The sequence below is a fragment of the Papaver somniferum genome, chromosome 5 (genome assembly GCF_003573695.1).
Source record: "Papaver somniferum cultivar HN1 chromosome 5, ASM357369v1, whole genome shotgun sequence".
Taxonomy (NCBI): Eukaryota; Viridiplantae; Streptophyta; class Magnoliopsida; order Ranunculales; family Papaveraceae; genus Papaver; species Papaver somniferum.
The window spans coordinates 192,117,577-192,189,665 of record NC_039362.1 but is presented as its reverse complement, the minus strand read 5'-3'; the positions used below and the strand labels follow the sequence as shown (position 1 = coordinate 192,189,665).

Sequence of the window (72,089 nt, the reverse complement as noted above, 5' to 3'; positions counted from 1 at the left end):
TTAGGTTTCAATCAAAGGAATACGTTGGCTGCAATAATAACAGTGCAATTTATGTTTTCCGCTATGGATGAAAAGTTTGAGCAGAAAAAAAAGAGAAAAGAAAAGAAAACTCCACAGGTGTAACGCGTGTGCAGTAAAAAACTCAATAGGAGGGTGCATTCTGAGCCACGATTTATCTACTTCATTTTGTTGGACTTTTGAAACAATGCGAGTCGTGGATCACCTTAAAATGCCAATTCAGAACCGTTGGATCAGACAAAACACATTTATTTATGTAAAATAGATGTTATATTTGTACTATTACATAGGATTAGTAATTATAGTTAGAGTAACCGATTATAAAACAACCTTATAAAAGAGAATTATGTATGTTGTCTTGATTATTGAATGAATTAGGTCGTTTAAGAGATTCTCTCGAAAGTTTGATTGCACTCTAACGTGATCACTGGAGGTTTTGAGAGTTTGCCTCGACGAAAACTCATATGTCGTATAAGCACATAAAAATTGGTACCCTGAGCAAGGTTGTTACAAGAACTTGGTTTTGTTTTCTTAACTATTTGCTCGCCCATCATTTAAATCGGAAGAAAAAGGAAAAGAATTTAAGTGAAGAAGATTTACAGTATCTTGTTTGTTCTTGTCTAGAATTTATGCAAACTTGAATACTGTGATATTTGGAAGAAAAAGGAAAAGAATTTGAGTGAAGAAGATTTAGAGTATCTTGTTTGTTCTTGTGTAGAATTTATGCAAAATTAAATACTGTGATATTCTAAAAAAAATCTACGTTTATGGCCATAGAGAGCATATTGTTTTTCTAGATTTTTCTCAAACCAAGATACTAGTGAAAATCTTTTCATGTCAGAAACTACTTTTGACTTGATATATCTTGTTTCGAATTTTCTCAACTAATATTTTTAAAAGTAAAACACTGTTTTATTATCCTTAAATTGTTTTCAAATAGAGGATCTTCCAAATACATTATGCGAGATATTGCTTTGGAAGACTCTGGAATTTTTTTAATATTCTAGTCAAACTCAAAGAAGAACATCATGATACGGTGGAATCAACGAGAGGCCGGCAAGCTTACGATCGTTCGATGGTGGTATTTGAAAGACACTGATGTTATTGCTTTGATATTTTCATGGAGGATAGTGAAATTACAGTGTTACACGCTCCAAATTCAAGGGCATCTCATCATCCAACATGCTGTTTATTTGACTTGTCAAGATTGTCGACAATGACTAGTTGACCATATGTTGCTGCCTGATATCTGAATATTGATACTGATATTGATATTTACGGGACAACGCCCACAAACAGCTAGCTAGGTGATAGGCATTAGATTTAGAATAGTCAAATTAGGTGATAATCTAGGTGGTACGGTCTATTGTATCGATGGTTTTTTTTTTGAGGTATATCTCGTACTCCCGCCGTCCCTGTATATAGGCTGAAAAATAATATTGTTTTAGAATAAGAAATTTTCCTTATGTTCTCTGATTTATCCTCATCAATTCCAATATATTTATCTAGAAAATATGAAAAATATCAATTTATTAAGAGTTTATATCCATTGGAAAGTGTAATTGTTCTTGGGAATTACTAAAGGCATTAACTAAGTTTATTAATATCATGTTCTTTAATAAGGATAAACATGGAATAAACCACATTGAAAATGGTTTTATGACTATCCATAGGGACTAAAGATATTTACTTTTCCGTCTTTATAATGGGGACGGAGGGAGTAGCTACTTTTATTGGATTAGTACAATGGTTAGTTGTGACTACTAACAATTATAAGGTCGAGGATTCAAAATCTTACCTAGTTTAATATATTAAATTCCAATATTTTTCCAATTTTTTGAGATGTAGATGCAGTTAGTAATTGAATCATGAGCCTAATCTAGTTTCCGTAGATCTTGGTATTACACATCCAATCCATCTTCATACAACCCCACGCGGCACTAATCTGCCGGATTAAATGAAAAACCAAAGAAAATGGCAAGTTCACGTTGACGCCAAAACCTTTGGGATCCCGTCAAGAAAAAAATGCCGACAAAAGAAAAGTGGTGGACTTTGGTGCCGGAATGGGAGTCGGATGGCTGGGTACCGATCTTTTCAGGGACTCGTCATTTTGTCCATGGACCTACTATGGACTATGGTTAGTATCGAGTTTAGACCTACGCAACAAACTAGAGGTCTCAATATTAATTCCTAGCAATAGTTTTGTCGATCAAAAGTAAAAATTGCTTCCTCTTTAAAAAAAAGAAAAGAAAAAGTAATGCTTTTGCTTTAAATCTTTTGGTATAATGGATTTGTGTGGATCGGGTTTTCCCACCCCTAACAACAAATTCTCAAAATGTTGAAAATGAAGTAAGATATTACCGTCTAAAACTACTTGCTGGAGTATGAAACTCATCATCTGTTGAACACTCGCTCTGGTCTCTAGCAATATCTTCGGAATCCTTTTTTATTTCCACTGGTTCCTTCTCTTCATTTGTTTCACCACCCTCATTACTATGTGCAATGGCAACAGTAGTTGAGCCAAAATACTCGGTACATGCATCATCATCTAGTCCGATTCTATGGTTAAGCTCACCAAATTTGGCGTTGACGAGTCCTATTGCATTTTCCACCTGCTCTTCATTTCTCTCTTGAAGCGTTTGTCTACTTGCCCAGTTACACTCCTGCTCAGCTAGAGATCTCATGAAAAAGCTCAGATCCTGCAAAGAGGAAGTGATAATACTTTTTGTTGGTTGATTTGTTTTGTGCTAAATCATTCATAGTATTCACAATCAAACATTAACACTAGGAATCATTTAAAATCGAGAGTAATCTATACTTAGAGTGAAAACAAAAGTACAAACAGACAAGTATTCTTACCATATCTTGGGTCTCCAAGAAGCTGTCTTCCTTTTCGGTTTTGAGTGCTTCCATGATCTCTTCATTTGTTTCATCAACATTCCCGTAGGCAATGGCAGCAGTAGTTGAGCCAAAATACTCCTCCGTATAGGCATCATCTTTAGAGTACATTTCCTCTTCTATCTTCTCATTCTTTATTTGCATTTCACACAGAATTTCACTCAATTCGGTCTTTTCAGGCCCTATAACATTTCCCACCTGTTCTTCTCGAAGTGTTTGTCTAGTTGCCCAGTTCCTCTCCTGCTCAGTTAGAGATGTCATGAAGCTACTCGGGTCCTGCAAGGAAGAAGATATATTTTCTTGTTTTTGTTTTATCATTCGTTATTTCGTAAACAGGCAAATTACAACAATACAAAAAACAATAATGATAATAATAATAATTCAAGAAGTCTCTTACACTATCTGGGGATAATGATATGATTCCATCCTTCACTTTCTGTGTGATGTCATAAGTATTCCACTTTAGGAATCTTGGGAGTTCTTGATTGTGCTGCTCCCCGGTTTTGATGAAATGCTCACAAACCAATACTTCAACCGAAAAACACAAACAAAAATTCATGCATTAGCATCTTTGAACAAAAATAAAAATAAAACAAAAAGAGTAGAGAATGAAGAAGTTAAAGATAACGACTCACCATCATATACACAGTACACCCATTTAGTTTAGACGAATTTTCGCACTGATCAATCAGATCCATTAAGTGCTCATGGATACGATCAGGCCATGAAACCTTTTCCGGTTCAAAGATGAGTGGAACAAACCTCTGCGGCAGGTGACACCCATTACTATCTGGAAAGAATACTTGAATACATAAGTTGTTAAAAGTCTAAGAAACTCTTGAACTTTTAATGGATCCTGCGCTGTTTTAAGAAGATTTTCCACCACAGTGCTTTTTCGTATCCCTATCTTTTTTACTTTCCCTGTCTTTTTATCTATCCTTCGCCCCTCAAGGTAATCACTGTAGAATTGATAATGATTGTCTGACATCCTCTTTGTGTTTTTATAGACGGTAGTGTTTCGATCATTTCTATTTCTTCAGATTCTTGAATTCTCTGTAAACCAAAAATAACTGCCAATTGCTCTGATGTAGACTTGAAACAATCGAATTCTTTGTTACCACGGTTTTCCATGAAAAATTCTAGGATCATCTTAAGTCCTTCTGGTACCCTTTTCAAATTTTTAATGTCCTTCCTCATAAAACGTTCTTCATGGAATGGCCTGTACATGTTCCAGAAAGGAAATTTCTTCAGGGCTTTCAGGTGTTCATCAGTCATTAACTTCTTCAAATCCCTTGCAATTTTGCACACTGGTCCAAGAGAACTTTTATACGTAAACTTTGTTTTTGAGTTGCTCTTCTTAGCCTTAATCAAACAACATGTAAAAGAGTTAAATGTTGAAACTTTCATAAATTCAACAATTCTTAATTTCATATAAAACTGAAATTCGAAATGCCAACCATAAAAATCATTATCATGCATCTAAAAAAGAAAAAGAAAAGAAGAAATACACAACAAGGTACAATAAAAATTTTGAACACCAGAATCCCAATATCTCAGAATTACATCCTTTAACACAAGAAGAGCCATTTATGATTTAAGGTATTTGTCTTAATAATCCTGTGCTGCAGCTTCAATATGTATAACGCACAAAGAATATGTTATGAATCTTATATGACAGTTAAACTTTACTGTGTTCCACATGCAACTTACTTGTTTCATCTTGTATTCGCACTATTGCAAGTTTGTGCAGTTCCTCCCTGCATAATTAACCCGGCAGGATGCTCTTACTAAATGACCTAGAAAGAATGAATATATAAAGAAGAACTGTAAAGGTGTTAAAGCTTATCTTACCTGCGTTGGAAGCACAAGAGCTAATTTCTCTTCTACACGATCTAGTCTTTCGTTAGTTTTACGAAGTTCATCTTCCATCAATCCATCCTCTCTTCTCTCATGTATCTTTGGTGGCACAATATGGCTGTAAGATCCTTGCAAAAAAGAGCCCACGCCTCCAACATTTCCAGAATGTTCAGCAGTTCCTAAAGCAAGTGTTAGGATATCATCACTACAGCTTGTGATTTGGGAATCTTCTTTCACCTGTTCGGTCAACTTGTCCTACGATTACAGAAATAAAAGAGCCGGAGACATGAAAAAGTGGTTCTTAAACAAATACAGGATCACCATACCAGTAACATCACCAATATAGGACACTTCCTAGCAACTAGTTCAGTTATTTCGCATGATAGTTACCTTATATATATGCTGATAATAATCAAACTTAAACAGAAACTAATCTAAATGATATCCATGAAGCAGAGGTACGGACGGAGGAGTCTACAGATACTACTAACTTGGGTGAAACTAAAACTATGAAAAGAAATAATCATAGAAAATTACAATGAATGCAAAAATGAGTCATAATTACCATAAGGAGACCACAAGAGGCTTTGAGCATGGTGGGTTCTTTCGTTGAGTTTAAGTATAATTGACCTTTCAGAATACAAACATCGTTTACGATATAACCATTGGTTGGATAGTAAAGCTCCTTTAAATGAATATTTTTATCTAAGCCCCAACAATCTTCATCCTCCGTGAACATCAGCATCTGGCCTTCTGTAATAATATATATATATGAATACACAAGGGCTAGATTAGAACCTATATATACAAGTTATTCATTTGACATGTATGCGTGTTTATATAAAATGCCAGCTAGTACCTCTTCTAAATGTGTTTTTCTTATTTGTTTGGTCTACAATGGCCAAAATGATTTTCCCACTGACGTTGAGTGATAGGTAGTTGTAATCAATGATATCGCATTCCGTGTGAAAAGACAGCTGAAATTTCCTGACACAATAATAGGGGAATTTTGGGTATTCATTAAAGCAGAAATTGGAAAATAGATCATATTACCATATATAAAAAAGGGGTTTAATAACAAATTTGATTGATATACCATTTATCAGAATCTATAGGAATTATATCAGAAAAACGACCTTCCTCGCTTAATGCAGAAACCTCTTCGACTGTCCATGTGAAACTAAAAGATCCAGTGACGTTGTCGTGATAGTTAACTGCATGCCCAATGAATAAATTACTAAAACAATTATATTGTAAAACCCACCAGCATGCTTGCAGAAGAAAAATGTTCAATAAACAAAAAAGCAAAAATATACATATGTATATTACCTTCCATTGGAGGCAAAATACGGTTGCCGGAGAAAAGAAAAGGAAAGATATATTGAACTTTCTGACAACTATTAAGACAGAAGCTTGAACGATTTCTCGAGCATTCACAAAATTGATGGTTTTGAGTGATTTCAATCCGTACTCTACTGATGAAGAAGAAACCACTGGAATCAAACAGTTAGTATCTAGCTAGTGTACAAATAACCAAATATAAAGAAAATACAGTAGTACTAGTCCAAGTCAAGGTAGAAATGCTACTACTCAGAACCATATGTCTATACCAGAACTCTACAATCAAATGAATTCTTAAACTCCAACTAAAGGGACAGAAGTTGGAAAGATGAACTCCAACTACTCAATAGTAACTACAAGGACAGAAGTTGGAAAGATGAACTCCAACTACGACGTGATTTATTAGCATATTTTCGTTAAAGAGTTGTATATTATAGTAGTATTGTTTTAAAAAAGAAAAAACAAAGGTTATCATCATGAGTAACTGAACCGAGAGATGTGACCGAAAGGAAAAGAGATAGGGATAGAGATAGAGAGAAATATGACGGCAAATCTATTACCAAGATTACACTCCAAGTCCAAAATGACCAAAAAGCAAGATGTTTAGAAAAAGCTGGATAAATGTTTGACCTTCTCTCCTTTTTGGTTACTGCTCACACGACAATATCCACCGCCGCTGGCCGTCTCCACCACCACAAACCTGCTTAGAGGAGATCGTTGTCGATAGATTAGGAAGAACAACAAATCTGTAAACAATTTATTATTTTCTTACTTAGTGGTCTTCATAGATTGGTTTTGTAACATGAATTTCATTTTGAGAATTATAGTTGACGATCAAAGATAAATATGTAGCAGCTGGAAGTTAACCATAAAGTAGCCTATGATGATCATGATCAAGAATAGAGATACATCATGGTTAGCATAACTGTGTAAACCAATCAAATGAGCTCTCCATGGTTGGTTCCTGCAACCTCTGTTTCTACATCAGAGAAACCAAAACTCTTCTATTGAACTAAAATATTAGTGATTTTGATTGATTAAAAATACTTACTCCATGCTCGCCAGTGTTGAACAAACACAACTAACGATCTGTTAAAAGAGAATTTCAGTTCTTGTTAAGATTGAAAAGGGTGTTTATATATTTGGGATATATTCTGATCATCAATAAAAAAATTTACTTAGAAACAACATAGCATTAGTAAAACCCTAGATCAGTAAAGCCTAGATTAATTTATAAACAACATTTTAATCTAAAGGCTAGACCAAGCCAGTTGTTGATTAAGGAATGAATAAATTACATATAAGAAGGTTCAAATCACTGATTCTGAAATCCATTGATGTCTTATTGTGTAGTGTGTTAATGGCTAGATGAAAAGGAGAGATGAAGAGGATAGAGAAATAAAGTACCTCGTGTGTTTAACAGAAGTAGAAAAAGTGAAGATCACGGCCCTGTTGATAACCGATTCACAAAGTTGGATTTTGTATGCTTTCATCCTGTACTGATGAAGAAGAAAAGAAAATGTTGGTAACGAAGCCAACAGTACTATTAGGTTCTTGTTTCTGTAGACTGCTGGGATGATCCTTCGTATTCTCTTTCTAGATTTTGTTCCTTCTGGGATGATTCTTCGTATTATGCTTCATAACCATTTTTAGGTGTAGGCTATAGTTTTTTGATTATCTGGTCTAGCCAAACCCAGCGGATATCTAGGAGAGACAGACAACGTCATACTGACGTTTCCAGTGATATTCCAAAACTCGAAACTTTGAATGTCTACTGCTCGCAATAAATCCTCTCTGCAACGCCCCCTTTCTTTGCCCCCTTGGTCTAGTCTTGTCACCTTTATTCTTTTCCAAGAAGAGTTTATCCTCTCCATAGTCCATCCCCCGCTTTTATCTCATCTACCTTGTGTCATCATGATTCAGTGTAGCTCGAATCCTGCTGCAGCTACCCCAACAATCTGGAATTGATAAAACAGAAATTCTTGATTGATGTTAGCTGCTGTGCATAAGGCAGTTGAATGTGATGCGAGAGGTGGAATGTTAGAATGCATGCAAATGTAAACTCAAAGATTGGAAAACAGATTTATTAACTCCATTTTAATGGAATCTCATCTTATTGATGGATGATTTTTTTTTTTTGAATGCTTTTGGTTCAATCTACCTCAATTCATGTCAGAACTGAATAAATTACGGCCCATGGACCTGTCGCAGTCTATAGCATATCGAAAAAACCTGAAAAGGAGTTTTGGCTCATTCATTTAAAATTTTCAGCGTAATAACCCCGTAAGGAAATTACCAAAATGAACGTTCGTGGTCAAAATGCACTTCAATGTTTAAAATTAATAGAAATATATCACCTTAGCAAAACCAAGTAAACATTGGCTCATTATGGTTGAAATTTTTTGTGTACTAGTAATTATTACCCGAGGAAAATTATCAAAATAAACATTTTTTGGTAAAATATTTCCTTGCGTAAAAATTTCCATTGAGTGAGTATTTGGGGCAGGTAGAGACAAGATGAGATTGCAGGTGGTCACCTTGTTACTCCAAAGAAGCTCTTCCCACTTGCTTGGGGTAACTATGAAGGTGACCGTTTGAGATTGTACAGCTTCTGTGTCTATGAATATGAAGTATGAACTTGCTAGCTGCGCGGGAAATATTTTCATTGATCTTGGCCCCTGCTTTCTACGATACTCTTTTAGAGTTTTAGGCTATTAGCCCTATAATTTGATTTTTTTTTTACAACACGGGTATTAATTGACATGACAATGCATGTCTGTTTCAGGCTCTTTGGGTGATAAGCTTGAAATGAACCTGATTTGACAATTGGCTATCCTTATCAATCCTATAATGAAACGTATCTGTTTGTTCCGTAGATAAAAACAACCCCAAAATGAACCTTACTTGATATGCCTCGAGTCTTGGTGAAACTCATAAAGATAGAGAGATAGTAGAAGTACTATATAGTACTAGTCCAAGTCAAGGCATTACTTGGCTTGTCTACAATAAACAATTTTATGTAAAAACAGCTTCATTTTTTTAATGCTACTACTCATTGCTTATTTTGGAAACCCAACCAACAGGACTACAAATTAACATACGAGATGGAAAGTAAAAAAATTGCGAATAGAAAACTTAAAAACAACCAACTTTCATACCTTTGATCGCCACTTGATTGCAGTATCTTGAAGAATTGATACCCTCCTAATAAAATTGGTACCCTGGTTAGGAAATTAGCTGAGCTTGGAACATTTTTTTTCGTTGGTAATTCCAAATCCTTGTACGAGCCGCAGTACAATGAGATTCTAAAAAAACGTGTTATTTACCTTACCTCTACGACGTGATTTACTACATTATTTGAGATTCAAAAACTATCAGATGTATATTTTCGTTAAATTTGTTTACAAAATAGGAAAATTTGAGTAGGTGTCCGTGGGTTCCGACTTGTAAAATTAAAGAGCTTGAATATTAGTATTGGCTTTTGAAATAAGCAGAAACGAAAATGATTGATACACCGTGGAAAAATGAATCGAGTGTGCACTGTGTGAGAGAGAGGGTGAGGCCCATTTCCACCCTTCCATATCTCAATGCTCGGAGTGTAACACTGAGACCGTTTGAGTCTGGCTACTGGCCAACTCAGAATTGAAAAGTTTAATCCAATGTTTTGAGTCTATAGTTTTAGAGACCGCAAGTATCAATGAAGACGTACAGAATTGGTTCATGCCCCAACTTCCAACAAATTTGTTAGTCCTTGACTCCTTGGGTGCTGGTGCAGCCTCTACAATATTAATTAAGCTATACAAGTTCCAAAAATACAAAAAAAAAAAAAAAAAATCCAAGCCATTATAAAAATGGTTTGGTTAAAATATGGAGGGTAATGGCCCATCTGCTCTGGCAAATCAACAAACCAACTAAGAGCAAAGGTTATGGTAGTCTCTAAATGGAGACTAACTCTTTCATATGAAATACTACTCGTCCATATGAACAAGTGAAGCTGTCATGAAAAAATATAAAAAAAGACATTTCATGGGAGATATTCTCCCGTTTAATTAAAAAAAATTGGATTTTAGACCAGAAGAGGGACTGTCCCCGTCCAAAAAAAAAAAAGAACCTTCTTAGACGGGAGACAAACAAAAAAAGCTTCATAGACGGGGGATAGTCCCCCGTCAAAATAAAAAAACAAAAAAAAAAGTTTTAAACGGGGGACTGTCCCCCGTTTTGTACTAAAAGTTTTTCTTTTTCCTGATGGGGGATAGTCCTCCGTCTAGTGTGAAACTCCCAACCACTCGTTCATGTGAACGAGTGTCTGGAAGGATTTGGGAGAAAAGTGGGGTAAAGACTATCCATAGCAGCCTCTAATTAGATCAAATTGGTAGTCACTCTTTCAAAATGAAAGGGTTACACTACCATAGGATTTGCTCTAAATATGTCAAATATAAACTGTTTAGTGGAGTGTGCACAAAAATGAACCCAACTCATACATAATCCTTAAGCCAAGATGTAGAGCTATAAAAATTTCACAAAATTGGTTAAAAAGACCAAATTAACAATTCCTGGTGAAAATGGCATTTAGATTTTGATACTGTTTAAATGGACAAAAATGTAAAAATAGCCAGAATGTAAATAGTTTCATCCTACCCATTTTCAAATATTTTTTCTTATTTTTAATTTACATCAGGATGCATCCAGTTTCATCCTTACTATTTTTTAAGTTTAAGTCAGGATGAATCCAATTTCATCCTTGCTATTTTTTTAGTGTCCATTTTACCCATACTAATTTTTACTCGTTCATTTGAACCATGTTTTAAAAATATTTGTACAAATGACCCATTTTCGTAAAAATTTCCATAAAAAAATAATTAGGTAAGAGAATGTTTGTACACGAGAAGTCTGTATTTCCAAAAGCAAAATTAATTTCAGAAGTTAGAAGTTGAAAACATGACTTCTACATATGGTTTTAAAATTGTTTCGTTAATTAATTTATGGTTTTTTTGACTTCAAGAAATGAAAATGATGTATTGATCAAATTATATCCCGATTTTGGTCGTGCGTGTAGTAAAAAATGGGATTCACATATGACAACTACCAATCCAAGTGTTAGAGCTTGGATCTCTTTCATATATTTCCCTATCGGGATATATTTTTCTATAGAAAATGTCTGCAAGTGTGGCAGCTCCCATAAAGATATCCAAAAGCACTCCCCCAGCCTCGAGGTATATCCAGAGTAAATTAGATGGGCTCAAGTTCTCCAAGGTGCCCTCAACTAAATCATGGTGCCCAAATAAATTAACCAGTTAACGTGGCTATACCGCAAATTCAAGGGATCACATTTTGATATCTTGATAAATCAGAAAAGAAACTAGGTTCCCTTTCTTCTTCTTCTTCTTCTTCTTCTTCTTCTTCTTCTCTTGCTGTTGCTGATCTACCTCTGTACAGTCCAACTGTCTTCATAAAATCAATTTAAAGATTGAAGATTTTTTTTTCTTTTAAACTCTGTAAGCTCTCCCTCTCTACTTCAATTCAGTTTGCAATTTTTTTTTTCTTTTCATTTTCATATATGAGATTGATTTTTTAGTAGATTACAATGAATACAGTCATGGGTTCAACTTAAATTTGTTGCTTTATTTTATTTTTTTTCTGGGTTTTTGAGAATTTGGGTTTTTTGCTTGTTTAGGACATAAATTAGGTTAGCTATGTCTTCTACTGGTCATTATGGTTATGAGTGTGTGTATTACAGTATATGCAATGTAGTTGAGTTTTAATCAGTGTTTAGTTTGTGAAGCTTTAAATTTGATGGAAGTTGTGGAGAATTAAAAGAAATTTACTATTATTGATGTTACTATTGGTCTTGGCATGTCTGATCATCTTACAATTTTTGAATCACCATTGCAGATGAAGATGCTTCCCTGGAGTCTAGATGGTAGCTGATGTTCACCATTTTGCACGATCAAGTCACAAACTGTAAGACAGCTCTCCATTTTGTTATTTTGGCATATTTTCAATTTTTGATGCAAAATGCTGCTCGAGTTTATTGTTCAGTCCAAAAGTTTTGAGCATCATGGGTGCTCCTAAAGTAAGTACTGAATTTTATTAGTACTGTTGGATGGCCCTGTTATTCAATGAACTGAGATGCATGTCTCAGTTGTTTCGGCGAAAGGTTTATTTGGTTAGGTTCTGCTGGATTGGTTTCGACTTGCTGTCTATATATGGACATTGCTGTGTTGTTATGTCTTTGTGTTTGAGCAACTTTAGATCAGCATTGATTTGGAATTACGATTTTCTTTTTTGCTAAAGGATATTTAACTTTGAAGCATTTTGTTTCCTTCGGTTGCAGGATGGATATCCAAAGACAAGAACATCCACTTGTACTCAATGAAGCTGCTGAGCAATTGATCTCTCAGAATGGCAGTCAAGATGCCCATGATACTATGCAAGCAAGTGGGGATTTTACGATGTCAGTAGATTTTGGAGTTTCCACTGATTTTGTATTTGAGACTCCAAAACTTGGTATGGTCTTCCAATCAGATAATCACGCATATGAGTTTTATTATCGATATGCTAGATCTTTGGGTTTCAGTGTTCGCAAGAATTCATCAACCCATCGTGCAAATAAGACAATTTCGAGGAGAGTTTTTTGTTGTTCCAAAGAAGGTTTTCGCTGTCCACATTCAAGAGGCCCTCCTGTGAAATCGAGGCCCCAAACACGAACCGACTGTAAGGCGCGTCTTATTATCAAATTACAAGATGATGGAAGATATTCCGTGGTAGAGTTTATTAAAAAACATAACCATGAGCTTTCACCTCCTTCAGAAGTTCATACGGTGAGGTCACAACAGAAATTACCACATTCACAAGCTGGCGGACTGATTGAAGATATTCATTTAGGAAGTATAGGATCCCCGAGTATTTATTCATGTACTGCCAGTTTAGATGATGCAGGAGCTCAAGATCTCAACTTTATGCAAGTGGATTGTAATAATTACCTATTCAGAAAGAGCCGTAATGAAATTCTTGAAAACGGAGACGCACAATTTCTCTTAGACTACTTCAAGCAAAAGCAAAAAGATGATCCTTATTTCTTCTACGCAATACGGATGTGTAGCAATAACCAGTTGTCCAGTTCTTTTTGGTGTGATGCTAAGTCAAGGATAGACTATAGCTACTTCAGTGATGTGGTGTGCTTCGATACTACATATAAACTAAACGATTGCAACAAACCCTATGCATCATTTGTTGGCGTGAACAATCATGGGAAATTTATTCTCTTTGGGTGTGCACTTATATTAGATGAAACAACGGAGTCGTTAGCATGGTTATTTGGAGCTTTTCTGGATGCCATGAATGGCAAACAACCGAAAACAGCCTTTACAGACCCAGCTCTTTCTCTGTCAGAGGCGATTAGACAGGTATGGCCAAACACACATCATCAGATAGGTTTATGGCACATTTATGAAGAAGCAAAGAAGCACCTCGCTGACATGTTTGAAAACTTCAAGTCCTTCAAAATTGATTTTGAGAGTTGCATTTATGAGAGTGAGACAGAGGAAGAGTTCCAATCCAGGTGGAATTCATTTATCGGAAAATATAGTCTGGCACAGAACGAATGGTTGCAAGGTATATACCATATGCGAGAGAAATTGGGGCATGTATATGGATGGGAATACTTTTGTGCAGGTCTTTCATCTGATCAAGGAAGTGCTGGTATGAACAAGTTTCTTAAGAAGTATTTCAAGAGAACTATACCATTGCATGAGTTTGTAGTTATGTATGAGAAAGTATTAATGATTCTGCGCGAGAAGGCAAAACATCAAGATTCTTATTCTAGGCAAACAAAACCAGATTTGCACACAATGTGGCCTGCGGAAGCTCGAGCGTCAGAGAGATACACCAGAAAAGTCTTCCTGTTGTTCCAGGAAGAGTACGTTCGTACTCTGGATCTCTTCGCAGAAGTTAGTGATGAGGATGGGACAAATTTCACGTACAAGGTATCATCTTTCGAGAATGTTAAACCATGCATTGTTAGATATGACACTTCAGATAATACCGTGAAATGTAGCTGCAGAAAATTTGAGTTCATGGGTATATTATGTGCTCATGCTCTAAAAGTATTGCATAGCCGGAGGTTGCTTGATATCCCGTTACAGTATTATTTAAAAAGGTGGACAAAAGATGCAAGATCCGGTGCTGTAGTAAATGATGACAATCAGTCGGTTAACCTTGCTTCTTGTTCGCCCATAACTGTGCAACGTAACGAGCTGGCGCACATGGCACATACCTTAGCTGTGAAGGGTTCAACCAGTGAAAAATCTAGTGCTTTTGCCAGAAGACTACTGACGCAAGCGCTAGAAGAGATGGACATATTTCTAGAAATTGATTTCAATCAGCCGAAATCAACATAACCCAAATCCAGAAGACCCGTTTGATTAATAAGATTTATTTGATGATGAAATTGCCGTGGTTGAGTAGTTGAAGAACTAACTGTTTCATTTGAGTTAAGTGTAAAGTTTAAATCACCCAATGAAATCTGAGAGTTGATAGTATTGTAATGGGAAAGTGACACACCCATCTTAGAAGGATGCATCTGGGAAGATCAGGAAATGAACGAGCAAATGTCTGTCGGACCTCCCACTCCAGAAAGCTATAGAAAAAGAGCACTAGAGGGCCATCAGCTGTTTGTAGTTTGTCAGACCTCATACTTCCCTCTATACGGGCTAAAATTTGCTGAGACTTTTAAGTTATTACAGGTAAATTCTGCGTTTCTACAGTCGTTTTTACAAGTTCGTTCCTTGGGTTTCAGTGATTTGGTTTGTTGTCTAAGAAGCTATGAAAAACTAAAAATAAAATTGGCATACCTCTTATCCACATAGTCATAAGGTGCTTACAGTTTTGAAATTTTTATGATAGAGATGTCATCGCCAAAGCATCAACGAATTTGGTTATTCTCTTTTTTCCCTGGCTTAGTTTGGTCATTATATTAAGTTTGAACTAACACAGTTTTTATATAGGGGATTACTGATAACCAAAAGAACGAAAAAAGCTGAACAAATAGGAGTATCTTGCTTCTCCTGGCAAGAACTATCCTCACTGGTAACAGCTTGAAATTTATTTGTTTTGCTTTGAACTAACTTTATGCTGATTGAGTAGTAATTAGTCGTCTTTACACGAGCACTCTGATTCAGGCTATCTTATTTCAATGACGAAATATGACCAAATATTTTTCTAGGGAAGGCGACATCATAACGTACACGAGTAGAATGAAGAGTGGTATATGCACGACCAATTTTTTTTTAGGGTTCTTTCTTTCCTCACAATGTCTTACACAGAAAATTTGAAGAATGTACATGAAGGTATTGAAGTCTTAGCAGACAAGATGGACAATCTTGTCGAGACTATTACTAACCTTCATGTCCTTGATGAAGAGACTCAAAAGAAGAAGATGGCAGATAAGTTGCTGCTCCGTGAACAAGAACGTACTGCTCTCGCCACACAGCTTGCCAATCCACGGAAACCTCTTTCCGCAATGTATTTAGAGAATTTTTACCTCTGCTACAACAACGCCCTTGTTCCCCTCCACCACCTCCACCACCTCCACCACAAAATCATGGTCAACCACAACAGTTGCGCCCTAATATGAAATTTCCCACCTTTGCTGGTGAAGACCCTGATGGCTGGATTTTCAATGCAGACCAATATTTTAGTGTTTACAATACATCTGATGCTCTTAAAATTATTGTCGCCTCTGCTCATCTTAAAGGTGAGGCCAACCAATGGTTTCGATGGAGAAGAACCAAAACTGCAGTCAATTCTTGGGAACAGTTTTGTACTTTGGTTCGTGAAAGATTTGCTATGTAGAAATTTGTTAACGCTCGATTAGCTGTTAGCACAATTAATCAGAAAGGTACGGTCCGTAAACATATCTCTGAATTTGAGCATCTAACTTTGTTGATTTCCTGAGGATTATTTAATCAGTTGCTTCATTCGTTCTTTAAAACCTCATATTGGTTCTACGGTTAAGTTGTTAGCACCACAAACATCACTTCAAGCTTTTACCAAAGCACTTCATCAGGCAGAAGTCTATGCAGCTGTTACTAAGGCTGCCACAAGACAACCTTATCGTCCTCTTTCATTTAGGTCTGCTACTACAGTACAACCTATTCCATACAATAAGTCCTCTATACCACCGGGAGCTAGACGTTTATCACCAGCTGAACAAAAAGAAAGACGAGAACAAGGGCTTTGCTTTAACTGTGATCAACATTTTACACCTACTCATGTTTGTGTGAATCCTAGATTAACTATCTTGGATACTACCGAAGAGATTACTGAAGTTTCTACAACACCATCTGAGGATCTCCCTCTTTCCTCTACTGAAGATATGCCTGTTGCTTTTGAGGTTATAGACTCAGCTGACACTGAGCCTAAAATTTCTTGCAATTCATTGATGGGATCTACTTTTCCTAGAACTATGCGCATTACTGATACTACTAAGACTCAATCTATTATGGTTTTGCTTGATTCAGGCTCCACCCATAACTTTTTGCATCCTCTGTGGCTAAGAGATGTGGTTATGCAATTATCTCTACAAAATCTCCGTTAAGTGTTACAGTTGGTGATGGTGGAAAATTGGATACTAGAGGTTAATGTGTAGACGATCTTATACAACTTCAGCAATATGAGTTCACCACTGATTTCCATTTGCTTGATATTAGTGGTTGTGACGCAATTTTGGGTGTTCAATGGTGAAGGACACTAGGACCAATTAAGTGGGATTTTGCTAAATTAACCATACAGTTTCACATTAGTAACGCTGTTGTCTCATTAATGGGTAATAATCAATCATCAGTAATGATTTTAGAAGCACATTCAATGCAGCGTTTAATACGTAGTGAAAATCATGAGATTTTTTTTCAACTATCTGCATTAAATGCTCCCATGCATAACTCTTCAGTTATTCCTACAACAGTGCAACAATTACTCGATGAGTTTGCTGATGTATTTCAATTACCAACCATTCTTCTACCTGAACGTGCTCATGATCACCGTATTCCATTATTGCCAGATTCTTCTCTTGTTAATGTGTGTCCATACCGATATCCTCATTTTTAGAAAGATGAGATAGAGAAGATAATTATTGAGCTCCAACAAGCTGGTTTTATACGTCCAAGTTCAAGTCTTTATTCTTCTCCTATTCTTATGGTACACAAGAAAGATGGCTCTTGGCGTATGTGTGTGGATTACAGAGCTTTAAACAAGCTGCCTATTAAGGATCGTTTTCCAATTCCAACAACCGATGAATTACTTGATGAATTATTTGGTGCTGCTGTGTTTACTAAGTTGGATTTCCGTTCGGGGTATTATCAGATTCGACTTTATCAACCTGATATTCCAAAACTTCTTTTAAAACGCATGATGGTCATTTCGATTTTTTGGTTATGCCTTTTGGATTATCGAATGCACCTGCAACTTTTCAGAGTTTAATGAATCATATCTTCAGGTCGCATTTACGGAGGTTTGTTCTTGTCTTCTTTGATGACATTTTAGTCTATAGCAAGAATATGACTGATCACTTAGAACATTTAGCTATTGTGTTTAGTATTTTACGCACTAATGAGCTATTTGTCAAAGATACCAAGTGTACTTTTGCACAACCATCTGTTGGATATTTGGGCCATATAATCTCTTCTGCAGGAGTTTCAGTTGAGAATGATAAGATCCAATCTATATTGTCTTTGCCACTTACATCTACTGTTAAAGAGTTACGAGGTTTTCTTGGGTTAGATGGTTACTATCGTAAATTTGTGAAGAATTTTGGTGTCACAAGTGCACCTTTGACACAATTACTCAAAAAAGACGCTTTTCATTGGACAGAACAAGCTACTACTGCATTTAAACTGTTACAACATGCGCTTACTACAACTCTAACTCTTGCGCTTCCAGATTTTACAAAAGAATTTTCTTTGGAAAGCGATCCATCTGGCAACGGTATTGGGGCTGTTTTAATGCAATCACAACAACCCATTGCGTTCTTTAATAAACCTCTTTCAGGCAAGAACTTAAACCTCTCTATTTATGACAAAGAAATGTTAGTTGTTGTTTCTGCAGTCCAAAAATGGCGTCCATACTTGCTTGGAAGACACTTTAAGATATACACGGATCATCGTAGCCTTAAGTTTTTCTTGGGTAAAAAATTATCTTCCATGGAACAACAAAAATGGTTGTCCAAGTTGTTAGGTTATGATTATGAGATTATCTTTCTTCGTGGAAAAGAAAACATTGCAGCAGATGCTTTATCAAGATGTACTCACTCATATTTTCATATATCTACACCTATTTTTTCTGGGGTTGATGACATTAGTCAAGAATGTCATAATGATGCAGATTTGGGAGTCTTAATTGAACGTTTACAACAAGATGCAAGTTTTAAGAAACATTTCTCTTATGTTGATGGTCTGTTACGTTACAAAAATCGTACAGTTGTACCTTCAGCTTCTACATGGTGCGTCAAGCTGCTTGAGGAGTTTCATTCTCAACCTATTGGTGGTCATTCTGGGTATTTGAGGACTTTCAAGAGACTTCAACAAAAATTTACTGGAAGGGAATGAAGAAATCCATAAAAGATTTTATTTCCAAGTGTGATACTTGTCAGCGGGATAAGTGAGAATCAATATCTCCACCTGGTCTTTTAAATCCTCTTCCTATTCCTACTGACATATGGTTAGATATTTCAATGGATTTTTTGGATGGATTTCCAACTTCTAATCGAAAAAATTCGATTCTGGCGGTAGTGGATAGACTATATATGTATGCACATTTTATACCTCTTACGCATCCACATACTGCAAGTTCAGTGGCTGAGATTTTTGTGCGAGAGATTGTACGTCTTCATGGTATGCCCAAGAGTATTGTTAGTGATCGAGATCCAATATTTATCAGCAATTTTTGGGAAGCCTTCTTTGCTTTGCAAACCACTAAGTTGTGTCGCAGTTCTGCATATCACCCGCAATCTGATGGGCAAATTGAAGTCACAAATCGAACTTTGGAATGTTATCTACGTTGTTTTGCTGGCACCAAACCCAATGATTGGCCAAAATGGCTTCGGTGGGCAGAGTGGTGGTATAATACTAGTTTTAATACTGCTATTCAGATTACACTATATCAAGCAGTATATAGTCGACTACCTCCTACAATATCGTCATATTTGCCAAGGTCAACCTCTATTCATGCTGTTGACTCTACTTTGAAGGCAAGAGATTACACTCTCAAACTTTTACAATCCCATTTACAAGCTGCTCAGGAGAGAATTAAAAAATATGCAGATACAAATCGCACTGAGCGCAGTTTTGCTGTTGATGATTTCGTTTTTCTGCGTCTACAACCTTACAGACAAAGCAGTGTCTCTACTCAGGCATATTCTAAACTTTCTCCAAAATTTTATGGTCCTTTCCGAGTCTTGGAAAAGATTGGATCTGTAGCTTATAGGTTGGATTTACCTGTTACAAGTCGCATTCATCCAATATTATATGTTTCACAATTGAAGTTGAAACTGGGTTCCGACAATATTGTTGATCCTAACATCCAGTAATAGTTGATTATGCTTATTGGGAACCTGAGAGCATTTTAGAACGCAGAATGTTCAAGAAAGGGAATCATGCAGGAACCAAATGGTTGGTAAAGTGGAAGGATCATCCAGCGGAGGAAGCTACTTGGGAAGATGCTGACAAAATGTTGTTGCGTTTTCCAGAATTTGATGCTTGAGGACAAGCATATTCTTCCAGCAGGGAAGGATGTTGTGATACCAACTCCTAACTAAACTAGTTTTCCTTATTTAGTTTTCTTTAGTTCTCTTTATTAAGTTTAGTTTAGCTTCCTAGTTTGAGTAGAATTCTTATTATAGACTTTGCTTGTTTACCAAGGCTTTGAAGCTATAGATAGCCTGGCCATAACTTGTTTACGGTTATCAATCAATATAACAAAGTTAAGTTTATTTAGTTTTCTTCTCAAAGCTGATGGCTAACCCCCAACTCAAAGGGTTTATCCGATTCTTTTCCTTGTGTTTAAGCTTTCTCCAGTGTTAAAAGGTCTAGAACCCTAACATACTAATAGTCTTGGGACTTCACAAGTATATTGAATTTATTAATATAGAGAGGTATACTAAAAATAATTGCTTCAACAAGAAGGTTTCAACAAGAAGGTTTACATTGTAACGAAACTTGTATAGTCATGAGTCTCATGAAATGTCTAAGTTGGGCAATTAGGCAAAGATTGTACAATACATTACTGTCATTTCTTTAATCCATTTCGACATATTGTAAACTGTTTGGAATCATGAACCTTTGTTGATTACTTTCTTAACTCCATTATGAGCATAATATCGTGGAACTTTTTTTTTTTTTGATTAAAAGATGAACTTTTATAAATCAAGTAGTATGATACAAAAGGTTTACAACGTCGCTTTTTCCAAAAGAACTTGATAAAATACTTGATTTACAAAATTTTTTTTTCCATACGCATAGATAATATTTTTGAATTATAATTCTTCAAAATAAATAAGAGTAAACGTAACGAGCAAATGAAGAGATATAAGCTAGATGCCGTAGATGCATTCTTATTTTCTTTTCTAAGAGTGCGTTTGTCACCGTGAAATTTTGGGAGGAGTTCAGTCGAGGGAGGTAGTTGGGGGATGCACTTAGAATTAAGTTGAGTTAAAATATTTTCTGTTAGGGGGAAAACTCAATCTTTGGGAGAAGAAGGTGGAGCCATAAATTTTGGACGCAGACTGTAACGGAGCATGGGGTCAACTACTACCAGCTTTATGTGGAATTGCACGCGGTCAAAGTCAAAGCGGCTGAACCAATAAGGCTGTAAAAACATATAAAAAGCAGTCAAAGTTTTTACCAGGGGGCAAAGTCCGATGTTATGTTATTTATTGATTGATTCTTGGTTTTGGCACTAGTCAGCTTCTCTGCCTGACTCTTCCGTTAATGAACAGTTTGTTGGAAGTTGTAAAACAGATTTTGGGAACTGCTATTCTAGTCTTCTGGAGCTTTGAGAGAGAGGTGGCAAGAGCTCGTGCGCAAGACTCTCCAGTAACTCTCCTACCAAGATTTCACAGTTTCCAGTATACATTTTAAATTGAAAACTGGTAAAGAAAACTGTTCACAGATATCTTGATTTATCTTTAAGACTGATGAAAATCTCTAGTAGAATGTGAGACTGTAAAAACCACTCCAAGAAGAGTGGTAATTTTTGTTAAAACTAGTTTTATTGCTTTCCAATCTTAACGAAATGATTCTTTTGTTATGAAATCGTTAGCCTTGCGATTATGGTTTCCTAAACATCACATGTCGCCTAATATTCGTTGGTTGTGTTGCATTTTTGTTGAGGATCTGATCCCAAGCACATATACAGTTGATCCAAAAGTTTTTAAGTTTTACAAGACTGCTATCCTGAAATCGTGCTGTGACAGGAATAGATAAATAAAAAATAATCTAAATGGAATTTTACCATAATGGAGATTTAATAAATAATATAATACTGACGGAAACAATTTCATCAAGTTCACCCAAATAATACTTTCTTAATATATTTGAGAAACAACTTCAGCTACATGCCGAGTAACTTAAGACACAGATATGAAATCAAATGCTCCCACTAGTTAAACTTACAATAAAGCCGCTGCTAGCAGCAGCAGCAGCAACACAAGCAACATATCATGAAAATAAAAGCAAAGCAAGTTATTGACGGGTGACTGACTGTGTTCACCTCAGCCAAAATTTGCTCAAATTCTGAAAACTATCAACTGCATCTACGAGTCCCTCTTTAATATTATCAGGGAGTACTCGACTTACAACACCAACAGATTTCATTAATGGTGTATGTAATGAATGCGAAAAAAAAAAAACGGCAGAGAGAATTTAGTATGAGCCGTTCAAAAAAGACCCATCCTGAAATTCTCTTCAACATCACCTCACAATCTTAAACACTATATAGGTAACTGATAGCAGAAGTAAAAAAAAAAGTCCTGCAGAGGTTAGATGTAAAAAGAGATGGTAAAACTTAAAAGGGGTGGTTTTTGATCCAGAGGGTTAGGTTTAGAGCGATTTGGGTGCTCTGAATTGTCTACCATTGAAGGTTTGACCGAAATTCCAATTGGAAGGAGTAACATTGTTAGAGACAAGAGTTTCGCCATCACTTGTTGTGACTTTAAACGAAAGGGCTTGACCATTAAGGTAACTATTGCTTTGCCAGTTTTGTCCCCAGTTTCTTGACATAGCTTGCCATCTAGTTTTAGATCCTTTGACTGAAACAGCAACAACATCACCAGCTCCACCAACATTTGTAATTAAAACCAAGTTAAAGTATGAGTGTCCATTAATGGTGAATCTAATTCCACCCCTCTTCTTGCAAGCAACCCTACAAACAAACAACGATAAATTGAACGTTAGACAGATTCTGAGATAAAAAGGAAGAAATGGGTAAGCGGTAAAATGGTAATTACGTACCTTCTATAAACAACAGGGACAATACCAGCACTGTAAAGAGCTATTTTTTGGTAAACAGGCTCAGAAAGATCAAAGTGTTGTTGAGGAGCATTACACCAACCACCAGCATTATTAGGGAGAGCATTGTTTGGTGGACAAAAATTAGTACCAGTAACTATGATGGATCCAGGCAAACACCATTTTGGATCCTTATCACATTTGAGTTCAAAACAAGCACCACAACTTTGTCCATTGTTGAACAGAGCAGTACTCAGTGCAGCTGTGTTTGTTCCATAGCCCTGACTGTAAAGATTTCCATATCCACAAGCTCCTCCTGAAAAAAGATTCCCCAAAAATAAATGGTACTGTTCAGATCTATAAAGCAGTTAATGGAGAAGAGATCTTATATGGAGTTTGCTTTCTTACCCATAGTACCAGAAGCATCACTACCGCCATAGAAAGTTGCATGAGCACTAGACCATCCACTTCCATAACCATGCACAGTTCTGAACATAGTGAGAAGGGCAACCAGGGAAAATCCAAGAAAATCCATTGTCTGCAATAAAAATTGGAGCATTAGAGATTTCTTTGAGATGGAAGTACTGTTCGAAAAATCTTGAAGCTGAAACAAAAACACGTAAGCAGTGAGGAAGGAAATGGTTAGTTTTGAGCTTACAGTTGCCTTAGATTGGAAGTTGAAACTAAAAAGTTATCCTAAAGTTTTAGGTATAGAGGGAGACAGTAATGAAGAGAAGGTGAGGAAACTGTGAAGGGGTGAGAGGTACATTTATAGATGGGGAAAGAAATATAAATAACTTTTAAAGTAAAAATAAATAAATAAATAAATATATATTTGAAATAAAGCAGATGATGAAGAGACTGTTACAACCCATGTGAGTGCAAATATCACACTGATGAATGATGCACCATACAGAAAAACAAACAGAAGATGACAGAGGCAGTGGTAACGAAGAAAATCAACCTTAATCTTGGCCATTTACTGAGACCAAAATATGCAGTTAAAAGCTCAGAATTCTAAACAGCTCCGGAACACACTATAATGCAGTCGGGTTGAAAGTTGAAACTTAAATGCAGGTGAAAGAATCACGCAGTCGTTAAATACAACTTGAATTTTTGTCTCAGTCGTCGTGCATCCTTGAGTTCAAAACTTTTGACTTAGTTACCAGGACTGTAAAAATATGGAGATTAATAAGAAATCCATGATTATATATTTGTGTCCTAATTCCAATTTAGAAGTGCAGTGCATTCCCTCACCATTGCAGGACTCCAGATTAAGCACATTTATACAAATTATTTACCAGTTCAATCACCCAATTCGTTGCAGAAACAAAGTTAAAGCTTTTTAGGGTTCAAAACCCAATAGTAGCTTCACCTAATTTGGTTACAAAAGTTTGTGCTTACTGTAGTGACCAAATCAAGGTCTGTAAATACCCTCTTACACTAATTTAGCTGCCCAGCGGACCTAACTTTTTACAAGAACAACGGGTCGTTGCTTCACAAAATACATATGTACTCTGAACTACTTGGCCTCTACAACTTTACTGAAGCTTCTTTTCCTCGTCGTGAAGGTCTTGATTGATCTAATTTTCTCGAATAGATTACTTTTAAAACTGTCCCTTGTCTAGAATTTCTTTCTCTGCATCCATCTCATAGAACCCATGTATACTTTAGCTCGAAGATAATCTTTCATACTTTCTCTACTGACATGAATCACATGATCCGACGTTAAAAGAGAGGATATCAAAGGTAACAAACTACAGTTTGAGTTGCAAAATTTAACGGATGAAACTCTTTTCAGAGCATATGTTACACAAAAGCTCACCAAATGTGCTTAACAGTGCTGTGTAGCATGAAATCTGTTAATCTTCCGACTCAACGTCTTTCATTTTATTGACAATGACTTGGACCTTTGCTGACAGCAGTTCATTGTGTTCTTCCACGTCTTTCATAAGTGTGTTTAGTTGTTCTCGATATGCCGCACACAAGCGTTTTTTGCGACGAAGTTCTGCTGTTAATTCTTGAATTCTCTTATCCTTCTCATCCTACAAATATAAACACATTCAAAGAAATATTATCAAAAGGGGTTTAAGGGGCTCATGAAGTCTAAAGCCTGAATGCGTACACAACTGTACAAGTAATGCTCAGGTCCACTTGGATCATGGAATGACATACAACTAACAGTTCACATCCATGGTACAATTTAAAAGATATGATAAAACCCTTGTGAGCTGTCACAAACAGCTTATAAAGAAAACATGGAAAGACCATTATCAGGGCATCGCTTTTGAACCGCTCCAAGTATTACTCAGCTTAAGCTTTACAACCTCCATAACCTGAAGTTATAATTCACCTTTAAGGAAAAACTGGAAGCTTGCTTTAGTAGATTACCTTACAAATGAATTACAGAACTAGTGATGCATCCAGTTAACCTCGGTCCTAAATTGGTTATTCAAGCTTGTGAATGCTAGACAATTCCAGTAGTTTAGGTAGGTAATCATCTGTTTCAGTTGCCTGTACGGTTGTACCATACGTATTGTTGCAGGTTGTTGTCACATATTTATATATTTGTGAACAGAAAAAAGTTAAGGCTGAAACATGGTGCACTAAATTTTCCACAGATAATCAACATGCATAAGCCAGCTATAACATAAATACAACAATTGAGCATGTGTTTTAAGACCTGAGTCGAGGTAGAGTACTTCCAGTTATTATAAATTAATATTTGAGTTGAGATATAGAGTTAGAGAAAATATACTTCACTTTGTATTGGCATTACAAAGAGAACTTACCATTTTATGACGACGTTCACGGGTAGAAACCCCTAGTGGATGATTATGGTCCTTCACAAATCTTGTCACAACCCACTTTGCAGATTTCTCTATCTTTACCAGGATCATTGCTTTACAACCTTCTCGTGCGCTGGTCCTCGGCTTCCTAAGGGGTCCATGTTTGCCTTTAGTACTATTACAACGACCTTCCTTATTACATCCAAGTCGACGAGAAAGAATTCTTCCATCAACTTCTGAACGGCGGCATGCCATGACACGCATGATGAACCCTACTTGTGTAGCATAGTCATCATAAAATGCTGTAGCCGCATCTTCAGATTCAAATTCCATACCCTCATATGGTTCAAGAAGTGCAACATTATCTCCACAGTCTACGAATTCTACTTCATCAATAGAGCAACCTAACTCTCCAACCCCATCATCAATACGGGTTTTTACATCCACTGCCCAAACAACAAAGTGTGTAGTGTTATATTTGCCAAACAAATTAAATTACAAGTAACTGACTGAAAGTAATTTCATTATTTATGTAACCAAAGATACATATCCCAAATGATTGAAACCCGAGACATCCTAACAGAGGATGCACTAATATGCATGTCAGAACAGTCTTTATTTCCGAACATATGCCTAACCAAATCAATAGATTGACTAGCATCTAGGATCTTGCAGCCTCAGTTTGTTAATGAACACAATACATAAAGAAATAATCAAAGCAACATGCTAACACAACCACAAAAAGCTGTTTACCATGAACCCGGAAGAACGATGGTTTGTTCCTAAACACACCACTTGGGAATATTGGGGTACATATCCACAATGTGTTGGTTCTTTTGCGTTTGTCTTTACATTCTCCTAAGATAATCAAAGTGACACTCCAGAGTCTAGATTTGTAAGATGAAGTGGTGGGAATTCGGAACAAACCTGAACAAAACCAGCCAGCCCCAACTTAGTATGTTACAATAGGTACCATTTCTGTAACACCAACCACCACCTATGAGAATCGGAAAACCCGTAAATGGAATGTTGATATTGAACTTCTAAAAGTTCAACACCTGAACTTGTTTTACATAATAAAAGGGTTTCCTTTTCTAACTGAAACTGTTCTACTAGACATATTAACAAACACTCTAAATACATCTTCAGAAACCACCAAATAATTGAGTTTGAACTACTTATTTTGACAACCCATTTCTCATTTAACATTTTTCACACCAAATTTAAACAAAATTTTTCTAAATCATCAACCTGAATTACCAAAATTTTAAAATCACCAAAAAAGAAGATAGAAAACTGAACTTACTCAAATTTTCAACTCTTTTGAATCAAATTTGAGAAACCCAACCCTTCTTCTTCTTCTCCAGAAATAGAGATAATGACGATGATGGATGGATGGGTGGTCAGGTGAATTTGACGGCTGAGACTCAAAATCAAAAGTATTCTTTTTTTCTTTGTTCAGGCCTTCAATTTTCAACGCTTACTAGAAATCAAGAAATTTGCTTTGAATGCTCAACTCATCATCTCATAAATGAGAACAAAGAAAAATGGGATGAAAGCACCTGACTGATTCACATAGGGCAACCTCATTTTCCACATCACATTTCAAACGAAAAAAAAATAATTAAGAGGAAAAAAGAAACAAAAAATAAAAATGGCTTCGCCCGGACTTTAACCGGAGACCTTCAGTGTGTTAGACTGACGTGATAACCAACTACACCACGAAACCATGAAACGGAGTACTTCTGAATCAATCCACAACAATTATAATAACTTTATGATCTTATCGTTTACATGGCCTCCTCCTCAACATTTTATCCGAAAATTTCATCAAAGTTGATATCATCCTTGTCACCAGTATCTTCCACCCTACCCATGATTATGTCGTCAAGGTTATCCAGTAAAATGCTCGTTCGGCTGAACTCTGCCATCATATCACAGCAGTTGTCATTATTATTCAGTGGTGTTACTTCTGTAGATGAAAATATTTCTGTTGATGGTGCTTGAAATAATGACCCCGCATCAGCCGTTATTATTGGTAATGTAGATGTCGATGGCTGCAAGTTAACGTATGAGGGTTGCACTGGTCTTACTTCAGGTGCAATGATTTTTGCGGATGGTGTTTGTACCCATAGTGGTGATGACATGTATGGTCCGTTGTCATAACACGGTTGTTGTGTTGGTACTGCATCCAGGGAAGGTGTAAACATTGTTGTTGATGCTGGTACTGGTACACATTTCTTCATGGCTTCAGCAACAGAATTATCCTCTCCAAACTTTGAATTCATCATTAGTTCATCATTGTTCACTTCTAATTCTGCCTCGAGAAATCCAACAAATTCACCCAAGTTGTCTTGTTCTTGTAGGAGTGACTCAGTAGAGCTGCAGGTCGAAAGATCATCCCGCTGATTAGTTTGTAACATGTCATCTTGGACTCCAGACGAGGAAGCATCTGGTTCTTCAAAACGTTGTCGTTTTCGTGGTACCTGATGTGCACTGATTGAGGGAGATAACATTGTTGTTGTTGATGGCTGAGGTACTGGGAAGGGTGGTGGTTGTTGTAGTATTTGGTTGTCAGCATGTGCACCGCCCCTCCTTTTAATCCAACAAACAACAAACTCTTCCTGCAAGTTCAAACGAGCGCATAAGTTTGAGACCATGCATGCATGTTTCAAGATTTGCAAAAATAAACCAAAATTTCAATCATCTAAATCAATGGTCAAGCTAGGTTTCCGAAGTAAAAATCTTTAAAAAAAAAAGGTAAAAAAGAGAGATGTGAAAACAGAGAACATACCTTCATCCCGCGAGAATCATAAAAAGTTTGAGGCAACGAAATCTCGTGCATAATCCAAGACGACTGTTTTCCTCTTTTTGCATACTCCGAATCACCCTTCCACGAGAATTTATATGATTTATTTGTGCCGATAAGAGTATTGATTCCAGGTTGTATAATCGCTTTACCACCGTCTTCACCCCACTTTCCATCTCTCGTAGTTCGTCGTATGTTCTTGCCGGTTTTAGACACCCTAACTATGGGAGTGAAGAAGTAGCGAATTTGTTCGCCTTTCTCTTTATCATCACAAAAGTATCTTTTATCGTAGTTTTGATTAATCTCATCAAACAGCACTAGAGGATTGCTGTAGTCGTTATAGAGGTCTTTTTCAAACAAGAACCAAGAACAAAAACCCATATCTTTTCCAAGGACTTTTGGAGTTAAGTAGTACTCGATGAGTTGGTGATCAGTTGGATTGAACTTATAACCTCTAGGAATTTCTTCTTCCCCAAAATCCATATTCGGTGATGTCGGCTCTGATTGCTATACTGCTGCTATCTGACCGATCGAGATCTCCGAAATTTCAAAACCCTTCTGTCTCTCTTTGTATCTTTCTGTCTATCTTTCTCTCTAGGTTTGTATGAGTAATAATATAACAATATCACAAAGGTACATGCGCGTGTGTGTATATATATATATATATATATATGATTCACAAACTAGTTTTCTAGTAGGATTTCTAGTAAATGATTTCTAAATATTAAGAAATATATGTAAAAAGAGAAAACCGATTGAATAAACTCAACGTGGCAGAATCTCACAAAACCCTAATTCTTGACCAAAGATTGACCAAAGACCGGCGTGGACCTCACTACTAATTAATTGATTGCTATGACTTCTGGCTTTTTCTTTGGGAAGAAGAAATTTTAATTATAAAACATATATACCGTAAATTAATTTTATTGTCCTAATTTTCCAATAAGAGTCTGTCTTGAATAGTCCATCGGTAACACTTTTAGACCGGAAACATTCTCAAGTTCGAATCCCAAACTGCCTTATTATCTGACTCATTAATTTAAGAGTGATCTTGGAGCTGGACTAATGTGAAATTATGTTGCTTATATTTAAGTAACTTCCTGATCTTTCCAGTTTCTTCTAAACTTTAGATGGGCAAAGATCACATTACAAAAATTGTGAATTATCAGAGTGAAAACTAGAAAAGGAAAGAATATTGTTATTACAATCTACAGACCAAATAAATTCAGACAATATTAATACTACAATTAATACAGTGTAAAAGACCAAGACTAATATTGACCTTGACTGTTTGACATTGATTATTATTCCTAATAGCCCCCCTCAAGTTCATAGTGACAGACACATAAATGAGCTTGAAACAGAGAAGAGCTAAACAGAGTACAATGAAAAACATCATTGAAGTACATCAAAACAAGTAAAATGAGAACTAGACGCAAAGTCTTCATCAGCACCAAAAGTAGACTGACACAATTCAACATCTTCAGCAACAGCAGGTGTTCCCAAAAGATGTTAAAGTAAAGAAGAAAAAGCTGGAAAACATAATCCCTTCGTAAAAAGATCTACCAGTTGATGTTGAGATGCAATATGCTGAATTGTAATAAAACCATCTAACACCAGATCTCTGAAAACATGATACTGCACCTTTATGTGTTTTTCCCAAGCATGAAACACATGATTAGAAGCCAAGCAAATAGCAGAAGTATTATTACAGTGAACTGTAAAAGGATGAGTGACTGAAACATGTAATTCCTTAAATAAGTTGGATAACCACTCTAGTTCAGATGCAGTAACTGACAAACACTTGTATTCTGCCTCAGCAGATGACCTTGACACAATAGTTTGTTTCTTACTTGACCAAGAAATCAAAGATTTTCCCATAAAAACAACATACCCTGATGTTGACCTCCTTGTATCAGGGAAGCCAGCCCAATCAGAGTCAGTAAATGCTGTCACTGAAATTTTTTCACTTTTCCTTAAAGTAATTCCCAATCCAATAGTGCCTTTCAAATATCTGAGAATTCGTTTAACTAATAAGAAATGTATGTCCGTTGAAGCATGCATAAATTGAGAGACATAATTCACTCCAAAAGCAATATCAGGTCTTGTCATGGTTAGGTATTGTAAACTTGCAACTAAAGTTCTATATTCTGCAGCATTGTTAAGTAAGACTCCATCATGTATAAAAGCTCTATATTCCTTTACAACTGGAGTATTGGCAGTTTTACAGTCCGACATATTTGCCTTAGTAAGTAATTCTAAAACATACTTTTTCTGTGTTAAAACCATAGAATCCAATGTACTTGTTACTTCAATACCCAAAGAATAACTCAGATCACCTAATTGCTTCATAGCAAACTCAGTACTCAAAGATGAAACTAATTTATGCATGAGAGTATCATCACTATCAGTTAAAATAATGTCATCTACATAAAGTAGCAAAACCATCATAGAAGATTTTGAAGTATAGATGAACATTGAGTAATCATAAACAGACCTAACAAAATCAAACTGAACCAAAAATTTGCTAAATCTATCAAACCAGGCTCTGGGTGCCTGTTTCAATCCATACAAACTTTTCTTCAATTTACACACATAATCAGGATGGTCTTGATCAATGAAACCCTATGACTGAGACATGTACACATCCTCATTCAAAAATCCATGTAAAAATGCATTAGACACATCCAATTGCTTAACACTCCAATTATGAGTAACAGTAAGACCAATACAACTCTTATTGTAGTAAACTTCACCACTGGACTGAAAGTCTCAGTATAGTCAACTCCATCTTGCTGGTTATACCCTAAGGCCACTAGTCTTGACTTAAATCTATCAATGGTACCATCTGCTTTCAATTTAATTCTATACACCCATTTGCATCCTAAAATATTCATATGTAGCTCAGGCTTAACAAGATCCCAAGTGTCATTGTCTTTCAAAGCTTGATGTTCTTCTTTCATGGATACTTGCCATTTTGGATTTTTTAACAGCTGATTTAAATGTTTTTGGCTCAGGAGGAATATTCAATAAGGAAGTAAAAGCACAAGTAATGGGATGCTTGATAGAAAAATGCATAACATGATCAGGATAAGATTTTGGTTTTGAAATACCTTTCATGGACCTTGTAGTCATAGTAGATGATATACCGGAAGAATGTGCATTAGTAGACAATGTTGATGAAGTATTGGATCATAACACTTGTAGCCCTTATGTAAAGAGCTATAACCAAGAAACACACATCTGATAGATTTTGGAGAAAGTTTATCTTGTCTAGATTGACCCAAAAATTGATAACAAACAGTGCCAAAAACTCTGAGAAAAGCATAATCAGGTGCAGTTTTGTAAATAATTTCAAATGGAGATTTATTTTGAAGTATGGGAGTGGGAGTTCGATTGATCATATAAGTGGCAGTTAAGAAAGCATTAAAAAATGCTTAGGACAAGATGCAGAAAACAAAATAGTATTACCCATTTCGGTAATGTGCCTGTGTTTTCGTTCAGCAAGGCCATTTTGCTCTGGGGTTTTAGGAAAAGATACTCTTCGATTAATTCCATGAGTAGTAAGATAAGTGCCAAATGGGCCTTTAATAAGTTCACTAGCACCATCTGTTTGAAAAGACTGAATTTTTGTAGAAAATAAATTTTCGGTTAAAGTTTTGAAATTGATGAAGCATTTTAAAGCATCAGATTTCAGCTCCATTGGATAAATCCAATGAAACCTACTAAAATCATCAATAAAAAGAATATAATATCTATATCCTTGTAAAGAAGATATACAGGGGAAGGTCCCCATTCATCACAATGAACCAAAGATAAAGGAACAGATGCATGAGATAAAGAGGTAGAAAAGGGTAATCTTTTACTCTTAGCAAGCTGACAAGGATGACATATGTTGGAGGAGAAAAAAGAATTTATAACAATTTGGTTGGATGCATGAAGTTGATGAATGATTTTAGATGATGTATGACCCAATATACTATGCCATAATTCAGAAGAAGCATTTAATGCAGATAAAGCATGATGAAAATGAGAAGATGAAATAGGATAAAGATTAATAACTATATTCCCCTTAGCCAAAAGCACATCAGTTGACAAATCTCTAATTTCATAGACTTTTGGATCTAGTTAAAAATAACAATGATTATCTGTTGTGAACTGTCCTATAGATAACAGGTTATGCTTCATGTCTGGCACATGTAGTATGTTATGTAACTTAAAACTAGTGTCACAAACATTCAAAGTAGAATCACCAGAAAGAGATATGGGTAAATACTTACCATTACCAATGACAACTCCACCCTTTCTTTTATAAGAAGAAGTATTTTGAAGTAATGAATGATCTCCAGTCATATGTGCAGAGGCACCTGAATCTGAAAGCCATGGAGTGGATGAAGAGGGATCATCATTAACTGATTGAGTATTAACATGTAAACCAGTAAACTCCTGAGAATTGTTGTTGTGAACATTAAGATTTCCTGGAGATTCAGTAACACCCGCAAAACCAGAAGTACAAGGAGGATAATCTCGAAAATGGCATATGCTTTCATAATGACCCTTCTTCCTGCATATTTGACATTCAACTTGAGAGAAATCCCATTGACCTCTTCTAGCATCACCATTATTTGTAAATGAGCCATTATGCACTTGAGCACCATTACCAATACCAGCTCTTGTATCACTAGATCCAATCTTCTTCTTAATACCAGAATGAGAATTATAGCTAGAACTAGCACCACCTCTACCATAGAAAGCAGTTTGATGTTGAGAGTCAAAAATAGCAGAAGTATCCTGTGCTTGATCAAGAAGCCATTGCTTATGTGTAATTAACCTTTCCTTTAACTCACTAAAGGAATAAGGTGTCTCTATATTTTGAGAAGATATCACAAAATTATCATAATCCATGCCTAATCCATTTAACACATGCATTAACAAATCTGATTTGCTTACTTTTTCACCAATAACAGCAAGAGAATCAACAATTCCCTTAATCTTTTGTAAATACACAACAACAGTCAGATTTCCTTTTCTTATCCCATATAATTGTTGTCTTAGCATATCCTTATGAGCAATGTATTGTGTTCTGGATGCACTTTCAAGAAATTCCCAAATATCTCTAGCAGTAGTTAAGCTTAAGACATCACCAGAAATAGATGTTGTAAAAGTAGCTTTTAAACAACTTATAACAAATCAATCCATTCTTCTCCAATGAACCCATCTTGGATTTAAACTAAGAACCCCATTAATTAAAATCTTTTCCTCAGGTTCTTGTAAATCACCATTAACATTACCATAAAGATCAATAATAATCAAAACCGTCTCAAATTGATCATGCCATAAGAGAAAATTTGAATTATCCAATTTGGGAGACACAAAATTGGAGATATTTGTGAAAGTTAAAGTAAAATTGACAGAATAACCAAAATCGATTGTTTCTGCAGCGGAAGCCTTATCTGTTTGAACAATAACGTTGTTGTTGTTTGAAGAATTCTTGCTACGCCTGGTACTGACTGGCATAACACCGATGTTCAAAATAAAATTGAAGTAAATTCAAGATTATATCTAATCTTGAACCCTGATGAAAAAAAATTGTTGAAAATTTGTTTGAGAATCAATCAGTAAAAGGCATTGAAAAAGGTTGTTTCGATTGATTGAAAAAAATGATGAAAAAAATTAGGTTTTGGATCAAAATCGATCTGATACCATGTGAATTATCAGAGTGAAAACTAGAAAAGAAAAGAATATTGTTATTACAATGTATTTTCCAATGTACAGACCAAATACATTCAGATAATATTAATACTAAAATTAAATACAGTGTAAAAGACCAAGACTAATATTGACCTTGACTGTATGACATTGATTATTATTCCTAATAAAAATAAAATAAATTTTAACTACTAAAGCACGGAAGATGACTAATCTGCAAGTGGAACTAGGAAGCACTCCAACACAATCGTGATAGGGTGCACACACATTTTGGTGCACGCTTCTACACGAAAACACTAATCATCTTTTAATGTTGAGACTGTTAGGTGGGTACTGATTATTTCTAAGGCATTTTGGAAAACATTTCGGTCCTTACACGGGTGTTTCAAAGGTACCACTTAAAAGTTTCTATCTTAATATGGACTTTATGTTAAGGGTAATACGGGGAAGGTGCAAGATGATACTTGGTTTCTGTGCAATGCTCAACCTTAGGCTAATAAGCACTTATTCTTGAACTGTGATATCACTTTCAAAGTATAGACCTATTTCTTAAAAAGGTTTGGTGTGAATTGGATTCTTGCCGAAAAGGTAAAGACTAACTTATGGGAATGAGAACCTAAAAAGAGCGCTAATAAAGGGAAGCGAATCTGGAGCTTGTTATCTTTTCTGAAGTTTGTAGAATGAAATAAATGACAGATTGTACAATGACAAAGCAAGGAGTGTCAAGCCAATTATTGTGGCAGTTAAGTATTTATTATTCAATTGGGCTATTAACTCTGATATGTTTTTAGTTATTCATTGTCCACTCTTACTTGTAATTCGGATACAGTTACAAACACATCCATGTAATTGCTTTGCTCTCGTAGTTACTTTTTTTGGTGACCATAAGTTTTTATATAAAAACTAGGTATCGGAGCTCAACCTCTCCTTATAGTTTTAAGTAAACATAGAAAATTTCTTTCTAACGATACATTAAAAAAATGACTATAAATTTTTGTTTGTAGTACTTGGGATGAGATGAGAGAATTTTAGACCCATTTATATAGTGAAACACTTTGAATACATTTTCCTCTCTTCATATGCACAAACTATTTAATAATACACACTTGCAGACATGTTTCGTGTTGTAGCACTAACATTGTTGTAACGTAAGTCAAGGCACGCACGATCTTTGGTGATCAATTAATGCATGCATGGTTGAATGTGGACACATTCTTGTACGTGTTGGGATGTTTGTCAACTATAGACTATCCCGAATTGGCAAACATGGTAAGATGGAAGTAATGCAGAGTCTTCGTTCAAATTTTGTATTACAAATTATTATCTGATCGTGTATAGCTCTAGTGAGTCCAGCTGAATCATATGAACAACGACATGTATTTTGCTAAGATTGAAAAAACAAAAAAAAAAAATCATAGCTTACGCCAAATCTGGTAGCTTACAGCTGAAATCATATGAACCCTAGATACTGCAGACACAAAATAACAACCCCTAACATTAAGATAAAAGCTTTTTATAGAAACAGATAAACTCCCACTTAATTGATATCTAAATCATCAAAATCATCTGCGAATTCAAACTTACCAAGTTCGCTAATACCTTCTCCCAACACATGTGATGGATCTGCATTATCGATATCCATTGCAGCAATTTCATAATTACCAAGTTCGCCATGACCTTCTGATGGATCTACGAGATCGGCATCAATTGCAGCAATTTCAGAATTACCAAGTTCGCCGAAACCTTCTCCCATCACATCCTCTTCCGGTTCTGATACTGCCTCAATGACTTCGAGTCGCCGTGTCGGTGTTGGACGGGCGAATTCATACATCTCGTCATAATCTAATCGGAAAATGGGTCATTTGTCCAAATATTTTTAAATCACGGTTCAAATGGACGAGTAAAAAATAGTTTGGGTGAAATGGCAAAAAAAAATAGCAAGGATGAAACTTGATTCATCCTAACTTAAATTTAAAAAATAGCAAGGATGAAACTGGATACATCCTGTGTAAATTAAAAATAAGAAAAAATATTTGAAAATGGGCACGATGAAACTGGTTACATCCTGCCTATTTTTACATTTTTGTCCATTTAAACAGTATCAAAATCTAACTCTCCATTTGACCCAGGAATTGTTGATTTTGGTCTTTTTAACCAATTTTGTGTAATCTAATACCATCAGAAGTGCTGGATCTATGAGACCGCATCCACTGCCGCACAAAATTCAAACAAAGAAATATCCTCCTCCAGTTTTAATGTATCCTTAAGGACATCGAGTCGTGATCTTGGTCGCCGTGGCGGTAATGGATGGGGATATACAACACGTTGACGGACGACTTCCATTCTGAAAACCCTAGAAATTTATCTCAAAACCTAGTAATTTATTTCCGGGAAAATAATCGTTTGGTCCTTTTTTAGGTGGGCCCATGTCTGTTTAGTCCTTTGGGAAAACGCCTTTACTATTTGGTCCATAATTATTTAAAAATATTAAATGGACAAAAATACCCTTCCGTGTTAATTTCTACCTATTTTTTGTAGCAGTTCATTCGTCAAAATGAAGTCCTGTTAATTTCATTCCAGAAATGAACTCCATATAAAAACCTAAAAAAACAGAGTTTATTCCAGAAATGATCTCCATATAAAAACCTAAGAAAACCAGAGTTCATTCCAGAAATGAACTCCATATAATCATCTAAAAAAACAGAGTTCATTCCAGAAATGAACTCCATATAAAAACCTAAAAAAACAGAGTTCATTCCAGAAATGAACTCCATATAAAAACTTAAGAAAACCAGGGTTCATTTCATAAATGAACTCCATATAAAAACCTAAAAAAACAGAGTTCATTCTTTACATGAACACACACAAAAAAATCCATAAAAATCAGAGTTCATTCGTAAAAATGAACTGCAGTAGCATCATCTTTGATGTCTTCAAACAACAACAGCAGCAACAGATCCATGAAATCGTCGTCATCGTTTTCTTCTTATTCATCATCAACAACAACATCAAAAACAGCAGCAGATCCATGGAATCGTCGTCATCGTCATCATTTTCTTCTTCTTCTTCTTCTTCTTCTTCTTCTTCTTCTTCTTCTTCTTCTTCTTCTTCAACAACAACATCAAAAGAAACAACAGATCTATGAAAATCGTCGTCATAGTTTTCTTCTTCTTCTTCTTCATCATCAACAACAAACATCAAAAACAACAGCAGAATCGTCGTCATCGTTTTCTTCTTGTTTCTCCGTCGTCTTTATCATCTTGCTGCTTGTTTCACATCAACAGTTGACGAAAAAGGAAAATATAAGATGGAGACGATGAACTTCAACAGTAGCAGCATCCTTTCTTGTTTCACATCATCTCTGCAAAATTAAAACCCTAGAAAATCTTCATCTTTTCTATGTAGCAGCAAGAAAAGAAGAAACCAGAGAAAAATTAGATCTGAAAAAAAAAGAGGTGAGAGAAAGTAAATATGGAAATGATTTCTTCTCTCTTACTTTTTGACGATATATATGGTCCTTATCCAAAAGGGTATTTCTGCCACTATAAGATGACAATTACATCATCCATGACATCACCCTAGGACCAAACCATAATTTCTAGGACCAAACTATAATTTATATTTTCAAAAAGGACGAAACAGACAGTTGACTGAGTCAATTGGACTAAACTCTCTCTAATATACTATTCCTAGAACCTAATGGTATTTCCTATTTCCCAGACCTAACTTTGAGCTAACTTTATCTCTATATATATATTATGTACTTTGAGCTAACTTTATCTCAAAACCTAGAAATTTATTCTGAAAAAGAATTGACCAATTAGGCCAGAGGTATGTTTTTTGAAACTTAAAACAAAGTACTCCTCATCTAGGGTTGAATTTTTACTAAGCATATGGGATTTAAGTGGTTCAATGGTTTGGAAATATTCTTCCACAATAGTGACACAGGTAAGTTTATTGAAAAAACCAACATAGTTATCATCTGCTAGATCTTCAAAACGGCGGCAGAAATGATTAGATAACTCAAACCAAGGAGCATAAGTTTTACCAGAACAAAAATCAAAGAACCAAGAATCATCTCTACCACCCATGTACATAGCAGTAAACTCTGTCTTTTGTGACTCCTCCATTGGATGCATCTGAAAGAATCGTCACACTTATGTAACCAACTTCTTGGATTTTCCCCATCAAATCTAGAAAATCTAGTTTTGCAGGCTTGGGTATATTACTGATGAGTGTCATGTCATTGTTAAGAGTGACCAGAGAGGAGTTTGATGGTTAGAGTTTCAGATCTTGGTTGGATTTGAAGTTGTTTTAAAGTATCTACTGAAAATTATACCAACCGATTCATTAAGATCAGGTGTACTCTAGTATCAACATCACGTTTCTCTTCAGCACGCATCTGATTCTCAACGAGAATCTTAACCAGTTGAGTTCAGTTTGGATGCTGTCCGTAACCGAACTTTGAGCAATGACATGTTTTACTTGCCTCACATCTCATCTGGTGCTTTAACTCTGAAGTCTACCTTTGAATTGCTAGGAATTGTCCCCTTGCACCGAATCCTTATGAACCCAATCAGGCTGAAGATATGGAATCTAAAAGTTGTGCCTAGAATTAAAATTTTTCCTTGATATGTGTTAACAACATACTTCCAGTTAAGTCTAAGACAATTCTTGGGTGAAAAAGACATGTAAAATTTGATATTGTTTACATGCACGAGAATGTAAAAGTATCCAGGATGTAAACAGTTTCATCCTACCCATTTTGAAATACTTTTTCTTATTTTTAATTTACATCAGGATGCATCCAGTTTCACCCTTGCTATTTCTTAAGTTTAAGTCAGGATGAATCCAAATTCATTCTTGCTATTTTTTTGTGTCCTTTTCACCCTACTCGTCCATTAAAACCATGTTTTAAAAATATTTGGACAATTGACCCATTTTACGTGGTTTGATGTGATCTTTTTTGGAAACTAATCGAAGTATGACTATGACCTATTTGAGGGTGCACCATGACGATGACATGGTAACTATATGCAAAGTCTCGAGTAAGGAACGCAAGAAACTATAGAAAACACACCATTATTTTTCAAGTTTGTGGTCACTTGTTTTCTACCTTTCAGTTCCCAGTAATTTGCATTCAAGTTGGGTTTTCTAATTTCACTTGTTTTCCACGTACCTCCGTAGTAATTAGTATTCAAGTTGTGTTTTCCAATTTTCACCCTTCATTTTCTGGAGATGGTTTCGGCCGGAAAAAAATAAAATGGCACTAAACCAAAATACGCTTGCACCCTATTACGGATCTACTTAACCCTAACTATGGAATAGTTGTAGCTCCGATCATTGTTAAAGTGTTTGATTTTTTTCGTTATTCAATGGGTAATCAGGTCAACCCTTGTCTTTGGTCAACCCCTAGTCTTATTTGATCAATCACCTGCACACAGACTGGCTAGTTGATTAAACAAGGCTTTCTTAATTAAGGTTCTGCCTCTTGGAGTTTCTGTTGGTTAGCCAAGTATTCCTGCACTACACGTGGATAGTTATTAGACTAGCAAGCAAGAATGGCGGTTTGCACCACCGTACGTAGGTGGTCCGGTAATTTTAATTTGTTTTGCTAGATTAAATTTCCTTAATTAATTATGCATGCCCTGATTATATGGGAAAATAGGAAGTATACTTGAACAGATTTTCCTTTCTTAAGGCTCAAGTTTTTATAAAGCTTACTCCTACTAGAACACCTACTTTAATCCCTATAAATAAACATACAAGCTCCGTATAATTTTGTGATACAAAGATAGAGAAAAAGAAAAGTGCTATAGAGCGAGAGACAGGTAGAAGCTAAGAAATCAAGTTGCCCGAGAGAAGAGTTTGCGGATCGTGCGAGAGAGAAAAAACAAAACAAGATTCAAAGGTATGTTTTAGTTTAATCTTTAGTTGTTAATCTTTGTTTTTTGAGGTGGTTGTGTTGTGTTCAACCAAGTAGTAGTTTGTCGTTTCGAGTACCGTTCATCTTCATGGTAGTAGGTTGTTTGCAATTGAATTGCATGCAAATTTTGTTTACGAATTAAGCGTATTGGCATAGAGTTACATATTCTTACTCCTTTTTTTTAACGTGAAGATGAGTTTCGTTGGATGTTTATATTCTGGACGATATATCATTAATTCTTGGAATTTTAAACTCAGTTTGATTATTATGAATCAATTCCTTTTTACCTTTTTGGGTGAAATTTCTTCTGCTGGGCTCAGTAAGATGTGTGAGTTCTTTTCTAGGAATTGATCGAAAATTATGATTTGTTAGTAGTTTCTTGGACATGCAAATCTTTTTTATGAATCAGGCGTATAGCGTTATGTGATTTAGATGAGTTTTCAATGTTCTCTGCAGTAGATATGTTAATGTTATAATCTACATGATATGATCGTCAATTCTCAATTCTTGGCTGGCTTTTCACTATTACGAATTATTTTTAGCTTCTAATACGATCTTGTGTTAATCATATGTATGTTCTACAATTTACAGGAGATTAGGATGGCGTTTGAAAAAGGAATATTACCTCCAGGATACAGGTTTCTCCCAAGCGACAAGATATTGATTCAAGATTATCTAGTTCCAAAAGCGCGAAAAACTCTGAATGATGTCAGCTGGTTCATATTCGAGAAAGAGATCTACAACTATTCCAATCCCTTCCTCCTTTTTCAAGAGATTCAAAGAAACCAAGCCTACTTTTTCACTCCTATAAGGAAAGTCAGTTCAAGCGGTAAGAATGTGAAACGATGTACAGGAGAAGGAAAGTGGAGGGGAGAAAAACCAACCCCCCTATCCGACGATGATAATAAAGTGATTGGAACCAAAAGAATGTTCGTATTTGAGTGGAATGTTCCAAAGGAAAAGGTGAGGGAAGTGGAACGGGAGAAGGGTCACTGGATCATGCATGAGTATTCATTGCTCCCAGATTATTACATAAACAACAATATCAAGGTATGTATTAACACTTCCAGATCATAATCTAGCTAACTATATTAATTATTATGCATTTTGGATTCTGATATACAATATAAAATTAATTAATATTTATAATGTACACAGACGGATCCGGAGTATGTTTTATGTGAGATTAGATGCAAAATCCCGATAATAAACGTTGATGCAGTACGAGAAGACCAACGACAATCTCAACCCGTAGCAAAGAGACAACGAACATCTATGTCATCGCCCTCTATGGATACAGTGCATGCTGTAGAGCCACCAATTAACAATGGATCTTCAACGTCATGGGTTCCATCACCACTTCCAGTTCTTAATAACGTAGAATCATCCTCAGATTGGGTTCCATCATCGTCATCGCCACCACAAGCAACCAAGACAATGGATCCATATGTGCCACTGCCTGAGTGTGAATTTCCTAGTGACCTCTTTTTAAACGGAGAATCATCAGCAACATCAACACCACTTTTCAGTAACGCAGAATTATCAGAATGGGTTCCATCACAACCACCGGCAACGAATCCTTATGTGCCCGTCCCTGTACCAGCACCAACAACAATGCTTTCTGAGTTTCAACCTCTCACTGGTGATGAATGGGTCGATTTCTTTACGTTTGATGATAATGAATTGGTAACAGCTGTTGAAGATAATCTAATTAATACTACTACTACTCCAAATAACAACTTTTCCCAATCAGTCGAAGAACTAGATGCTGCTATTAAAGAAGATTGGGTTCAAGATGCCGTGTTACCAACTAATCACCAGTTACTCCTACAAGATGAAGACGAAGACGACTTTGCAAAATTACTCGAAGGAATATTAGAAGCGAGTAATGATTTGGTACCAGCAGTAGCGACTTCTGAAGATAATCTTAATACCAGTACCCGGATAACACCTATACCTACTCAATTGCTGAAGGACTAGTTGCTACTACTAAAGATAGTGTTGCAGTATCACTAGAGGCAGATTTAAAAGGAAGTAATAATAATTATGTCCAACAAGAAGAAAACAACTATTCGGAGATTTTGATGAACGACTCGAGAAAGGTATTAAAAGTAAGTGATGCTGAAGCAATGCTGATTTCGAAGCTTGGATGGGATCCTGTTGCTTATAAAGCCAATGTTGAAGCCATGTTGACTACATATTACTAAAGGATAAAGATATTATAATTGTAATAGAATAGAACTACGTTGGGCTTGATCCCGTAATCGGTACGTAGGCAGCCGTGTACGGTGCAGTTCCAATAATATTTACGTGTACGTAGGCAGCCGTGTACGGTGCAGTTCCAATAATATATAAAATACATTTTCCCCCAATTTTATAAATGTTCAATCTAATCTCCTGTTTTATTGTTCAGTAATTCAATGCTCCTTATCTTTACATATTTTTTCTTTGCAATAAAAGTTCTGTACGTATTTGCGAGACTGCACTTTGCACTAGTTCTGTAATTTGAAAGGAATAACGGTCCTGGCAAATAACTGTTATTTGTGTACGTATTATCTGACAAATAACAGTCCTGCTAAAAGACCTTGAACACAAAGTCCAGGAGTATCTCGTGAGATATTTAAATGCGTAGACGAGCCAAATTTGTTCACTGGCATTACAGATGGACTGAAAAATACAAGATATAATCAGTGTTTGCATATTGATGGAACTTACCAAAAGGATGCTGGTAGAGCTCTGAAAACTAGTAGGAATCTTGAACAGAAGGATGCCCGCGATGGAGAGAGGGATCTTATTCAGTGATCCGACAAGGCTGCCAGATAAAAACGAAAAAACGAAAACAATTTGTTAGAATATTAAGAATCATCAAACTATGATGTAGTCTATAAACTCAACTCTAACAACAATTTTTTTTCTAACTTGTTTTCACAACAATAAATTCATGAGTTCCTACAGAGTTTTACTGAATCTCTACATCATGTTACTAAACGATAAAGATATTATAATTGTATTGTAATCAAACTATTAAGCAGTTGTAATATAGAACTACGTTGGGCTTGATCCCATAATGGGTACGTAGGCAGCCGTGTACGGTGCAGTTCCAATAATATATAAAAAAACATTTTTCCCCAGTTTTATAAATGTTCAATCTAAAATTTTTTCCAATAAACATTTTTCCAATAATCTTCTGTAGTTTTATAAAAATTTCTGTACGTATTTGCGAGACTGCACTTTGCACTAGTTCCGTAATTTGAATGGTATTCCACTTGTGTTCTCGAGGACTGCACTTTGGATTTGAGTTTCAGGTTGCGGAGTTTGCAAAGCAGCAAAGCTTATGCTTAACGATACTCGGAGTAGTCAGAAGCCATACATACCCCCATGTTTGGTCGGTATGTCTTAATGTGATGTGTCCACAAACATAACTCCGTGGAATCCGTAGTATTATTTTCGAGACTTTTTTTTAGTACCCTATGGGATTAGTATTTTCTAAAATACACCCGTTTTTTTCAAAATCGCTAAAATACGCCAGTTTCACTTTTCCATCCCGTTTTCTCATAAAACAGTTAAATAGCCAGCTGTAACTAAATCGGGTCCAGTCGGCCAAGTTGACTAGGCTGCATAATGTCTAAAAAAACCATGACTAGTTCTGCTCCTCCTATCGCCACCACTTCCGTCTCTATGCTCTGTATAGGAGAACAACTCGATTGATGAATACATCAAAGATAAAATCAACTAAAAGTTTGAAACAAACCATCCAGTAGAAGATTTAATCAATCAAAAGATTCAAAACCCAATCAAAACCAATGAATACATACATCCAAAAGAATTTCAACAGTTTCACAATAGTTTCCCTAGTTTCACACCCGGTGAGCTCTTTCCAAATTACATAAATTTTTCATAAAGATTGTAGTTCTAGGAAATCTCACAACTAACATCCCTTCACAATTTCTATAAATCTAAACATATTTCATATAAAAATGATGATAAGAGTGCTACAATTATAAACACAAGGATTTTTTACATGGTTTGATCAATGTGATCTACATCCATGGTTCTTCACTATGATAGTTGAAATTACATAAGTATTACATTTAGAATCTCCATTAATGGGTTTTTGGTAGAGCTCTAGATCTAGTTTTTGGTGATGGAGGAAGAAGACGAGAATACTAAAGATAAGATTCCTATCCCTTTTACAATTATGTGTCTCCTCCTTTTCTCTCTCCTGCCTTTCTCTTTATATATGTGTTACATAATGGATGACAGCTGATATGTAGTGGAGTACAACTAATATTGACTCAAGCTCGTGCTACGTTCTGTCACGATCATGGTACGTTCTCTCACGCTCTTGATGTTGATAATGACGCACAACCTTGTATAAATGACACACACTTGATATGTTGTGCGATATTTCGCCCCTACATTTTGCCCTTTTTTTCTTGAATATTGCTTGAAGAGCGATCTTTAAGGAAAAATCCACCTTGTTGTAGTTGTTGGAGGAACGAGCAAAAGAATGCTGGACTTGAAAAGTACGTACTTGCCTCTATTATTTTGTGAAGTTTCGAAGCTTTGAGAAGTATAATATGAAGTATCATTTCTTGAAGTATGCGAAGTATGAACTATCCTTGAAGAAGTATAAGAAGTATCCGTCCTTGAATACGAATTATAAGTATTGCGAACTAGTCATGCAAAACTATTGTTGTTGTTGATCACAAGTTCTTCATGAAACGATTCATTTGCCTCTGCACACTTGGTGTTGGAGTGGTTGAGATGGTGTTGAACTTTTGTGAGAATCATGGTGTTTGAGGTTGATGGTTGGTTGTTTGATGTGTTTGGTGTTTGGAAATGTGTTTGATATTGTAAAGATGATACTTCGTAGGTTATTGATGAACTGTTGTGTGTGGTTTCTATGACATGTCTTCTAATCTCATCAAACAGTACTAGAGGATTGTTGTAGTCGTTATAGAGGTCTTTTTCAAACAAGAACCAAGAACAAAAACCCATATCTTTTCCAAGGACTTTTGGAGTTAAGTAGTACACGATGAGTTGGTGATCAGTTGGATTGAACTTATAACCTCTAGGAATTTGTTCTTCCCCAAACTACATATTCGGTGATGTCGGCTCTACAATGCTGATTGCTATACTGCTGCTATTTGACCGATCGAGAACTCCGAAATTTCAAAACACTTCTATCTCTCTTTGTATCTTTCTATATATCTTTCTCTCTAGGTTTGTATGAGTAATAATATAAAAATATCACAAAGGTACATGTGTATATATAAACAAGATTCACAAACTAGTTTTCTAGTAAATGATTTCTAAATATTAAGAAATATTTTTAAAAAGAGAAAACCGGCTGAATAAACTCAACGTGGCAGAATCTCATGAAACCCTAATTCTTGAACAAATATTGACCAAAGACCGGCATTGACCTCACTACTAATTAATTGATTGCTATGAATTCTGGCTTTTTCTTTCGGAAGAAGAAATTTTAATTATAAAACGTGTATACCGTAAATTAATTTTATTGTCCTAATTTTCCAATAAGAAGTCTGTCTTGCATAGTCCACCGGTAACACTTTTTAGACTGGAAACATTTTCAAGTTCGAATCCCAAACTACCTTATTATCCGACTCATTAATTTAAGAGTGATTTTGGAGCTAGACTAATGTGAAATAATGTTGCTTACATTTAAGTAACTTCCTGAGCTTTCCAGTTTCTTCTAAACTTTAGAAATCCAATATTAATGGGCAAAGATCACATTACAAAAATTGTGAATTATCAGAGTGAAAACTAGAAAAGAAAAGAATATTGTTATTACAATGTATTTTTCAATGTACAGACCAAATACATTCAGACAATATTAATACTACAATTAATACAGTGTAAAATACCAAGACAAATACAAACCAAGACTAATATTGACCTTGACTGTTTGACATTGATTATTATTCCTAATAGCCCTCCTCAAGTTCATACTGGCAGACACAGAAATGAACTTGAAATAGAAAAGAGCTAGACAGAATAAAATGAAAAACATCATTGAAGTAAAGCTAAACCAGGAAAATGAGAACTAGGCACAAAGTCTTCATCAACACCAAAAGTAGACTGACACAATTCAACATCTTCAGCAGCAGCAGGTGTTCCCAAAAGCTGTTGAAGTAAAGAAGAAAAAGCTGGAAAACAGAGTCCCTTCGTAAAAAGATCTGCCAGTTGATGTTGAGATGCAATATTCTGAACTGTAATAAAACCATCTAACACCAGATCTCTGAAAAGATGATACTGCACCTCTATGTGTTTTTCCCTAGCATGAACCACATGATTAGAATCCAAGCAAATAGCAGAAGTATTAGTACAGTGAACTGTAAAAGGATAAGTGATTGAAACATGTAATTCCTTAAATAAGTTGGATAACCACTCCAGTTCAGATGCAGTAACTGAAAAACACTTGTATTCTGCCTCAGCAGATGACCTTGACACAGTAGGTTGTTTCTTACTTGACCAAGAAATCAAAGATTTTCCCATAAAAACAACATACCCTGATGTTGACCTCCTTGTACCAGGGAAGCCAGCCCAATCAGAGTCAGTAAATGTTGTTACTAAATTTTTTTCACTTTTCCTTAAAGTAATTCCCAATCCAATAGTGCCTTTCAAATATCTGAGAATTCGTTTAACTAATAAGAAATGTATGTCTGTTGGAGCATGCATAAATTGAGAGACATAATTCACTCCCAAAGCAATATCAGGTCTTGTCATGGTTAAGTATTGTAAACTGCCAACTAAAGTTTTATATTTTGCAGCATTGTTAAGTAAGACTCCATCATGTATAGAAGCTCTAGATTCCTTTACAACTGGAGTATTGGAAGTTTTACAGTCCAACATATTTGCCTTAGTAAGTAATTCTAAAACATGTTTTTTCTGTGTTAAAACCATAGAATCCACTGTTCTTGTTACTTCAATCCCCAAAAAGTAACTCAGATCACCTAATAGCTTCATAGCAAACTCAGTACTCAAAGATGAAACTAATATATGCATGAGAAATATCATCACTATCAGTTAAAATAATGTCATCTACATAAAGTAGCAAAACCATCATAGAAGAATTTGAAGTGTAGATGAACATTGAGTAATCATAAACAAACCTAACAAAACCAAACTGAACCAAAAATTTACTAAATCTATCAAACCAGGCTCTGGGTGCCTGTTTCAATCCATACAAACTTTTCTTCAATTTACACACATAATCAGGATGGTCTTGATCAGTGAAACCCTGTGGCTAAGACATGTACACATCTTCATTCAAAAATCCATGTAAAAATGCATTAGACACATCCAATTGCTTAACACTCCAATTATGAGTAACAACTAAGACCAATACAACTCTTATTGTAGTAAACTTCACTGCTGGACTGAAAGTCTTAGTATAATCAACTCCATCTTGCTGGTTATACCCTAAGGCCACTAATCTTGACTTAAATCTGTCAATGGTACCATCTGCTTTCAATTTAATCTATACACCCATTTGCAGCCTAAAATATTCATATGTGGCTCAGGCTTAACAAGATCCCAAGTGTCATTGTCTTTCAAAGCTTGATGTTCTTCTTTCATGGATACTTGCCATTTTGGATTTTTTAACAGCTGATTTAAATGTTTTTGGCTCAGGAAGAATATTCAATAAGGAAGTAAAAGCACAAGGAATGGGATGCTTGATAGAAAAATGCATAACATGATCAGGATAAGATTTTGGTTTTGAAATACCTTTCATGGACCTTGTAGTCATAGTAGATGAAATACCAGAAGAATGTGCATTAGTAGACAATGTTGATGACATGAGATGAAGTAATAAGAGAAGGAGAAATCACAGAATTATTAGAATAGTAAAATTCATTTTCTGAAAAGACAACATTTCTAGAAATATGCAATTTTCTAAGAACTGGATCATAACACTTGTAGCCCTTATGTAAAGAGCTATAACCAAGAAACACACATCTGATAGATTTTGGAGAAAGTTTATCTTGTCTAGATTGACCCAAAAATGGATAACAAACAGTGCCAAAAACTCTGAGAAAAGCATAATCAGGTGCAGTTTTGTAAATAATTTCAAATGGAGATTTATTTTGAAGTATGGGAGTGGGAGTTCGATTGATCATATAAGTGGCAGTTAAGAAAGCATCAAACCAGAAATGCTTAGGACAAGATGCAGAAAACAAAATAGTATTACCCATTTCGGTAATGTGCCTGTGTTTTCATTCAGCAAGGCCATTTTGCTCTGGGGTTTTAGGAAAAGATACTCTTCGATTAATGCCATGAGTAGTAAGATAAGTGCCAAATGGTCCTTTAATAAGTTCACTAGCACCATCTGTTTGAAAAGACTGAATTTTCGTAGAAAATAAATTTTCGGTTAAAGTTTTGAAATTGATGAAGCATTTTAAAGCATCAGATTTCAGCTCCATTGAATAAATCCAATGAAACCTACTAAAATCATCAATAAAAAGAATATAATATCTATATCCTTGTAAAGAAGATATATAGGGGAAGGTCCCCATTCATCACAATGAACCAAAGATAAAGGAACAGATGCATGAGATAAAGAGGTAGAAAAGGGTAATCTTTTACTCTTAGCAAGCTGACAAGGATGACATATGTTGGAGGAGAAAAAAGAATTTATAACAATTTGGTTGGATGCATGAAGTTGATGAATGATTTTAGATGATGTATGACCCAATCTACTATGCCATAATTCAGAAGAAGCATTTAATGCAGATAAAGCATGATGAAAATGACAAGATGAAATAGGATAAAGATTAATAACTATATTCCCCTTAGCCAAAAGCACATCAGTTGATAAATCTCTAGTTTCATAGACTTTTGGATCTAGTTTAAAACAACAATGATTATCTGTTGTAAACTGTCCTATAGATAACAAGTTATGCTTCATGTCTGGCACATGTAGTATGTTATGTAACTTAAAACTAGTGTCACAAAAATTCAAAGTAGAATCACCAGAAAGAGCTATGGGTAATGACTTACCATTACCAATGACAACTCCACCCTTGCCTTTATAAGAAAAAGTATTTTGAAGTAATGAAGGATCTCCAGTCATATGTGCAGAGGCACTTGAATCTGGAAGCCATAGAGTGGATGAAGAGGGATCATCATTAAATGATTGAGTATTAACATGTAAACCAGTAAATCCTGAGAGTTGTTGTTGTGAACATTAAGATTGCCTGGAGATTCAGTAACACCCACAAAACCAGAAGTAGAAGGAGGATAATATCGAAAATAGCATCTGCTTGCATAGTGGCCCTTCTTCCTGCATATTTGACATTCAACTTGAGAGAAATCCCATTGACATCTTCTAGCATCACCATTATTTATAAATGATCCATTATGCACTTGAGCACCATTACCAATACAAGTTCTTGTATCACTAGATCGAACACCGGTAGTTCTATTTCCATTTGATTTATTATTAGCATATGGAGCACCAGACCCAATCTTCTTCTTATTACCAGAATGAGAATTATAGATAGAACTAGCACCACCTCTACCGTAGAAAGCAGTTTGATGTTGAGAGTCAAAAATAGAAGAAGTATCATGTGCTTGATCAAGAAGCCATTGCTCATGTGTAATTAACTTTTCCTTTAACTCACCAAAGGAATAAGGTGTCTCTATATTTTGAGAAGATATCACAAAATTATCATAATCCCTGCCTAATCCATTTAACACATGCATTGACAAATCTGAGTTGCTTACTTTTTCACCAATAACAGAAAGAGAATCAACAATTCCCTTAATATTTTGTAAATACACAACAACAGTCAGATTTCCTTTTCTTATCCCATACAATTGTTGTATTAGCATATTCTTACGAGCCATGTATTGTGTTCTGAATGTACTTTCAAGAAATTCCCAAATATCTCCAGCAGTAGTTAAGCCTAAGACATCACCAGAAATAAATGTTGTAAAAGTAGCTTTTAAACAACTTATAACAAATCGATCCATTCTTCTCCACTGAACCCATCTTGGATTTGAACTAAGAACCCCATTAATTAAAATCTTTTCCTCAGGTTCTTGTAAATCACCATTAACATTACCATAAAGATCAGTATTAATCAAAACCGACTCAAATTGATCATGCCATAAGAGAAAATTTGAATTATCCAATTTGAGAGACACAAAATTGGAGATATTTGTGAAAGTTAACGTAAAATTGACAGAATTACCAAAATCGATTTTTTATGCAGCGGAAGCCGTACCTGTTTGAACAATAACGTTGTTGTTGTTTGAAGAATTCTTGCTAAGCCTAGTACTACTGGCATAACACTGATGTTCAAAAGACAATTGAAGTAAATTCAAGATTAGATCTAATCTTGAACCCTGATGAAAAAAATTGTTGAAAATTTGTTTGAGAATCAATCAGTAAAAGGCATTGAAAAAGGTTGTTTCGATTGATTGAAAAAGATGATGAAAAAAATTAGGTTTTGGATCAGAATCTATCTGATACCATGTGAATTATCAAAGTGAAAACTAAAAAAGAAAAGAATATTGTTATTACAATGTATTTTCCAATGTACCGACCAAATACATCCAGAAAGTATTAATACTACAATTAATACAGTGTAAAAGACCAAGACTAATATTGACCTTGACTATTTGACATTGATTATTATTCTTAATAAAAATAAAATAAATTTTAACTACTAAATCATGGAAGATGACTAATCTGCAAGTGGAACTAGGCAGCACTCCAACACAATCGTGATAGGGTGCACACACATTTTGGTGCACGCTTTTACACGAAAACACGAATCATCTTTTAACGCTGAGACTGTTAGGTGAGTACTGATTATTTCTAAGGCATTTTGGAAAAATTTCGGTCCTTACACGAGTGTTTCAAAGGTACCACTTAAAAGTTTCTATCTTAATATGGACTTTATGTTAACAGTAATACGGGGAAGCTGCAAGATGATACTTGGTTACTGTGCAGTGCTCAACCTTAGGCTAACAAGCGCTTATTCTTGAACTGTGATATCACTTTCAAAGTATATACCTATTTCTTAGAAAGGTTTGGTGTGAATTGGATTCTTGCCGAAAAGGTAAAGACTAACTTATGGGAATGAGAACCTAAAAAGAGCGCTAATAGAGGGAAGCGAATCTGGAGCTTGTTATCTTTTCTGAAGTTTGTAGAATGAAATAAATGACAGATTGTACAATAACAAAGCAAGGAGTGTCAAGCAAATTATTGTGGCATTCAAGTATTTATTATTCAATTGGGCTATTAACTCTAATATGTTGTTAGTTATTCATTGTCCACTCTTACTTGTAATTGGGATATGGTTACAAACACATCCATGTAATTGCTTTGCTCTTGTAGTCACTTTTTTGGTGACCATAAGTTTTCATATAAAAACTAGGTATTGGAGCTCAACCTCTCCTTATAGTTTTAAGTAAACACAAAAATTTCTTTGTAATGATACATTAAAAAAATGACTACAACTTAGTTATTGTATCCAAATACTTAAAAAAGACTACAACTTAGTTGATTATACATAAATAACTTAGTTGATTATACAAAATTTGATGTAGTTTTTTAAGTGGTAAATAAAGTTCGTTCAACTCGGACTTGTGTAGACTCAATTTTAGACTTAATAATAGAAAACAATAAAAATAAAGAAAATATATACACAAGGTTTGTGATAATGTCGAGAGATTACTGAGACTCAGGATTCCACCAAACCTCATACCATGTGGTTCAAAAATCAATTCTTAGGCAATTATAACTCTTGTTTATTGACTCTAATTCTTTGCCAGGGTAGATTTTAAAAAGATTAATTGTAAATCACTAGCATGATGCATCAAAAGCACTTAGACCAAGCATACATCACCATACGACTTCACAACTAATTAAGAAAAATCATAAAACGATTAAATTAATGCAAAAAGCCATAAAAAGAATTAAATATAATTATCACTGGTATGAAATATGGCTTCCTTCGTCATCCCAGTGTTGCGGTTTAGATCCTCATATTAATCATGATCTCAAAATATGTGTTTGTTGCTCTAAAGATGATTAAAAGAGTGAAAAGTAATAACACAGACTGTTTGCAACAGTGTATTGGTGTTGCAAAACAGCTGTTACAATGGAACTGTTACAAAAAAACTACTGCTTTGTCGCTGACTTTAGAACCCTAGAATGAGACTGCCCTGAACAGCTTAATGTTCTTCAGCTGTTAAACAACGACACTTTTCTGCGACTGTCTACCGAGGGTCAATGTTCTTCAGCTGTTCTTCTTCTTCAACAGCAGCAGCAGCAGAAACAGAGTTTGGTAAAGCTCTGATTTCTTCTTCTCTGGCTCTCCTTAGGTTCCCAAACTCTCGACCCCTCTTCTATATGACCCAAGACATCTATTTATATCAAAAATACCGATTAAATCTCTCCCAAATCTTCCAAAATCTCTTTCCTTCTCTTCAAGGCCAAGTTGCTACAATTTCTTGTTTTAGGATTTCTACGCGTTTCTGAGCTTTCCTTTTTATTCTAAACTCTTCCTTAGATAGATACAAATCTTTGGGAAGGTTTACAGCGTTTTAATCACTCTAAAATTCCCTAAAACAGGTCACACACACGTGACTTTCCATATTTTCTTGTTGTGAGAAAAATCCGTCGTTTGAGCCCAATCTAATCGATTTAAACACCCATATCAGATTCCTAGACCCATACGGAGTCTATCCTATGAAAATCAAAGGTTTAATCGACCTCAAACTCCTCCAAATCACGATTGCCAAAACTGCTCTTTAACTACACTTTTTCCCCGCCAAAACCTGATTTTTGAATGTTGAAGATGGTTGCCCCTTATCCAGAGTAGGGGTGCGATTAGCAGATGCCTATAAATGGGATGCCCCTTAGTAAATAGGTTACCCCTTATCCAAAGTGAGGGTCCGAATAGAAAATGTCCTCCCATGAACGCAAAAAACACTTTTCGAGCCAATTTCGCCGCAAAATCTTATTTTTCCAAAAACACCTACAAAGACATAAAAAGCCAAAATAAGTACAAAATCGAGCACTAACAATATATACAATTGAGATTATATCAGACACAAAAATGTGTCTATCACGGAGCTCAACCTCTCCTTATAGTTTTAAGTAAACATAGAAAATTTCTTTATAACAATACATTAAAAAAATGACTACAACTTAGTTATTGTATCCAATTACTTAAAAAAGACTACAACTTAGTTGATTATACATAAATAACTTACACAACTTTATAAATACAACCACAAATGTTGGATTTATATTACAAGATATCACCCAAGAAAAAAACAAAAACAAAGTATGCGAAGGGAATGAAATTCCATTAGTGAACTTCTTTCCTTCAACTTATAAACCTCTGCCTTAGATTTTTGAATCGCATAAAAAACTCGCAAACTCAAATAACAAAGAATGGAGAGAAAATTAGTGCCAGATGTGTGTGTTATGCACAACGGAGCGGAATGAACGTTCTTAGGAGCGTGGTGTTGTTAGTGGGACGAGTAAATGCTGCATCACAGAAAGATTTAGTGAAGATTTAGTACGTAAACCGGTGGATGGGCAAACAACACAAAATGTGTAATCCTACAAGGAATGAGTTTTCAGTTAATAATTCTACTATAACAATGGATTGCTTCATACACCTCACAATTATTTTAATGAACCAAGTGATCTTTTAAAATATTACGGGGTTTACGATTCTAATTGTATTTTTAACAAATATCATTTTTTTTCTTAATTTATCTCTGCATACTCTAGTAGAAAATTCTTAAGTGAATTTTAAATGTTGTTATCAAATCTTGGTAATAATAGAGTAAACATATTTTTAAACAGAAACATAGAATCAATCTGTAATAAAGATCCAGACCATGAAAAACCGATTTTCCAAAAGAAAGATCTAGATATAAAATCAGAATTGTTTCCCTACGAGTCTCGGTTTCCGATTTTGGTAGAATTTCATAAAGCTAGTTATTTCCGGAATTGTTTCCCCGTCTGTACCTTTTTACGTCGTTCCTGTTGTTTACCCATCTATACCTGTTTACGTCGCTCCCAAATACCTTTCACCAAAATATGCTCCTAAATATGTTTACCCAACAGTACCGGCTTACATCGCTCCCAAATACCTATCTCCAAAGTATATTCCTAAGATTGTCTACCCATCACCACCAACCTACGTCGCTCCCAAATACGAGTCACCAAAATATACTCCTAAATATACCTACCCACCACCATCAGTTTACGTCGCTCCCAAATACCCATCACCAAAATACACTCCCAAATATGCCTACCCATCCCCACCACCACCAGAAGTATACTATTAAAAGTTTTCACTAAATCTTTCTGTGATGCTTATTCACAAAGATGCATTTACTCGTACCACTAACAACACCACGCTTCTAAGAACGTTCGTCCCACTCCGTTGTGCGTAACATACATATCTGGCATTAGTTTTCTCTCCATTCCTTGTTATTTGAATTTTGTGAGTTTTTTTTTATGGATTTGGGTCTGCGATTCAAAAATCTAAGGCAGAGGTTTATAAGTTGCAGAAAAGAAGTTCACTAATGGAATTTCATTTCATTCACATACTTAATTTTCCACGGGGTCAACGGAAAAGTTTTGAATAGGAACGAGGCTGCGAAATGTGACCCCCTATTAAAAATTTGTAAATACTTGAGTTGCAAAAATGCCATGCACAAAACGTGATCCAGTGCGAAGTTTATCTGTCACATAGCAGGATTTACTGAAAGCATAGAAGTAAAGAATCTTTTTTTTTATCGGTCCAATGGAAACTACATCCTTCAATAAAGTAATTCCAAATTCTTTTAATTCTCCAACAATCATAAAACAAATGAGAACTTGTTTCATCTTCTTCTTCACAAAACCGACAAGACCTATCCGCTTCCATACCTCTTCTAGTAAGATTATCGGTCGTCATCAACCTATCGTGGGAGAGAAGCCATGGAAAGAAATTGACTTTATAAGGATATAACCTACTCCATATAATCTTGTTTGGGAAATATATATCGCCTGGCTCACTTAGAGAGATAACTCCATTTTTTACCGTATATGCCTCCAACTTTCCATTATCCCCAACCATCCATAATCTAGAATCTACAACTCCTTGTTGGATATTTACTAATTCTAATGAAGATTTTAAAGAATCAACCTCCCTCATTATAGCTTGTGAGTATCTTTCACGGGACATAAACTTCCATTTGATGCCGTCACTTGATATCTCATACAACCGAGCCACTACACACCCTTTAGTTCTTGAAGCTTCAAAAGCTAATGAAAATTTATTGCGAAGACAACATGTCCGATCCAAAGGTCTTCCCAAAATCTAGTTTCGTTACCCGCCCCAATCTTGAATCTAACATTTTTATTGAAGTCTTCAAGCTCATTATATATGTTATGCCACAAACTACACCCCTTTGGCCCTTTTGGTTTAAGAGTTTCCCATCCCGTCGAAATTTCACCAAATTTCTCCACAATTATTTTTCTCCAAAAAGCATCTTTTTCCGCCCCGAATCTCCACCACCATTTTTTGAGAAGAGCCGAATTTACATGTTTAGACACTCGGATCCCAAGACCTCCACGTTTTTTAGACTTCACAACCGTGGTCCAACCAATATTATGAATTCTCTTCTTATTTGAGTCCTCATCCCATAGAAATTCTTACTATTCTATCAAGTTTGTATGTTATGGAGCATGGAGCGAGAAATAATGATAGATAATATATGGCCAAACTAGCCAAAACACTTCTTATTAGAGTCAAATTACCTCCTGTTGATATCGACCGCCCTTTCCACGAAGAAAGCCTAGAAGATTCCAAAATTTTCTCCCTCTTTAGTGATCCACTAACCTTATCACCCAAAGGTAGACCAAGGTATATACTTGAAAAATTTGATCTTTTACACCCTAGCATACTCGCAAACCCATCAATATCTTCATTAAGAGCGACATCTAATAAACAACTTTTAGAGAAATTAATCTTCAACCCCGCAGTTAACTCAAAAAAAAAGTAGTAAATATCGGAGAACATCCAATTTCTTGTGCTTCGCATCAAGAAAAACAATGGTATCCTCGGCATATTGTATATGATTCACTTTTATTCCTCCATTTTTCACCGAAAACCCCGATATTTTACCAACTTCTTGCGCCATACTCAACATATGACTCAACACTTCTCCAACGATTGTAAAAAGGAATGGTGAAAGAGGATCACCTTGACGAAGTCCCTTGCTACTACTAAAGAACCCATGAGCCGAACCATTCACAAGAATCGAGAATTTTGAGAATGATAAACAATTTCTTATCCAAGCACGCCAAACACCTCCGAAGCCCATTTTATATAAAACTTCATTTAAGAAGTTCCAATTCACATTATCAAACGCTTTTTCAAAGTATAACTTGCACACTAACCCCGGATCTTTTTGACGAAGTTTAGAATCCACACACTCATTTGCTATCAAGACTCCATCTAAAGTTTGACGACCCTTTATAAAGGTAGATTGAGAGGGAGAAATCAAGATAGGAAGATATACCTTAAGCCGCTCCGCTAGAACTTTGGAGATGATCTTGTAAACACTTCCTATGAGTCTAATAGGTCGAAAATCCTTGACCTCCTCGACACCGATCTTTTTTTTAGGAAATGAGAGCTATAAAATTGTTCTTTAAAGATATATCGAGGATATTGTGATCGTGAAAATCTTGGAACACCTTCATTAAATCTTCTTTTAAGAACTCCCAACCAACAATATAGAATTTCATAGGGAATCCATCCGGACCCGGGGCTCTATCCACACGTAAATCATGAATTGTATTCTTTACTTGTTCTTCACTAAACGGCTTCTCCAACCAATTTCTAGCTTCTTCGTCAATTTGCTTTAAACACATATCTATAATTTTCGGTCTATCATTTGAGGCTTCCTTGAAAGCTTCTTCAAAGTGGTTGGCAATGCCTTCTTTGATCTCATCTTTATCCCCGGTCCATCTACCATTGATACGAAAATTATTGATGTTGTTGAAAGCTCCAACACACTTTAACATACGATGAAAATGCTCGGTATCTATCACCGTCACGAATACCTTTGACTCTTGATTTTTGTCTAATCAAGATTTCTTTACGCCTATATGCCGTCTCAAACTCAACTTTGGCCGTCACAAGCATATCTTCTTCGACCTCGGTAAGATCTCTATCGTCATCAAGATCATCCAAAACTTTAATCTTGTCAAGGGCCGCATCAAGAAGTAAAGAATCTTCACACGGGCGCTTTCAAAACATAAAGAAAAAACGAAAACAAAAGCTCCTGTACATGTAGCAGTCATCTCCAGGAAGAAGTAGTAGAATCTAATCCAGAAAAGGAAAAACTCAGTCTCCTTCCATGTCTAATGTGAAAGTAGCTTTTTAACACCTTTTTAGTCTCGAACTAACTAGCCCGGAAATATTAGAGCTGTAGCTCTAGATATCAGAATCTCATGCACGAACAGAAAAGTTCTTTAAAATTAATTCTAGTCATAACGACTGAAATTCATCATAATCAGGACTTGATAACCTTATCAGGTAATATTAAAATATGCTTCAGAGGCTTCAGAGGAACTGAATCATTGGAAGCTATTTGGAACAAACTTTAAAAAAAAAAAAAAAAAAAAGAAGAAAAAATAAATAAATAAAATTGGAACTGAACCGTACATGTGAACGGTTTCCTAGTACCCATAGCATAGCTATGGGATCAAGTCCCACGTAGTTCTGTTACATTACAATAGCTTTGTACTATATTTACAACAGCTTGGTATGACCTGACTATAATTATAAAGGTTTTATACTTTGAATTAATTTTCATCTACCCCGTGTGGGACAAAAGACCATGTCTTAATTTTGTTTTTTTCGTAAAAGAGGATAAACCTCAACTGATTACTCCATTAAAACACTTGTAATGACCGGGATCATTACAAGGGTTTTTCTGATCATCACATGGCGATTTTGTTTGATAAATAACACTGATAATGGCAGCTACAACAACATTACAAAATTTGCATTCCATCAGACATTTACATTCCTTCAGGCTAGCCGTTTCTTCGAATCCAACTTCACCCATACTATTTCCAATAAACCAGGAATAAGGTAGGATTTGTTTAAATGGTCAATGTTAGTTTTGTTATGAACTAAACAAAACAAAGTAACAGCACTACACAAAGTAGATGTGTTAGGATCTTCAAGTGAGCAACCATTTCTCAAGGTTTTGAATAATAAATAAACTAACTAATATAAGGTAACTCACTATACTAAAATGGCATCTGATTTTTGTAACAGTATGAATCGGAGGAATTAGTTCTTGAATGAGTCAAATAAGGTACGTACGTCTTTGTCCTTGTACGTAGCTTTTCTTTTCTAATAAAATTTCATTATCACATTCCTCTTTCCATTCAAGTAGCAGTCATTCTCGCTTTCTCCTCCATTTTCTGAAAATTCTGATGAATCCTCAATATACAAGATTATTTTGAACACACATCCCAACAAGAAGATTTTATCACACATTGATCTACCAGTAAAAAGTAGCAGGATATAACTCTAGAACAAGGAAGCACATTAAACTCCAGCCATGTCTAACATGAAACTACTAGTTTTTAACAACTTTTCAGTCTGGAACTAGCCTAGAAAATATTAGAGCTGTAGCTGGACACTGAGTTGTAGATGTCATAATTCCACGGAGAGAAATTTGAATAGATCTATGAAAACATGCTATCAAAGTTCTTTAAAATCAATTCTAGTCATAACGATTGAAATTCATCATAATTTGTATAAGATACCACTACAATGTTAGATGATCCAACGAGACCCAGACTTGGTAACCTTGATGGATATCGGAAACTGTGAATCTTAAAAATTTGAACCATAAGAAACATGAAGCTTCCAAATAAGCTTTTCCTTTGACGAGTACTTGTCAGTTATCAAACTACTGTCATGTGCAGTGTTTTTGGCCACCTTGAACATCTTTAGTCATCCTAACACAGTCTGTCAGCAATATAAAGACCCATATTAACCATCAAATACGGTGGCATTATCAAGCAGAGAAATTGTTCTTGTCCTCTTTGCAAGGGAAACAAATTAACCTGAAAATTGCTGAACTTCACCCAATTATTTTGAAAGAAATGTACTTTTAAACACCAGCTTATACTTCACATGGAAATTACTAGAGGGTCATGAATGGTCTTAACATCAATTAACAGGTGGTTTAAAAACTCTGAAAACTACTTGTTTGGTTGATTGGTAAATGGTAAGCCTCCTTATGGCCTGAGAGGCGTGGATCCCCCAACAATAATCTCTGGTGTTATTCAAGAGTTCCAACACACTGCAGCATTGGAACTTACAAGATGCACTCCAAGCAACCTTAAGGTAGGGTTGCAAATGAGCCAATCATTTATCCACAGCCTCAAGGATCTGCCAAAGCTAATTGGGAAGTTACTAGAAATACCTAGAGAGAACCAAACTGCCCAAGCAAAGGTGCAATTCAGAGAAAATAAACTGCTCTATAGTTCCAGTGGAATTTTTACTTATACTACACATAGGAGAAACACTAGAGCAAAACTGAACAATACTCAAAGAAACGGTAAAAAATGTAAAGACAACAAATCTAAATTATCATAGGCAAGATGGTTGTCCACAAGGGAATATCCACAGGAACACTGAACAGAGTTGCCGTATTGGTTTACATTGGATAAATATAGGCAGCAGAGTAACCTAAAACAGTTGTCACCTATACTTCCAAATCACAGCTTTTTCTCTCCTCAACGTCAACTGACTCCATTATCTTTGCATCTTTTTCCCCTAATTCTTTCAACGATACTAAGGTAAATACTTCCATAAATTCTTCCTCACAGACCACAAGCCTTTTTGAGGTTGAAGCTTTAGCGTCATACATGCTGAGGTAGTTGTCGTTGTGAGTTAAAACACCACCGCTCTTCATAACAGCAAATAGTTTGCAATCAACAACCTTAAACTCTTTACTCCAAACCAATGCATCATTTGCCATGCGCACTTCCATGTCATGATTATCATTCTTCTTTTTCAATAGCCATATGTCGTAATATTCGGCTCCTTAGATAATAAGACTAATAGCAAAAGATAAAAACCAATCCAGAACCCCTATTGTATAATAACGACTCTCTACTGGTGGAGAAGGAGGGAACACAAGATGTTCGACTTTTCCTCATCCAAATTGAAGGACACGATCATATATGATTCAAAGTCCGCCCAATAAAGAACTCTGTCGGCAAAGGTACCTAGTGTCCAACAATCTTTACCGGTTCCAAGATTGAACTTTCCAAGGTTTGTCCATCCATTGCTACTGCCTAGAGTGTAAATGTGGACTTGTACAAAGTTTTTCTTCAACGTTACAACTACAACTTTGTACTCATTGGTCGAAGAAACATAACCAAATCCACTTTTCCAACGAAAATCCTTAATATCGCAATCTCTCTTAATTTGAGGAAGAAAAACGTATTCTCTGGTGATAGGGTTACATACAGAAACATGTGTATATGTTGGTACTGGAATAGATAAGCCTAGAGAAAGACAGATCAACCCATTACACGAACCAAGAAACGTAGCATTCCAAGATGGAGGGGCGAAATACATCCTTGTAATTCTCTGAATGGGTGATGTTAACTCATCATGGTTCTCATCATATTCAAAATAGTGAAATTTTAGAATATCATCTGATTGATTCATATTCTTAGTCATAGCAAGAAAACCCAACTTACCAGAATGACCATCAGGATGATTAAGATGATGATGAGAGTGCAGCTTGGAGAATGTTGGTCTCTGAGTAAGATTTTTCCAAGTTTTGCATACAGATCTGCAATCCAGAAGTGATTCGGTAGGTACATGAGTTAGTATATCGAGTATAATCTCTTCTGGTAGAACTTTGAAATACTCCATTAATCAATGATCAAAATGATATTACGCATTCTAGGGTTTATGAAACGGAGATGAAATTGGGGATTTTTCGCCGCTAAAAAAAGAGTATAGGGAAAATACTGGAAGTCTGGAATGAAATAGCTTTTTGATACGTATCTCTATTCAGGAATAGGAATTTCCCATACGCTGATCGGTAAAGAACCGAATATATTGGGTTCCAAATATTGTTTGGATTTTGGACCAAGTCTATTGGGTGTACAAACAAAGTAAATGCCCAAGTCATTTTGGAAATTGTTAAGACTGGTCTCATATTAGCACATTTTAGCAATTCAAAATCCTGCGGAGGGTAAGTGTTTGATATTACTCCCTCGGTACCTCTTATACAGGCGGAATATTACCTTTTTCTTGTACCATTAGTTAGACGGAGTGACAATTTCAAGATGGCTTATAACCATTTTACTCATATTTATTTTATTTGATTATCTTCATAATTGAGTTTATGTCTCTAATATAGGGAATGTAATAAAGAGTAGGACAGGAAAAACATGGATATTTATAAAATCATGAAACAATACTTAATCTAAGAGATTTTAACCATCCTCCTATATATGTGGTACTGAAGGAGTAAAAAACAAGAATGGTTAAGGTTTATTTTATTTTATTTTTTTAGAAAAAAGTAAGATAGATATACTCCCTCCGTTCCGATTTACTTGACGTTGTAGAATTTTTCTCGGATATTAAGAAATATCAGAGAGAGTAAAATCTTTCCAATAAAACTCATATTAATTCCTACTTAAAGATTTAAATAACCTAGTTATGTGTTTCTAGAATATAGAAAAAGTTATCAATCCCATAATAATGTACTTTGGATGTACAAGATTGAGATATATCCTTCATGGGGTGTATTTAAAAATTATAGAGTAAATGTTTTTGTGTTGATTACCATGAGAATTAATTCTCTGGTGTGATTCTAAAGCAGGGGTATATTAGTGAAAATTGGAAAAAAAACTAAAACTATCATCTAATTTGGAACACAAAAAACCCTGAAAAAACAAGTAAAATGGAACGGAGGGAGTATTAAGAAAAAATAGACTTCTAGCCATTTGATTCAGTCTCGTTTAAGGCTAATTTCTGTTTGAGTATGCCCAACAATGACTGAATCTGATGGATTAGTTGTTTCTGGTAGTACAGGATCAACATTATTTAAATTGTTTGCATCATAAGCTTTTACATAATCAAAAATAAGTCTAGGAATGAAAAAAGAGGTGTTGATTCTTCCCAAATTTGATTGACCGTGGAATTTTTTCCTTTTTGTGCCAAGATATCTGTTGTTCCATTTGCTTAAATCATTTTCGACTGAAAATTGTTAAGACTGGTCTCACATTGACACATTGTAGCAATTTAAAATCCTACAGTTGGCAAGTGTTGGACAACTCTCACTTTATAAGCGGATTTTCAAATTCAGTTGGGCTACTGAAATTAATTAGAAAAGAATGACTGAATTTATATCACATTCACATGGTGTTATTTATCTATTTATTTTGAAATGGTTGGTATATTTTAGTAATAATTGGTTGAAACCGAGCCGGAGAAAACAAATGCAAGTGAAATATATAATATGCGCTAGACTGCTATAATTGTTATTGTTCCAGCATAATATTTATAGTAGAAATCATTAATCGATAAAAATGAGCAATTGATTACAAATAGATCCCTCTTAACACCAACTTCAACTTATACATTAAGCAAAAATGACAGGAAACTTGTGTAAGAAATGATAACTGGAATGTTTTTTGATGCCAACATAACTGGTTAAGAACGGCCAAAAAATAAAGATAAGTGTTATGGTTCCTCATAAAAAAATAAACAATACCTCAATAAATGTATGTTTGATAAATGAAGAACCTCTCCAAATGAATAATTATCTCCGGGGATTTGGGCCAAGGTGATAAATGAATAACCTCATTTAATATATTAATGAACAAAAAAATGAATCCTTAAAATCCCTATAGAAATATACACAAAAAATCACTAAATTATATTTGAAAAAAATATATATGAAAGTAATGTCCGAGGATATTAATTTATCGAGGTTAGACTGTATATCTTAATGAACGCTAGCAAGTTCAACTCCAAATTACTTTAGATTAGTCCACCTCCAAATTCACTCTCAAACTAATGAGTCAGATAATAAGGTAGTTTGGGATTCCGACTTGAAAATGTCTCCGGTGAAAAAAGTGTTACCTTGGTGGACTATGCAAGACAGACTTCTTATTGGAAAATTATAACAATAAAATTAAAATTTCTATTGTAGTTACATTTCTGAGGTATGGACTTACTTTTTAAAGAGTTTTGGTATCAATTGGGTTTTCTCTACTGATGTCAAGACTAATATTGGGGAATGGGGAGACAAAAACACAAAGAAATCCAAAAACATGATTTGGAAGATATGAAGCCTACTTTCTTTTGCTATCTGGTGGTGTATTTGGAATGAACGGAATGCTAGGTTATACAATAATTTAGCTAAGGATTCAAATCAATTGATTGCGGATGTTAACTGCTTGTTGTTCAATTGGGGTTCAACTTCTAACATGTTTTTTGGTTATAATTTGTCCAATTTGTTATGTAATATATTGGGATGTAGCTGTGACTCATTCGTGTAACCTTTTGAGTTTTTGATATCACTATTTTGGTGACTCAAAAATTTTAATCTAAATTTTCCCTTGTTCTGTCAAAAGAAAAACTAAAATTTTTATAATTAAAATTTCTTGTTCAGTATTAGGTCAACGCGGCCTTTGATCATTCATTGGTCAAGAATTAGGGTTTCATAAGATTCTGCCACCTTGGGTTTGTTCAGTCGGTTTTCTCTTTTTACATTATTTAGAAATCATTTACTAAAACTCCTACTAGAAAACTAGTTTGTGAATCCTGCATAAATATACGCATGCACATTTGTGATATTGTTATATTATTACTCATACAAACCCAGAGAGAAGAAAACAAAAAGAGCAGAAGGGTTTTGGAATATCGGAGAGCTCGATCGGTCAATGAGCAGCAGTATAACAATCAGCATTGTGTAGTCAACATCATCGAATATGGATTTTGGGGAAGAAGAAATTCCTAGAGGTTATAAGTTGAATCCAACTATCACCAACTCATTGAATACTACTTGACGCCAAAAGTTCTTGTAAGAAATATGGGTTTTTGTTCTTGGTTCTTGTTTGAAAAAGATCTCTACAACGACTACAGCAATCCTCAGTGCTGTTTGATGAGATTAATCAAAACTATGATAAAAGATACTTTTGTGATGATAAAGTGAAAGGCGACCAAATTCGCTACTTCTTCACGCCAATAAATCGGGTGTCTAAAACCGGCAAGAATGTGCGAAGAACTACGAGAGATGGAACGTGGGATGGAGACGGTTCTAAAAAGATTAAACAACCTGGAATCAATACTCTTATCGGCACAAATAAATCATATAAATTCTCGTGGAAGGATGATGATTCGGAGTATGCAAGAAGAGGAAATCAGTCATCTTGAATTATGCACGAGAATTCGTTGCTACAAACTTTTTATGATTCTCGCGGGATGAAGGTATGTTCTTTGGTTCATCATCTTCCTTAATTACCTTTTTTTTTAAGTTTTTTACTTCACCTACCTAAGTTTTATTCGAATCACGAAAACCTAGCTTGACGTCGATTTATGAATCTAACTCATGCATGTTCTCAAATATATGCGCTGGTTTGAACTTGCAGGAAAAGTATGTTCTTTGTTGGATTAAAAGGAAGGGCGGTGCACATGCTGACGACCAAATACTACCACAACCACCCTTTCCAGTAGTACCTCCGCCATCAACAACAACAATGTTATCTCCCTCAATCGATGCAGATCAGGGACCACAAAAACGTCAACGCTTTGAAGAACCACATGCTGCTATTAAAGATGCTTCTTTGTCGGGAGTCCAAGATGACATGTTACCAACTAATCAGCGGGATGATCTTCCCGCCTTCAGCTCACCCGAGTTATTCCTACAAGAAGAAGACAACTTGAGCGAATTTGCTGGATTACTCGAGGCAGGATTAGAAGTAAGAAATGATGAAACAATGATGAATTCAAAGTTTGGAGAGGACAATTCTGTAGCTGAAGCCATGAAGACATGTGTACCAGTACCAGCATCGACAACAATGTTTACACCTTCACTGGATGCAGTACCAACACAGCAACCGTATTATGTCAATGGACCATACATGTCATCACCACTATGGGTACAAACACCTTCCGCAGCAATCATTGCACCTGAAGTAAGACAAGTGCAACCCTCATACATTAGCTTGCATCCATCGACATCCGCATTACCAATAATAATGGATGACGTAGGGTCATTGTTACAAGCACCATCAACAGAAATAATTTCATCTACAGTGGTTTCTCTATGCTAGATGTTGAGGGGTGATTTTAGATTTGAGGTTCTACCCGTCCTAGTTAGTCAAATGACCTCACTTTACCAAGAATAGTAAGGGAGAGAGAGTTGTCCTTCCATTGTACTTTGTCCTTCTTTATATAGATTTTCCAAAAGACCCTTCCTTTTATGACGTCATGTCATATGTCCTGAACTCCTTTAATTACTACTAATCCCATTCTTTCTCTAATAAAACCTCCTTCTTTTCTCTTAATTTCTCCCTTGTCCTTTCTATCTTATGGATACTTTCTTGGTGGATTTGGGATTTAGTCCCCAAGTCCACATGTCTCATGTTAGATTTGCCTCCCTTTTGACGGCATACTATCCCGGCTAAGGGGTAATATTTTTCATGTATCAACATTAGTCCCCTGACTGTTGGGTCAATTGTTAAATGACCCAATAGTCATAAAAAATATTCTTTGGGCGCCTCTCCCTTCGTAGACGGTTGAGATGAGGATTTTTCCTCCCCATTATTTCTATGATCATGGGCGACGTTTAGCCTTCCATCGTGCAGATTTCGGTTTCTGTCGGTTGACATTCCTTCTGCATCACTGCCACGTTCAGTTCCTGAGGCTATATATATATACGGTGTTAGTTTGTTTCCCCTTCACATTCCTTCTTCTTTCACTCTTTTCGAACGTATCCATACACTCGCCATGTATAGCAGTTCTGCCAGTAGTTCGTCTAAGGAATCTAGTGAATCTGAAGGGACCATGAATGAAGGTTCCGAGGAGACTGAGTACTCGGGTAAGGATGAAGTCTATTTACCTCCTACAGCAGATGGTAGATCATATACACTCGCAGAGTTTACAAGCGGGTGTGTTCTGAAAGGCGCGCTGAGGATGAGGGAGCTCCGCGGAGGTAAGCGCGCTTTTCCTCTTGACGATGTCTTAGTTCCTCACCTTCTAAATCCCCCTGTATTGCCTTATCCTTCTGCCCTGGATGGCTCATGTGACCCGAGTCAGAGATACCTTTGCGTTTAAAACGGTGTCGTCGATGGCTATTCATCGTGGTGGCTATCATCTTCCCCTCATTGATATTCAATACAAGTCGAAAACTCATCATGTGTGGCCGCATTGGGCATCCCACATACGCTCCAATCCTAGTCACGTGACTACCCTTCATAGGGAGGGTATTGATGAAGCTATAAACTTGTCTCTCAAGAGATGTATATGTGATCTAACACTAATTTTTTGTCGCTGGGTTCCCCATGTTCATACTCTTTTTACAGCATGGGGAGAAGCAACCATCGTTCTGGAGGATGTAGTCGCCCTTACAGGGCTACCAATCCATGGTAGTCACTCATATGAAGAAGCAGTCGTCTATGGAGCGTTGAACGACGAGGACAAAAAGCTATGTACTTATCTGTTGAAATGTAAGGATGATTCTCGTCGTGAATTGGTGTGTAAAGACCAGGCATTACCGAAGCAAAGCGAGGGAAAGAAAGTTGTTGGTTCAGACAAGAAAGGGGGGGTCTTCGTCTGTTGTGAAGGGGAAGGCTAAGTGGGTTGAAGAAAATAAGGTTTCTTCTACGCGCCCAACGGGAGAGCGACTACTATCTAGCTCTATCCGTGCATACAAGGCGATTCATGGATCGTCAGCTCCTTCGACTGAGGTGGTCCTGAATGGGTTACAAAAACCAACTTTCGTGCTTTGATGAGATTTTCAAGTTGTTGTTCTAATAAGATTCGAACCCTAAGACTTGTGAAGATTAAATTTAAAGGTTTAATGAAAATAATAAAAGAGAGAGCTACTGGGACTAGGATTCCACCGCATTCATATCATAAGGCTCAATTATTTAATCTCAACAATTGTCGCTCAATAAATAAAATAACATCGACTCTTATTTTTCCAAAGTAGATTCTTAAAATATTAGTTATAAATCATGAGCATGAAACATCAAACATCTAAGAAAGCATGACCCATCAAATAAAATGATAACTAATTAATTCAAATCATAATTCTATTTTAATTAGTGCAAAAGTCATATAGAAAATAAAATAAATTCACCCATATATGGAGTTCGGCTTCCTCCTTCGACCCAGTATTGGGGTTTAGCTTCTCATAATGAAACACACTCAAAAATATAATTTATAGCTCAAATGGTGTTTTTATTGAAGAAAACTAATATTACAATGAAACTGCAACGTTGTATTGACGTTACAGAAGTCACCGTTACAAAAGTTGTTGCAAATTCAAAACAAGCGTGCAAAACTGACTGTTACGAGTACTGTTTATAAACGACAGTTCTCTGCGACAGTCAGTAGGCGTCAAATGTTCTTCTTCTTCTTTTTCTCTACAGCAGCAGAGAAATCTGCTCTGCAACCCTCTGGTCTTCTCCCCAACTCTCGATCCCCTTCTTAAAACCCTTAGAACCCTTTATATAGTCTTCAGAATCGAAAATACTCGACAATAACTCCATTTAATCTTCATTAATCACTTCTTATTTTCTGATGCCAAAAACGAAAATAATTTTTATTTCTTTCTCTTTCACACGCTCCTGTTACTTTCGAATCTTCTTATTTATCTTCTACATGTGCTACCCCATCCCTTGATTCAATCAACACACACCAGCTTCCATAAGTCACACAGTAAACACGGGACATAAGAATATCCTAGATATTACCGTGCTTTGCTTTCTCTTCAAATCCACGTATCCATCCCTGAAATATCGAATCCAAAGGACTTACCAGTCCTGTTTAGAAGAAATCAATTGAACCCAATCCAAATCCAAGAAAGAATCCAACTAAATCTCGTCCATATCTTTCCCTGTTTCAAACCAAAATCCCGAGAGACTGTTTAATATCTAACTGGATCATCTAGCCAATTTCCGTCGAAATAAAGAAACATACGAAGCCTGTTAAGCCAAAACAAGTTGATCGAAACCGATTCCAGTGATTGAATCACTCTCGAGATACCCCAAAAATCCAACCCTAATGATGTTCTCGCTGCAAACTCCATTCCCGCCAAAACATGAAATTCAAATGAAGAAGAACGGGTTGCCCCTTATCCAGATGCTTGGGTGCGATTATCAATTGGGGTACCCCTTAGTAACCGGAGTGTCCCTTATCCAAAAGAGAGAATCCGAATAACATGTGTCCTCCGGGGTACAAAAACCACTTTTCGAGCAACTTTCTCCATAAGAGCTTATTTCACAAAAACACCTACAAACAAGTTTATTAGTGATAAAATGAGTCCTAGCTAATGTATTTATGGGTGAAAATGCGTCGCACTTTCGTGCTCATCATGTTTCCTTTCCTCTTTGGCTGAAGTATTGGGCTCCGCAGATAGTCGATGGAAAAGTTCTTCCCCCCAAACGAAAGGAGAAGAATCCCCGCGCGGAGTTGGCCGATTTCATTTTATTTTGGCTTTGTCATGATATGTTTGAATACAGTCCCAAGGATACCATTAAGGGTGAACTCGTGGAAATGGTAGTGTTGCTGTCTCGCGGCGTTTCTTTCCCGCTTGCGCTGATGTTCTTAGTTGGCTTATATCACCATCTAGACTTATTCTGTCAGGACCTTCAGAGAGTGGGTTCGTCTCACAAGATTGAAACTTATATCCCGGATTTCTTCATGCAAGCGTGGTATTGGGAGCTTGTTCCTCCATGGGCGCTTGATCCTAATGAGATGGAAATTCACCGTGAGGAGGATATTAGGAAAGATGATGTCTCGATCAAGAGGGTCCCCATTGTTTACGGCTATCCGTGGATGGCCCTTTGGAATCTTAAGGGTAAAATACCCAAGGGTGATGTTGGAAAGCACTTAGACGTGGCTAAAGACTTTGTACATTTTCCTCATCAAGACGGTCGATCAGGCCCAACGCATTATGAGTTCATTGCGCCTTTTGACACTGAGTTAGACTCAATGAAGCTGCTAACAGAGGCAGATTTTGATTCGGCGATGGCTGTGTTGCCTGGTTATCTCCCTGGTTTCCATACTGGTAAGTTTATTGCCATGTCTTATAACCCAGATCGTGCACCTCAGCAAGTTGGGTTCGATCAAGGGGTTCCCCATAGGATTCCTCCTTCGGAAAGTTCCAATATTGGGGATGTCATCGCCAGTTTTGATCGAGGATCAACTTTTCATTTAAGCATCCTATCTCCGCGCGTCCCTTAGCAGTTACTTAAAGGGCCCACGAGTACCATGATCTCTTACGACATCGAGATTTGTATTTTCTTTTGCGCGATTCATCTCCTCCCCGTGACCTTTATGTTCAAGATCTTCGGACACTACATGCATCTGGCTGAATTAAAATTGATGATGCCGTAGCTACTGAGCAACGCCTTGTTCCAGCCACTAAAAGTCTCCCCTTGGAACCCATGGTAACTTCTTGGGCTCCTCCTGAGGGTCTTGAGGACACGAATCCAAAGAAAAAGTTGAAATCATTTTCCGATCATAAGGCTCCTCGGATAGAGGTAAATCCGTCTGCTAACCTTTTGGCATCGCAGGTACCCCTCTCCTCTTTTTTTTACACGTGCCTGTTGTTTTCCGTCGTATATTTGCTTTTTGATTATATAAACGACGGAGGTTATTCTCAGGAAGTTCCCCTTCCTAGTCGTTTGGGTTGGAAGGCCCCCTCTCATGTGATGGAAGAGTATCTGAATATTCCTGAGAGCGACTGGACTGCGAGGAGCCTTGCAAAGAAGGATAAACGAGAGGCAGCCAAGTCGTCTTCTCCGCCCCCTTGTTCTTCTTCTAGCGCTTCTCCCTTACAGCCTCGACAGAGTCATCGGAGAAGCGTGTCACAATCTCCCAGGGGTATGAGCAGCAGTCCAACTCCCTCATTTGTAGATCAATTAAGGGACCTCGGGGTCGAACTTCCTAAGGGTTCTGGTTGGGTGTATCCTCCTCTCCACGTATCGTCAGTTCATCCTCTTCGGGCTGAAACTGTTCGTGTTAGGGGAGAACCTCCATTGTCTCCCAGTGTCGTTCTACAATCAATGAGCCCGTCTGGGTCTAGCCGATCAGTTTTTGGTGGGTCCTCATCCCACGTGGCACTATCCGTTAATGATCCTGCAGGTAACTTCCTATTTAATACATGTCTTCGCATTTATCATTCTTCCTTCTTTCCTCTCTCTCTTCCCCTTTTTTTTTTATAAATCTAAGTAGTTTTTCGCAATGGTACTCATCTCTCGTTTTTCAGGATCTACTAGTGATTCCGAGTCATCTTCTAGCTCTTCTGCGTCTCGTACTAAACTTACCTGCATCCCGCCTGAATCATCGATTCCTGAGGTTAGTCTCCCTTCTCTCTTTTATTTCGTGCTCTTTTTTTTTTTTTTTTTACTAAAGCTTCATTACTGGCGTTAGGATATGGGTAAAAAGCGCAAGGAAACTGCAAAGCCTGATATGGGCTGCGCGCGGCGCGTAGTCCCCAGCGGCGACGGGTCTTCCACGCGTGCTCAAATGGACGGTAGTGGTTCTTCTGCCCTTTCGGAAAAGCAAACTGATGTTCCTATTGTTATTGCGCCGGATATCCCTATTGTGTCAGAAGATTCTGAAGACGTGTAGCTTCGTTTCCCTTCGGTGGTGAGTGCCTCCGAGGCTGGCGTAGATCCCGCCACTCACACCCTTGTTCACGGCTTCTGGGTTCCAACCGTTTTTGCCACTACTTATAGAGATGTCGTGGAGTGTGTTGGTGGTCATATGGCGAAGGTGGGTCTCCTGGACGTCTGCGTTCTATGTTACATGACTAGGAATCTCTTGGAGGTCGCTGATAAACTCACCCGTGTAGGGGATGATCCTGTTGATGCTACAACAATGCGTAGATGGGAGGCCACTGTGTAGTCCGCTCTCAATGTTCAGTTCCCCATAACTTTATTAGCAGAATTGTTGGAAAAGGTGAAGGGTCGTAATGACCCTCGTGGTCGGCTTGTGTGTCAAATTTCTGATCTGGAGAATGAGTTGAGAAGGCTTTCTGAGGCAACTGCCAGTAAGAAGAAGGTGTTGGATCAACTGCTTGCTGATATTGGGGTAGCCAACGACGAGGTGCTACGAGATGAAACCGTGGAGGCAACAGTTCGCGCGGAGCTTGAGGAAGAGCGTCAGGAGTTGTCTAAACTTTAGCTGGTTTAAAACGATTCCTTCGTGTTATCTTGTCTTCCTTTGGTTGGGTTGGACTTTTATCTTCTGGACTTGTTTTTTGTTTTATTCTTTATGTTGTTTTGAATATTAATACGATGGTCGTTAATTATTAGTTTGATTTTGATATTTTTCATTATTCCTTTCTTCATAATCCTCTTCTTTTGCTCTTCATGGATGCATGAGGTAGGTGGTCGTCGATCAAACGCGGCCATTCTCTTAGGAGTGTTGGACTACGCCTATCCTTTTTTTCATAATCCCCCCCCCCCTTTATTGCTTGCTTCCTTTTTTTTTTTTTTTTTGAGAAGTGAGGGGTGGACGGGCGTTGATTAGACGCGCCTATTCCCTCTTCTTTTTATGAGGAATGCACTTATCCGTCAATCCTTAGGTGCCTTTGGCGTTCCTGTTATTTTTGTAGATTCGTTAGTCGATGAGGCGCCCTTGGCTATCCTTTGTCTTTTTACAGAATTGTCAGTCAATCAGGTGCCCTTGGCTGACCTGAGACTTTTTTGTAGATGTCAATCAATCAGCACTACACCAAATCAAGGATTTTCTTATGAAAAAAAAGTGTTACCAAAAAATAGAAGCTAATTTCCCTAACTTAAAAAAATGGTTACCTATATGCAGTAATATAATGTGTGAGTTTTTTTATCTAACGCTTTTATCCATTAGGAAAATTAAATAAGCTAACACTTCATTTCCATTACAATATTTATCCTAACTATTGATATTTTACTCTTCCTATTTATTTTGTAA

General features: G+C 36.1%; 5 protein-coding genes and 1 non-coding gene across 13 annotated transcripts; 2 read left to right on the top strand and 4 right to left on the bottom strand.

Annotated features, from left to right (window-relative positions):
* The first annotated feature begins 11,469 nt into the window (after window positions 1–11,469).
* On the top strand, window positions 11,470–16,074 carry LOC113284111 (protein FAR1-RELATED SEQUENCE 5-like). 4 transcript variants are annotated; one of them, XR_003327928.1, is made up of 5 exons: window positions 11,470–11,609; window positions 12,007–12,075; window positions 12,449–14,858; window positions 15,120–15,201; window positions 15,338–16,074. XR_003327928.1 is itself a non-coding variant. In XM_026533524.1 (3 exons), exons 2-3 carry the CDS (start codon window positions 12,032–12,034, stop codon window positions 14,511–14,513), a joined length of 2,109 nt encoding a protein of 702 aa, XP_026389309.1. In that variant the 5' UTR covers window positions 11,470–11,609; window positions 12,007–12,031; the 3' UTR covers window positions 14,514–15,053. The 4 variants fall into 4 exon arrangements, 1 of the variants encoding a protein (XP_026389309.1); XR_003327929.1 differs by lacking the exon at window positions 15,120–15,201 and having other exon boundaries at window positions 15,438–16,074; XR_003327927.1 differs by having other exon boundaries at window positions 15,120–16,074.
* A 6,125-nt stretch (window positions 16,075–22,199) lies between these two features.
* On the bottom strand, window positions 22,200–23,345 carry LOC113284109 (expansin-A15-like). Its single transcript, XM_026533518.1, has 4 exons — window positions 23,272–23,345; window positions 23,022–23,151; window positions 22,617–22,929; window positions 22,200–22,527 (listed from the first exon to the last, which is right to left on the bottom strand). Exons 2-4 carry the CDS (start codon window positions 23,146–23,148, stop codon window positions 22,206–22,208), a joined length of 762 nt encoding a protein of 253 aa, XP_026389303.1. The 5' UTR covers window positions 23,149–23,151; window positions 23,272–23,345; the 3' UTR covers window positions 22,200–22,205.
* Window positions 23,346–23,953: 608 nt separating this feature from the next.
* LOC113284110 (protein FAR1-RELATED SEQUENCE 5-like) lies at window positions 23,954–26,878 on the bottom strand. Of its 5 annotated transcripts, none has more exons than XM_026533522.1 (4): window positions 26,709–26,878; window positions 26,330–26,399; window positions 25,406–25,848; window positions 23,954–24,658 (listed from the first exon to the last, which is right to left on the bottom strand). In XM_026533522.1, the coding sequence occupies exons 3-4, from the start codon at window positions 25,733–25,735 to the stop codon at window positions 24,476–24,478; spliced, it is 513 nt and encodes a 170-aa protein (XP_026389307.1). In that variant the 5' UTR covers window positions 25,736–25,848; window positions 26,330–26,399; window positions 26,709–26,878; the 3' UTR covers window positions 23,954–24,475. The 5 variants fall into 5 exon arrangements, with proteins under 5 accessions (XP_026389307.1, XP_026389308.1, XP_026389305.1 ...); XM_026533523.1 differs by having other exon boundaries at window positions 26,330–26,380; XM_026533520.1 differs by lacking the exon at window positions 26,330–26,399 and having other exon boundaries at window positions 23,954–24,316; window positions 24,439–24,658.
* A 179-nt stretch (window positions 26,879–27,057) lies between these two features.
* On the bottom strand, window positions 27,058–27,131 carry TRNAV-AAC. Its single transcript has one exon. It is a non-coding gene; the product is annotated as a tRNA-Val (tRNA).
* Window positions 27,132–27,216: 85 nt separating this feature from the next.
* On the bottom strand, window positions 27,217–28,694 carry LOC113280426 (NAC domain-containing protein 91-like). Its single transcript, XM_026529048.1, has 2 exons — window positions 28,197–28,694; window positions 27,217–28,026 (listed from the first exon to the last, which is right to left on the bottom strand). The coding sequence occupies exons 1-2, from the start codon at window positions 28,692–28,694 to the stop codon at window positions 27,217–27,219; spliced, it is 1,308 nt and encodes a 435-aa protein (XP_026384833.1).
* An 11,752-nt stretch (window positions 28,695–40,446) lies between these two features.
* Window positions 40,447–42,053, top strand: LOC113280425 (NAC domain-containing protein 82-like). Its single transcript, XM_026529047.1, has 3 exons — window positions 40,447–40,896; window positions 41,005–41,731; window positions 41,821–42,053. Exons 1-3 carry the CDS (start codon window positions 40,447–40,449, stop codon window positions 42,051–42,053), a joined length of 1,410 nt encoding a protein of 469 aa, XP_026384832.1.
* Window positions 42,054–72,089: the final 30,036 nt, after the last annotated feature.

Excerpts from the sequence above, each read along its gene's own strand:
- LOC113280425 (XM_026529047.1), top strand. The coding sequence starts at position 40,447 with ATGGCGTTTGAAAAAGGAATATTACCTCCAGGATACAGGTTTCTCCCA. Across the intron at positions 40,897-41,004 it reads ACATAAACAACAATATCAAG|ACGGATCCGGAGTATGTTTT; the intron begins GTATGTATTAAC and ends TAATGTACACAG. Across the intron at positions 41,732-41,820 it reads CGAAGGAATATTAGAAGCGA|GACTAGTTGCTACTACTAAA; the intron begins GTAATGATTTGG and ends CAATTGCTGAAG.
- LOC113284110 (XM_026533519.1), bottom strand. Across the intron at positions 24,659-25,405 it reads GTGAACGTCGTCATAAAATG|GATGAGAAGGATAAGAGAAT; the intron begins GTAAGTTCTCTT and ends TTATATTTGTAG.
- LOC113280426 (XM_026529048.1), bottom strand. The coding sequence starts at position 28,694 with ATGGATTTTGGGGAAGAAGAAATTCCTAGAGGTTATAAGTTCAATCCA. Across the intron at positions 28,027-28,196 it reads ATGATTCTCGCGGGATGAAG|GAAGAGTTTGTTGTTTGTTG; the intron begins GTATGTTCTCTG and ends TTGAACTTGCAG.
- LOC113284111 (XM_026533524.1), top strand. The coding sequence starts at position 12,032 with ATGGTAGCTGATGTTCACCATTTTGCACGATCAAGTCACAAACT. Across the intron at positions 12,076-12,448 it reads GCACGATCAAGTCACAAACT|GATGGATATCCAAAGACAAG; the intron begins GTAAGACAGCTC and ends CTTCGGTTGCAG.
- LOC113284109 (XM_026533518.1), bottom strand. The coding sequence starts at position 23,148 with ATGGATTTTCTTGGATTTTCCCTGGTTGCCCTTCTCACTATGTTCAGA. Across the intron at positions 22,930-23,021 it reads TGATGCTTCTGGTACTATGG|GAGGAGCTTGTGGATATGGA; the intron begins GTAAGAAAGCAA and ends ATCTTTTTTCAG. Across the intron at positions 22,528-22,616 it reads GTCCCTGTTGTTTATAGAAG|GGTTGCTTGCAAGAAGAGGG; the intron begins GTACGTAATTAC and ends GTTTGTTTGTAG.